A 72,089-nucleotide genomic window follows, 5' to 3' on the forward strand; every position below is an offset into this window, starting at 1 on the left:
GTCACTTAAAGCAGTGGTCCCCAATCTTTGTGACACTAGGGTGTGGTTTTGTGAAACACAATTTTTCCATGAATGGGGGTCAAGGGAAATGGTTTGGGGATGATTCAGGCGCATTGCATTTATTGTGCATTTTATTTCTATTATTATTACATTGTGATATATAATAAAATAATTATACAACTCACCATAATGGAGAATCAGTGGGAGCCCTGAGCTTGTTTTCCCACAACCAGATGGTTCCATCTCAGGGTTATGGGAGACAGTGACAGATCATCAGGCATTAGATTCTCATAAGGAGCATGCAGTGTAGCTCCCTTGCATGTGCAGTTTGAGAGGGTTTACACTTCTATGAGAGAATCTAATGCTGCCACTGATCTGACAGGAAGCGGAGCTCAGGAGGTAATGCGAGCAGTGGAGAGTGACCGGAAATACAGATGAAGCTTCGCTCACTCACCTGCTGCTCACCTCTTGCTCTGCAGCCCAGTTCCCAACAGGTCATAGGCCAGCACCAGTCCATGGCCCAGGAGATGGGGAGCCCCGACTCACAGTACCATGTTGGGGCACATGGTACCTACCAGGGTTCAGTGTGGAGCCAGAAGAGCTGTGTCTCAAAAGAGGAGTTATGTTTGCTAGAGAAAATGATTTTACTCCAAGCAAGATGTTTGTTTTTTTTTTTTTTTTCATTTAGAAATTTTTAAACATAACCGTACTGCATCTTCATTTTCCACACTCATACTGAATTTCACTGGACCCATTTTGGCTAGGTGCAGAATCTTCTGTTATTCTGGGCCCCATTCTAAATTGGAAGTCTATGGAGTGTTCAGTAATTTTATTAGAAATGAACATTAAAATGTGGCATATATTACCTTAAGAGTGTTAAAGGGTCCCACAAACGTGTCTCTCTCTTAGTGTTAACAGTGGCAGAAATATTTCCTTTACTTTAAAGGTAATATTGCAACGTGTCTCAAATATTGGACCTTAGAAATTTCACTAGGGTGGCAGATCTTTCCATTCTTGTGAAGGCTATTTCTAATCGCCTTTTTAATTCCAATTTTACTGAAGTATAGTTGACAAAAAGCATATATTTAAGATGTACAACTTGATATTTTAATATCTATGCATAGTGAAATCATTACCATAATTAAGCTAATTAAGACACTCATCATCTTACATAGTTACCTTTTGTGTGAGTGTGGTGAGAACACCTAAGATCTTAACAAATTTCAAGTATACATTACAGTGTTATTGACTATAGTCAAATTGTTGTACATTAGAGCTCCAGCATTTATTCCTTTTTTTTTTTTTTTTTGAAACAGAGTCAGCTCTGTTGTCCAGGCTGGAGTGTGGCATGATCTCTGCTCACTGCAACCTCTGCCTCCCAGGTTCAAGTGATTCTTGTGCCTCAGTCACCCAAGTGGCTGGGATTACAGGCGTGCACCACCACACCCAGGTAAATTTTGTATTTTTTAGTAGACACGGGTTTTCACTATGTTGGCCAGGCTGATCTCGAACTCCTGGCCTCAAGTGTTCCACCCACCTCGGCCTCCCAAAGTGCTGAGATTACAGGTGTGAGCCACTGCACCTGGCCTTATTCATCTTCTATAACAGAAATTTTTAACCCTTTGACCAATATGCTCCCATTTCTCTCTCCCCCCAGCACGTCGCAGCAACCATTCTCCTCCCTGTTTCTATGAGTTTGACTCTTTTGCATTTTACATATAAGTGAGATCATGCATTATTTGTCTTTCTATATCTGGCTTATTTCACTTAACATAATGTCCTTTGGTTCATTCACGTTATCACAAATGGCAGGATTTCCCCTTTTTAAGACGGAGTAATATCTATTGTGTGTGTGTATACAAATGAATGAATAATATTTTATTGTGTGTGTATACAAATGAATAAATAAGGAAAATGGTGTGTGAGTGTGTGTATGAATGGAACCACAAAAATTCTAAATAGCCAAAACAATCTTGAGTAATAACAAAGCTAGAGGCACCACAATTATTGATTTCAGAATATATTACAAAGCTTTAATAATCTAAACAGTGTGGAACTGGCATAAAAACAATGGAACAGAATAGAGAGCGAGAAATAAATCCACACATCTATGGTCAACTGATGTTTGACAACGGTGCTGAGAACACACAATGGAGAAAGGATAGTCTTCAATAAGTGGTCTGGGAAAACTGCATATCTACATGCATAAATTGCACCGTTATCTTTTGTGTGTAAACCCACATCACATACAAAAATAAACTCAAAATGGATTAAAGGCTTAAATGTATTAATTTCAACCAGAGCAGACTTCAGTGCAAGGAAAATTATCAAGGATGAAGTTAATAGATAGTACTAAAATCATCAATTCCCCAAGAAGACATAATACTTAATGTGTATGTACCTAGTAAAATTTCAAAATACATGAGACAGAAACTGAAAGAACTGAAAGAAATACATGAGAAAGAAACTGAAAGAGGGAGATATATAAATGCACCCCTCTGTTAGTAGTGGATGGGGGTGAATCACGAGCCTCAATTTCAAACTCCGTAATCCTGACTGTTGAAATCCCAGAAGACCAAAATCCTTAAATGAAGTCTAGAAAATTATAATCCTGAAATATCAAAATCCCAAAAATATAATTCTGGAAAAAATACCTTAAAATGTTTTTAAAAAGATATTTATTTACATTTTTAAAGAGGATTTATTTAAGAAACATAAAAACATGACAGAACGTGTTATAGGCCAGTTTATGCAATAAAATAGGCAATAATATACATATTTTTGCAAGCATAAGCACTCAAGTATGCTAATGACCGTTGCATGGGTATAACAATTTTGAACTGACAAGTTGTCTTCAGAAAGAAATAGGTCAAAAAGCAAAATGTATAAACGCATGTCACTGTGGTTGATAATTGTGTGTACACCAAAATATATAACTTCAGTCATATGAAATATTGTAATGGACAACCTAAGTCTTTTGGCAAGATCAAGCAAAAACCCTGGGGATGACACATTGCATCATTATACCAGTCACCCAAGGAGCTATGACCTCAATAAATATTATCTTTCACAAATGCAGATGTGCAAAAAGACCTCTTGTAATTTACTGAGGAAGTTTCAATGTTTTTATGCATACTCGCAATGCTTAAACATAAAGTCAATGTTGTCATAATGCACGTTCACAAACTCAAATTTGCAAAAAATGCATAAAATAAATTAGAACTATTTAAAAGTCTTTACACAATTTATTCCTCCAGTACTGGGAATGAATATTAAGTACACAGTACAGTGATTGTAAAAAATAATGCTGACAATATAAAATAGTGGAAAAAACGAAAACAAGAAAAACAAAGGAGAAAAAAATGCAAAAAAAAAAAAAACGTAAAAAGAATATTTGACATATGAAAAAGTGTATTACAGGACTAAGTTGTGGGCAGTTGCATAGAGGTAGTCCATAAAATCTGGCCAACTTTCATTATCATTAACTATTTTTGAAGTCTTGCATCACGATAAATAGCTGCTTTTGTTCTTTTAAAGCATGGCTCTCCTTGGAGACTATGTTCACATTCATCGTCTACATGGCATTGGTCTTTTTGAAATTCTTCTGTGATTCTATATACTTTGAGATGAGAACTCCCAATTAAATGTTTCTATTTTCTGTGGCATGCTTCTTTGTTGTTCCGGTTATGCTAAAATTCATTCGGCATGTACTCACATGCTGACCATGAATTTCTCAGCAACAATACTGGTGAATGAACAGCAATTCCATTGCATAAGTGTCTTCTAATCTACTGTGCTTATAATTATTTTCAAACTAGTTGTTAACTTTGCTGGCTTCTTCAGACAAATGTGTCTTTAATTCATTAAAAGCTTCTGGGATTTCATCAGTTGGGAGAAATGCCAATGCAGACAAATGACATATTTTTAAACAAAAGCTTTTATTGGGTCTGTATCCCATGGCCAGTCCACTCATCTGAGTTTTCCACGAAATGCAAATGAAGACAATACCAAGGTAATAATTTTGCCTAACATGATGCAACTTTCAGGATGCAACTATCCTGCATACATCTGAACATGCACTGATCTCTTCCCCAGAATTCAGGTTTTCATCACTCAGAATTTTAATATATTAAGATTGTGATTTTTGGGATTTTAGACATCAGCTGTTTTAGGCATTGAAGATTTTGATCTTTTGGCGTTTCAACATTTGAAATTATGGTGTTTGGGATTTTTGTCTTTTGAGATTATAATCCAAATCTGTAACGGACAGTTCCAGCAGGCAGAAAATTAGTAGGAATACAGTTGAACTGAATAGCACCGTGAATCAACTGGACCTAACTGAAATGTACAGATTACTTCATCTAGCAATAGGAGAACACACATTTTTAAGTTCACATAAAACATTCAACAAGGTAGACCATATTCAGTGCCACAAAACACACCTTACCAAATATGAAAGAATAGAAATTATACAAAGTATGTTCTCATGCCACAGTGGAATTAAGCTAGTTATCAATAACAGAAAGACATCAGGAAAACCCCAATAATTGGAAATTTTAACAAAACCTTTCATAAAAAAATGCCTGGGTCAAAGAAATCTCAAGAGATATTTACAATATTATTAAAATAAAAATACAATTTATATAAAAACTTGTGTGATGAAATAAAGCAGTGCTTAAAGAGAAACTTGTAGCATTGAATGCATACATTAGAAAAGAAGAAAGAAAATCAAGAATCCAGGCTTCCACATAAGTTTCCATTTCGAGAAACTAAAAAGGAAAAGCAAATTAGTGCTAAGAACAAAAAAGGCAATAATAAACATTAGAGCAAAAATCAATGAAATTGAAAACAGAAAAATCAATAGAGAAGATCAGTACAATTGATAGCCCTCTAGCCAGGTTAACTAAGAAACAAAGAAAGAAGACATAAATTACTAATACAGAGTTGAAGGAGTGGCCATTATTATTGATCCTATTGACATTAACAGGATAATAAAGGAACATTTTGAACAACTGTATGCTTACAAATATGATGAACTAGATAATGTAGAACTATTCTTTGAAAGGCACAATCCATCAAAATTCACAAAAGGTAAAATAGATAATCTGAATAAGCTGATATCTATTAAATAAATTGAATCAAGAATTAATAACTTTCCCAAAGAAAAAGTAAAAGGCCCAGATGGGTTCACTGGTGAATTCTAAACATTCAGGGAAGAAATTATACCAATTCCATACAATCTGTTCCAGGAAATGAAAGCAGAGTGAATATTCCCCAACTAATTCTAGGAGTCCAGTACTACCTTACTACCAAAACTAGACAAACACATTACAGGTAGGGAAAACTACAGAGCGATACCACTCAAGAACATATGTGCAAATGTCCTCAACAAAATATTACCAAATAGAGTTTTATAATGTATACTGATCATAATACTGATACTACAATGATCTTAATACATTATGACCAAGTGGGATTTATTCTGGTATGCAAGGTTGAGTCAACATTCAAAAATCAATTAATGTAATCCATCAAATAAACAGGCTAAAGAAGAAGAATCTATAATTATATCAATTGATGCAAAGAGAGGAGTTGACAAATTTTAACACACATTCATTATAAAGAAAATCTCTAAGCAAAGTAAGGATAGGGTAGAACTTTCTCAACTTTATAAAAAAGATCTACAAATAACCTACAGGTAACATACATCATACTAAGAAACTAAATGCTTTACACTAAAATCAGGAACATGGCAAGTGTGTCTCTTACCACTTCTGTTCAACGTTGTATGGTAAGCCCTTGCTAACGCATTAAGAAAAGAAAAGGAAATAAAAAGTATACAGATTGGGGAAGAAGAAATAAAATTATTTTTCTTCACAGATGACATGATTATTCATGTAGAAAATCCCCCCAAATTAGCAAAAATACTGCTGAAATTAATAAATTATATAGCAAGGTTGTGTTGTAGGATATAAGGTTAACATACATATTGCTTTCTTATACTAGAAATGAGCAATTGGAATTTGAAATTAAAAAATATTATTCCATTTACATTAGCACTGCAAAATAAGTACTTAGGTATACATCTAACAAAATAGGTACAAGATTTATGTAAGGGGAACTGAAAATATTTGATGAAAGAAATCAAAGATCTAAATAATGGAGAGATATTCCATGTACATAGGAAGACTCACTTATTGTCAAGATTTCAGGTACTTCCAAATTTACTGATAAGTTCAATACAACCTCAATGAAATTTTGTGGATATGGCAAACTGATTTTACAGTTTATATGGAAAGACAAAAGACACAGAGTAGCCGCACAACGCTGAAAAAGAGGAATAAAGATTAATGAATGACACTATCTGATATGGTTTGGTTGTGTCCCCACCCAAAATCTTACCTTGAGTTGTAATCCCCATAATCCCCACCTGTCAAGGGAGAGACCAGGTGGCAGTAATTGAATCATGGGGGCGGTTTCCTCCGTGCTGTTCTTGTGATAATGAGTGGATTCTCACGAGATCTGATGGTTTTATAGTTTTTGGTAGTTCCTCCTCCTTTCATTCTCCTTCCTGCTGCTTGTGAAGAAGGTGCCTTTCTTCCCTTTTGCGTTCTGCCATGTTTGTAAGTTTCCTGAGGCCTCCTTAGCCATGCTGAGCTGCGAATCAATTAAACTTCTTTCTCTTATAAATTACCCAATCTTGGGCAGTTCTTTATAGCCGTGTGAAAACGGACTAATACACTATCCAACTTCAAGCCTTTTTATAAAGCTGCAGTAATTACAGCTGTGTCGTATTGGCCAAAGAATAGATCAAAAGAATAGAACAGAGAGCCCCTAAAAAATTCCAAACAATTATAGTCAACTGATCTTAGACAAAGGAGCAGTGGAAATTTAATGGAAAAAAAGGCTAATATTTTCAGTAAATGATGCTGGGATAACTGAACATGCAAAAATACAAAAAAAAAAAAAAAAAAAAAAAAGAAAAAAGACAAAAAACCCCAAACCTGAACAGAGATATTACATTTTATGCAGTTAACTCAGATGGATCGTAGACTTACATGTTAAGTGCAAAATTATAAAAACCCTAGTGGAAAACAGAACACTTTATAGGTGACCTTGTGATTGGCAATGCCTTTTTGGATTACAAGAATAATCCATTGAAAAACAAATTGATAAGTTGAATGTCATTAAAACTGAAGTTTAAAAAAATGAAAAGATAAGCCATAGACTAGAATAAATATATTACAAAACAAATATGAAAAATAACTTGTGGAAAATATACAAGTAACTCTTAATACTCAACAATGAGCAAAAACAAAAACATTTAAAAAGTGGACAAAATATGTGAAGAGACACCTCACCAAAGAAGATACACAGATGGCAAGAAAGCACATGGAAATATTCTCAACATCATCTGTCATCAGAAAATTTCATATTTAAATAAGAAAGAAATACTCTTGTACACCTATTAAAATGGCGAAAATTTAAAACGCCAACAAAACTAAATACTGGTAAGGATGTGGAGCAACAGGAACTCTCCTTTATTGCAGGTGGGAATACAAATGGTACAGCCACTTTGGTAGACAGTTTGGAAATTTCCTATAAAACTAAGTGCATACTTCCCACATAATCTAGCATATTGCTTTCCTTGGTATTTACCCAAATGAGTTAAAAACTTATGCTAACCCAAAACCTATATACAAATGTTTATAGTATCTGTATTCATAATCGTTAAACCTCAGAAGTATCTAAGATGTATTTCAATAGGTGAGTGGAAAAACAAACTATGGTACTGATAGAGTTTGGATATTGTTCCTTCTAAGTCTCATTTTAAAATGGAATTCCCAGTGTTGGAGGTGGGGAGTGGTAGGAGGTAATTGAATAATGAGGCAGATTTCTCATGAATGGCTTAGTGCCATCTCCTTGGTGCTGTCCTCGTGATAATGAGAGAGTTCTCATAAGACCTGGTTTTTAAAAGTGTGTGACACCTCCACGCTGTTGCTGCCACTCTCATCATTGAGACGTCTGCTCACCCTTCACCTTCTGCCATGATTGTAAGCCTCCTGAGGCTCTCATCAGAAGCAGACACCAGCACTTCTCTTCTTGTGCTGTCTGCAGAACTATGCGCCAATCAAACCTCTTTTCTTTATAAATTAGCCAGTCTCAGGAATTTCTTTATAGCAATGCAAGAACAGCGTAATACAGGCACATCCAGAAAACAGAATATTCAGTGATAAAAAGTGATGAATTACCAAGCCACAAAAAGACATGGAGGAACCTTAGTTAGTATAGCGTATTTCTCACAAAGGAGCCATTCTTAAAGGGCTATATACTGTATGATCTCAACTAAATAATCTGGAAAAGGCAAAACTATCGAGCTACTAAAAAGTTTACCGGTTCCAGGAGTTTTGGAGGAGGGAGAATGAGATAAATAGGTAGAGCACAGGGGATTTTTAGGGCAGTGAAACTATTCTATATACTGTAATATTGGATACATGACATTATACATTTGTTAAAACCTTTAGAATTTACAACACAGTGGACCCTAATGTAAGCTATGAGCTATATTTAATGTTAATGTACAAATATTGACCAACCAGTTGTAATAACTACCACACATAAGGCATGATATTAATTATAGGGGACACGATTTGTGTGGAGAGGGTTTAGAGGGTGTATGTAACTCTTAGCTTAGCACTTAATTTTTCTGTAAACTTAAAATTACACTAAAAATGACATCCGTTAATTTATTAATAGATAAAAGGAAACTTGTAGATAAAAGGAAATTAATAGATAAAAGGAACTCAATAGATAAAGGGAAATTGAGACAATATAACACTAAATTAAATCTGTTATTACTATTGGAGTTTATAATGAAGAGAATACTTTAAAAAATAAATGCTTTAGCTGATGACTATAGAAAAGCCACCTTTAGTGATTGTACCATGATTAGCATAATAAGTGTTGCTCAGTCTTGTTTCACAAATCCAAAGAACTTTTTACCAACATGAAAGGTAGGCAATGTTGGTTCATATCTCTTGTTGTTTCATATCTCTTGTTTCACATCTCTTGTTGTTTCATATCTCTTGTTGTCATCACAACCCATCTTAAGATAAATTGAATATTACCTAAGATCCTCTACAGGTGGTTCAATCTTGTCATATTGGTAATTACCATAACCCGTGAATAAATGTAAAGTTAGAGCCAGGCTTAGAACTCTTGCCTTCCAGACCATTTAAACATTTTCAAGTGGATTTCATTCACTTGGTCATACCATACAGCTTGAAATATACTTTGTAATTGTCTATTTCCTTCCTTCCTTCCTTCCTTCCTTCCTTCCTTCCTTCCTTCCTTCCTTCCTTCCTTCCTTCCTTCCTTCCTTCCCTTTCTCACTGAAGTTTTCCACAATGTTTTCTTATTTACTTTTCTGAATTATTCCCAAAAGGAATTTATAATTTCTCAGTCATTTATTTCATTGTCGTCATAATCAGTGAAGTAGAAACACATTGCTCTACATTACTAAATTTCTGGTTTCTCTTGGAAGATTTTTCTTATAATATTGATTTTAATCTACCATTTTCAGATGCTACCAGGTAATGATAGGATTTACATATGTCCTGATTGATCAGCAAATAGTAATGTGTTGATGTAACTGTCTGTTGGATACTATACTCACTTACTGGGTGATGGGTTCAATTTCACACCAAATTTCAGCATAACGTGATATAACCATGTAACAAACCTGCACATGTACCCCCTGAATCTAAAACAACAGTTGAAATTATAAAATAATAAGTATTTTATCTTCACATAATCCTATTTCTGACTTTTTAAAAGATGTCATTATTTTAAACAAAAAATTAGATATTCTAATGTAGCTATCCGGTATCCGAACAAGACTACTTAATATAGGAAGATGGGTATACCCAGGAAATTTGTTCCCATTTTCAGGGCCAAAATTTAGGTAATTTTCATTCTTAAATGAAGCCTCTTCTTGTGGACTTTTTCTGAGTTGTATTGTGCAAGCAAACCACATCTCATAAAGGGTAGATCAACTGAACCAAAATTCTCTCCTCATTCACATGGTCCTCTTTTTCTGCAGTGCTCTGTATAAGGCACCCTTCACCTGAGCATTCCGCAGGCTGTAGATGAGTGGGTTCAGCAATGGGTTGAAAAGGCTGTAAAACAAGGTGAGGATTTTCTCCTGCTCCTGTCGTTGACTGTTATCTGGGACCAGGTAAACCACCATGTCTATGCCAAAGTAGAGCCCAACCACACAGAGGTGGGAGGAGGAGGTGGAAAAGGCTTTTCTGCGGCCCTCCTTTGACTGTATCTTCAGGATGGCCAAGAGGATGCGCATGTAGGAGATCAGCATCAAGGAAAGGGGCCCGACTAAGACAAACACACGACCAGCAAAGACAAAAATTTCATTAATCTAGGTGTCTGCACAGGCCAGTTTGAGGACAGATAGAATTTCACAGAAGAAGCGGTTCACCTCCTGGGGTCCACAGAAGGGCAGCCTTAGAAGGAGTATTAGATTTATGAGGGCCAGGGAAAATCCACATGCCCAGGAAGTAACAGCCAGGACTGTGCACACTCTCCAGTTCATGATAGTGTAATGCAGGGAATGGCAGATCATCACAAACCTATCATAGGACATCACCACCAAAATCAGGCACTCTGCAGCAGCAAAAGTCAAATACAAAGCCATCTGCCTAATGGCAAGAGATGAAGGAGATAGTTTTTGTTGTGTTGCACTAGGTTTTTCAGCATGTTGAGCAAATTGCTGGAAGCATAGGATATGTCAATGATGGCCAAGTGTGAGAGGAAGAAGTACATGGGGGTGCGTAGTCTGGGATCCACACAGATGAGCCCCAAGATCATGCCATTTGCCAGCAGGCTGAAGAGATACAACAGGGAGAAGATCCAGAAGAGGAGTACTTCCATCTCCACACTGAGCTGGAATCCAACCAGGATGAATTCTGTGACCCATGACTGGTTGTCCCCCATTCCTTAATGACACTTTGTAAAGGACCAGAGTGTGATGAAAGATCAGGGTTGGAGAATCAAAGAGAATGAGTTATTTATTTCAAAATGAGCTCAGAGGAAGCATATATATATTTGTGCCTACTTAACTCACCTTTCCCCCCCAGTGTTTCTTTCTGTTTTTGTTTTTACCTTTTTACTGTAAAGTAATTCAAACCTTCAGATAAGTATCAAAAATTAGAAACAGTTCTCTCATACACATTTCATCTAGATTCAACAATTGTTAATAATTTTTTCATATTTACTTGTTCCCTTTTTGTCTATATTAATATATATATTTTTTTTTCTGGGACACTTTAGTGTGTATCTATGATACCAGTTTATCCCTCAGTTCTCTATTTTATCCAAGAACAAAGGGATTCACTTATCTAACCACAATACCATTATCAAAATCAGAAAATGTGATCTTGACATAATATTGTTTTCTAAACAGAGCATCTTCTGTCCTTCCTGTCCAAGGTGTGATGCAACATCCCATAGTACAGTTAATCTATTCTGATCTGAAATAGCTACCCAGACACTCTCTTTCTGTCTAGACATTAAAAGTTTTGAAAAGTACAAACAAGTTGTTTCACAGAATGTTCTCAGAATGGGTTTTCTATTGACCCTCCATATTTTTATCCAGACTTTAAATTGTTAATAGGAGATGAATCTATGTGTCCATCTCAATATCTTCTATTAGTAGGCAGATAATGTTAATTTGCTTCAATATTCAAAATGCTAATGTGGATCATTTGGTTGAGGTAATGTGTCCTGTCTATCTCCATTATAAAATTACCCATTTTTCTAGTATAATTTCTGGGAAATATATTAAAACTAATGTATACATATCTTGTTTTTATTAAATTCTCAGCCACTCATTAAAGCATCTATTGATTATCTTACCTGACTCCATTATAAGTAATGATGGTTGCAAAATGTGTCATTCTAACTCCCTCATTCCTTTTATATTTATTAGTTGGCTTTACTGTGAGAATGAGCTTGATCTATCTGTCTATCTATCTATTTGCCTGTCTGTCTTCTTTCTTTCTCTTTCTTTCTTTTTCTTCCTTCCTTCCTTTCTCTCTCTCTTTCTTTTCTTTTCTTTCTTTCTTTCTCTCTTTCTTTCTTTCTTTTTCTTTTTCTTTCTTTCTTTCTTTCTTTTTTTCTTTCCTTTCTTTCTTTCTTTCTTTCTTTCTTTCTTTCTTTCTTTCTTTCTTTCTTTCTTTCTTTCTTTCTTTCTTTCTTTCTTTTTCTCTCTTTCCTTTTTTCTCTTTCTTTCCCTTTCTTTCTCTCTCTCTCTCTCTTTCTTTTCTCTCTCTCTCTCTTTCTTTCTTTCTTTCTTTTTCTTTCATTCTTTTTCTTTCTTTCTAGTTATCTGTCAATCAATTAATGTGGACACATGGAATTTTTAATTCAATGGGTTATAACCACTACTATCTAGCAAACTAACAAAAAATCAGATATATCACCCTGGAAGAAACTACTTAATGGTAAAAAGCCTCTGCCTTAGCAATCAGGGCATCATACTCTCATTCACCTTTCCTATGATGTTGTCCTACGTTTAGCTTTTCAGCTTTGTCATGCTGACTCTGAGAAGTTAATTGGTCATTGGTTAATTGGTCATTGGTCCTGTTTTAATATACTTCGGTCAAACCTGGGATAAAATCCACTGATTACAGCTTTATGGGACATTTTACTATTTCTTACTGCCCAGGATCTAGATGTTTTCTGTGAAAGTCGTTATCTCAAAACCCACTATTCAGGATTTCCTTCCTAGATATCCTTTTACCTATATAATTAAGAGCAAATTATATGTCTTTTATTTTGCATCTATTATTTTATTCTTAATTTCAGTTCATGGCCCAAGAAGAGCTCCGGTTTCCTAGATAAGTGACATCTGGAATGACTTGATTTTTCAGACCCACATCATTCATTATACAGAGATATCTTTACCTATACAGTCATTACAGTTTAAACAACATTTTAATATAATCAATGCCATAGCTTTAAAATACATAATATTGCATAACTGTGATGTTATTTTGATTGCTCATAGTCAAAGTATATTTTCTGCAGAACTAATATATGCCCAGATAAATATGAATTATTTCTTTTACAATGATGGATGTTATTTCTTTTACAATGATGGATGGATCATGCTTATTATTGACATTATTTTTTGTGTTCATGAAAGTGGGATGGATTTAACAATATAAATATTTTGGAAAATATTGTATATCACTTTGGAGAATACCAGGCATAGGTAAATGTAAATTAGGAGGCAGGCATATTTGAAGCTAGAAACTGCATCTGGATTATTCAAAAATACTAGTGTTGTTACTGTGCTTATCAACTACCTCATTGTGTAATCCACAGGAGTGGCTCAGAGAGCAGCAGAGACATAGGGCTTCTCAACTTGGGGGATTCTTCTGTTTGTCTACAACCAGCTACCATAGGAAGGAAGGTGATAGCCTGTTTCCTTACATTTCATTGAAGGTCTAGGTAATCAGCCTAGAAACAGAGTCTTCTAGGGAATTAGAGTAGATTCTTATAAGGAAGCTCTTCAGACACCTGTTAAGTGTATACAGGTTTGTCAGTAAAAACTGTGAAATGAGTTATATTCCTATTTTGAAGATATGTTGCATGCTCAAGATAAAATTAAAAAGGAAGAGGGATTTGATACCAAATGTCATTCATTTGAACTGATATGCCTTCTATAACCAGTTGTAAAAGTCTTATGGATGGGTTATAAGTGTTAAACATCTTTATGGCCCTGATAATAACTAAAATAGTATTAGATGAAACAGGAAAATAGAAAATGTTAAACAGATTGTTATATTTTGTTGAAAAATACATACACTAGTGTCTTCTATTTGTCAGTTTCTATCAATTACCAAGACATGATTTTAATTTTACTAGGAAACGTTCACACTTAGAAGTTAATCATTTGAAAATGGGTTTATTAAAATGCGATGAATAATCCACGTAATTTGATAGACATTATTTCTATAGGATATACTTGAATAAGCTTAGACAGATGAAATGTATTATATCTGCAGAGAAAACTGACAATACATAAAGGTTAATGTCTTATACCTGCTTTGAATGTTGCATATAAGAAGACAGGTTCAGGATAATTGCTTTATTGGAAAATGATTTTATAAGAAAGTAAAATAAAGTAAAAAGAGACCTTGAAGACCTTGAAGGCAATGTTGTGAACTTTTGCAAAACATCAGCCTAAGAGAGGCCTACATTTTATGGCAGTGGCATCTTAACAGCAATGGCTCAAACACAAATGAGAGACAGTGTTAGATCTATAAATGTGAATACATTCTGGGAGGTTTATATAAATGTGCATGAAGTTCGTAACATGAATTTTTGCTACAACTAAAGAAAATTCCTGTAATATAAAAATGATATAGTAACATCTTAACTTTTTAGTTTAATTATTTCTGTCTCTGAATTATTAAATCCTTTCTCTCCATTGCCATCATTTTTATTTCACTGTTAAAAAATAAACATGAAAATAATAGTGAAGAAAGAGCAAAACTTTTTAGAAGGTACAGCACTGAAATCTAGGAGAAAAAGTTAAGGTACCTAAATAAATTTTTTCCTTCCAAATAGAGCCAATAAAATAGTAGAAATGCAGAAAACAATAGTATGCAGGGTCAGTATGTACAATACTCCCCCTGGACAGTCCTGTAACTGAGCTAGGGTGCTTTATCCTGTTTCTTCAACTCTGATCAGAAGAATTGGCACTCATTCGGCTCTATTTTGTGGTAGGATGAATCCCATATCACACACAGTAATTTCTGAGTTGAATAATTTTTGACATTGAGAGTAATGGTTTAGAAAATTTCAAAAAGAAACAATTATATTGCAAACTTACCTCTTACATTGTTTCTGCAAGGGAAAGAATTAACTGCAATTGCTACCAGAATTTTGTTCTCCAGTAACAGAAGTTTCTCTGAATATCTTCATTTGTGCTAGATTACATATGTATATAATCTATATAATAAATATATATTATCTATATATAATTCTCTATCTCTGTCTGCCTATCTAATTCTCTCTCTCTGTCTCTCTCTCTGTCTCTCTTTCTCTCTCTCTCTCACTCTCTCTAGTATCTAAGATCCTTTTATCCTTTTGGCTTATCCAAAATATCCCTGTCCAGAGGCATTGCCTGCATTTGAAGCCTCTCTTACTTTTAGTTGCCTTCTCAATCAATAGAGTTGGGCCAGTTTAGATGACCACCATCCATCCACACTGGGAGGTGATGGTGAGACAGTTGCTAAGCAATCAGAAGGCTCCTGGCCATAGCACAGCAGGCAGAACCTCCCGGAGCTGGGTGGGAGTGGGGTGCATCTATATTTCTATTTCATCTACCTGGTATACAAACTTTGAGTTAAAAAGAACTTAGGATATGCCACCCAGGAGTGTCATTCCTCTCTGCATAGCCATGAGGATTTTTGCTGCCACTCTGTCCTGCTTTAGCTATACTGAAAACCACCTCACAGTGCAAATAAATCTCTTCTGCATAAGAAGGTGTAAGCACTAGATATTCCTCAGGGATAAACTTTGAACTAGAATAAACACTACATAGATGAGTGATGTGCTATAAGAAATTCTAGCTGACTCCGGAGGAACAAATCCCAGATTCAGCTGCATATACTCCACTTGATGATGCTATCAAAATAGAGTATGAAGCTCTAAATTAAACCTCAAGGAGCAAGGGTTTTATTTAGAATTAGCTAAGAAGTAAATTCCCAGAAGGATTATGAGACCTCATATCTTTCTACCTTCTCCCTAAGGGGAAACAAAATTGTTCCCTGACTCTCCTCTCTGGAGGAGAGCAAAGATTGTGTCTGATTGTCCTTGGAGGAAAATTGTAGGAAAAAGGGAGGACACATCTTGGCATCACACTGTTTGCATACAGATTTTCAAATATCTCAAGAGTAAATAACTTGAGAGAAATATCACAAATTACAGTATCCAAACACGTAAAATTGCTACAATTTTATGAATTCAAACACCTCTTTAGTTCTCCTGAAGGTGTAAGAGAGGTTGTGACTTGGTTCCCATAGAACCTGTTATGGCAACCCGAAAAAGGAATTGATCTCCCAACACCAAGGTGTATCTCTGTCTGAAGTGGAATATGTATGTGCTCACAGTGAGGAAGGGAAATAATAGCCATAAACAACAGTTACTGAGCCCTTACTAGGTTTCAGAAAACAAAGTTTTTCTAATAAGAATTTAAGATATCATTAGTTTTTCCCACTCTTGTTCTCTTGTAAAGGTGTAACGGAGTATTCCAAATGTTATGTGATGTTTGAAATTATAAAAGATCAGATGCAACAGAAAACTTACAAATGCAGTCATTCGGTAAGACTGACAAATAATTTTACAAAAATGTAAAACAATACTATCTTTTCAATTTATTTGGCTTTATAAAAGCTGTTTTAATAAATGTTATATATATTATCATATAATGGGATTATTATTTTTTAATGAATAAAAAACATAGTTTACAATGATGTTTTAATTTGTAATAATAATAATTATCAACAAATACCCACATAAAATCTCTTCAAGTCCTTGGGGGTTTTTAAAAGCATAAAGCCATCTTATAACCAAACAATTAAAAAGAATCACTGCAGGCTGGGTGCAGTGGCATGTCTTCAATTTGTTTCATCAGTGTTTTATAGTTTTCAATGTACAGGCCTATCATCTCCTTTGCTGAATTTCTTTCTAAATATGTTATTTTGTAAGCTATTGTTAATAGGATTATTTTCTTGATTTCTTTTTCAGGTAGTTTTCTGCTAGTGTATAGGTATACTACTGATTTTTGTATGTTGATTTTGTACCTTACAAATTTACTAATTCATTTATTAGTTCCAACAGTTGTTTCGTGGAAACTTCAGGGATTTTTATGTATATAAAAGATCATGCCATCTGCAAACAGGGACAATTTAACTCCTTCCTTTTCAACTTGAATGTTTTTTATTTCTTTATATTGACTAATTTATGTGGCTAGTACTTTCAGTACTGTTTTGACTAGAAGTGGAAAGTGTAGGAATCCTTGTCATGTTCTAAATCTTAGAGGAAAAGCTTCCAATTTTTTTCCATTGAGTACAATGTTATCTGTGGGTTTGTCATACGTGGCCTTTGTTGGGTTGAGATATACTCCTTCTATTCCTAATTTGTTGAGAGGTCTTTTTAAAATTATGAATGGATACTGAATTTTGTCAAATGCTTTTTCTGCATGTATTGAAATGATCATTTGGTTTTTGTCCTTCATTCTGTTAATGTGATGTATCACATTTTTGATTTGCATATGTTGAACCATCCTTGCTTTCCTGGACTGAATCCCACTTGATTATGGTGAAAAATCCTTTTAATGTGTTGTTAAATTTGGTTTGCTAATATTTTGTTCAGAATGTTTACATCTATGCTCATCAGGTGTATTAACCTGTAGTTTTCTTTTCTTGCCACATCCTTGTCTAGTTTTGGTATCAGGGTAATGCTGGCCTTAAAGAATGAGTTTGGAAATATTTCCTCGTTTTTAATTTTTTGGAAGAGTTTTTACTAGTTCTTCTTTAAATATTTGGTAAAACTCAGCAGTGAAGCTATCAAGTCCTGGGCTATTCTTTGATGAGAGACTTTTTATTGTGGAATCAATCTCTTTACCTGATCATGATCTTTTCAGATTTTTTATTTCTTCATAATTCAATCTTGGTAAATAAAATGTATCAAGAAATTTGTCAATTTCTTCTAGCTTATCCAATTTGTTGGTGCATAATTGTTTATAATTGTTTCTTAAGATCATTGTAAGGTCTCCTTTTTCAATTCTGATTTTGTTTATCTCAGTCTTCTCTCCTTTTTTAAGACTAGCTAACAGTTTGTTGATTTTAACATTTCAAAAAGAAGACTTTTTTGATGTTTTTATTGTTTAGTCTTTACTTCATTTATTTCTACTCTGATCGTTATTATTTTATTTATTCTACTAATTTGGGGCTTAGTTTATTCTTGTTTTTCTAGTTCCTTAAGGCACAACAGAGATTGTTGGTATGCAGTCTTTATTCTTTTTTGATGTAAGCATTTATTGCTTTAAACTTCCCTCTTAGAATGATTTTTTTCTATATCCCATGTGTTTTGGTATGCTGTGTTTCCATTTTCATTTGGCTAAAAAGATTTTAAACATCTTTCTTAATTTCTTCATTGACCCATTGGTTGTCAGGGAGCATATTATTTAATTTCCATGTATTTGTAATTTTTCTGAAGTTCCTCCTGTTATTAATTTCTATTTTGATACCATCGTGGTCAGAAGAGCTCCTTGATATTTCAACTTCTTAAATTTATTATGAATTATTTTGTGCCTTAATATATGATTTATTCTAGACATTGTGCAGTTGAGAAGAATGTGTATTCTGCAGCTGTTTATGGAATGGTCTGTATATGTCTGTTAGGTCCATTTGGTCTGGAGTATAGTTCAACATTTTCTTCCTGGATAATCTGTCCATTGCTAAAAGTGGGGTATTGAAGTCCTCTACTATTATTGTATTGAAGTCTTCTCTCTTCTTGGATCTATTAATATTTGCTTTCTATGTTTAGGTGATCCTGGGTTTGAGATATATGTATATATAGATAGATAGATAGATATAGATATAGATATAGATATAGATATAGATATACAGGAGAGAAACCATAAAAAAATAAAGAGAAATTCTGACACCAAAAACCACAATGACAAAAATGAGCAACTCTATAGAGATCTTCAACAGCACGCTGTATCAGAGTGTTATTATACCCGCTTGCTGAATTAACCCCTTTATTATTTATGTAATGACTTTCTTTGTTTCTTTGTACAGTTTTTGACTTAAAGTCTATTTTATCTGGTATGAGTATAGCTACTCTTACTCTTCTTTGGTTTTCATTTTCATGGAAAATCTTTTCTGATACCTTCACTTTCAGTCTATGTGTGTCCTTACAGGTGAAGTGACTCTCTTGTAGGCAGCATCAAGCTGGGCCTTGCTTTTGATCCATTCAGCCACTCTGCCTTTTGATTGGAGAATTTAATTCGTTTACATTCAAGGTGATTATTTATAAAGTAAGGACTTACTTCTGCCATTTTGTTAATTGTTTTCTAGTTGTTTTATTTATACTTTGTTTCTCTATTCCTCTCTTATTGTCTTCCTTTGTGGTTAAGTGATTTTTCCTAATAGTATGTTTTGATTTCTTGTTTTTCACTTTTTTAAAGTATCTATTAACGATTTTTGATTTGTGGTTACGATACACTTACAAAAAGTTTCTTGTGGTTATAACAGTTTATTCGAAGCTGATAACGTATCTTTGGCCACGAAAAGCACTACATTTTAAATTTATTTATTTTTTATTTTTTTGTTCTACAGATTTCTGAGAAAGCACTACATTTTTATTCTACTCTCTGCCACCACACATTTTGAATATTTGATGTCACCGTTTATATCTTTTTATGTTACATATCCCTTAAAAGTTACTGTAGTAATTTTTAATAGTTTATAATTTAACTGTTAGACTAAACATATAAGTAATTAACACACCACCATTATAGTATTAGAGTATTCTGAATTAGGTTGTGTACTTCTTTTACCTTTAAGTTTTCTCCTTTCATGATTCATGTTGCCAATTAGGGTCCTTTTCTTTTAGGTTGAAGAACTCCCTTCAGCTGTTATTGTAAGGCCGGTGCAGTGGTGGCAAATTGCCTTAGCTTTTGTTTGTCTGGGAAAGTCTTTATCTCTTCTTCATTTCTGAAGGACAGCTTTGCCATTCAAGTATTCTTGGTTGGCAGTCTTTGTTTTCCTATTTGGCACTTTAAGTAAATCAACCCACTCTCTCAGCCTGTAAGATTTCTGCTGAGAAATATTTTGAGAGCCATATTGGTGTTCCCTGGTATGTGATATGCTTCTTTTGTCTTTCTGGATCATGTCTTTGTCTTTGATTTTTGTCAGTTTGATTATAGCATGTCTTGGTGTAGTCTCATTTAGATTAAACCTGACTGGAAACCTTGGAGCTTTCTATACCTGGATATTTATATCTTTTCCCATATTTGGGATGTTTTCTATCATTTTTAATAGCTTCTTTATTTTTTCCTTCTATTTCTCTGCTCTCTCTGGGACATTCATTATGCCTAAATTGGTTCTTGATGGTATCCTATAGCTTTTGCAGGCTTTCTTCACTCTTTTTCATTCTTTCCCCCACCTTTGACTAATATGAAATGACCTGTTTTTGAGTTCACCAAGTATTTCACATTTGATTGAGTCTGCTGCTGAAACTTTATATGGTGTTGTTCATTTCTGTTATTGTGTTGTTTAGTGCCAGAATTTCTCTTTGGTTCTTTTTATGGTTTCCTTCTCTTATTGAATTTGTAATTTTGTTCAGGTATTGTTTTCCTAATTTTATCTATTTGTTTATTTATATTCTCTTGTAGCCCATTGAGCTTCTTTAAGACGATTATTTTGAATTCTTTGTCGGGCAGTTTGTAAATCTCCATTTTTGTAAGGTCAGTTGTTGGTGCTTCGTTTGTTCCTTTAGTGTTGCCATGTTTCATGATTATTCATGATCCTTATGGCCATACATTGGTATCTGCTAACTTTAAGAAGCAGAGACTTATTCCAGTCTTTGCAAACCAGAATTGTCTAGATAAGCCCTTCCCAAGTCAACTTGTCCAGTCATTTTAGGCAGGCCATCTGGCATGGTCCGTAGGTGGGCCTGTTGAAGCCCTTGGTCAGGCTGGTCTAGTGCCTAGGTCAGTAAGTGAGTCAGCCAGGTACCTGGTTCTATGAGGTTGGGCCCAGTTCCTGGAACCTGGGTCTAGCCTGGAACCTGGGTCCACAGAGGCTAGCTTGGTGCTGGGGTCTGCTGGAACTGGCCTAGACTCTGAGTCAACTGGTGTAGGCCTAAACCCTGGGTCTGCTGGAGTCTGAGGCTTCAGGGCCTGGCCTGGCACTGAGGCATGCCTGAAGCCTGGGGTTATTAGGGGAACCCTTACTCTAGGCCAGTAGAGAGTTTGGGACAGGACTGAAACCTGGGACTGTGGAGGCCAGACCAGTCCTGTAGGTGGTCAGGAGGCCAAAGCTGCTGGGGTAGCCTGGCATTGGGGTGGGCTGTCCTAGTGCTGGAATGAGATTGGAGACTGAGTCTGCATGTGAGGCCTGAATCCTGGAGCCATGGAGCCAGCCAGGAGCCTGAATCTGTGGGGACCTATTCGGCAGTGGCAGGTAGGCTGCCAAATCTGTGGGTACCAGCTCAGAGACTATGGGCCTGGTGTGGACCCACTGTTGGAGTCTAGGCTGGCCCAGTGTTGGAGTCTGAGGCAAAATCTGTTATTTTCTCCCCTCTCCTTCCCCTATGCAGAGGGTATCTCTCTCTGCACTGTTCTGCCTGAAGTAGGGGAGGGTTGATGCAGGTATTGTGAAACTACCCTACCTACTCTTTGCAATGCATATTTTCTTATTTCTGTGCTGCACACAGTTGCTGTAATCACTCACCTGGTTTCTTTAGCTCCTGTGAAAATATGTTTGTGCATGGATACTTGTTAAAATTGATGGTTCTGAGAGGGGACAAGCGTGGAAAAGTCTTATTCCACCAGCCCTCAGTTAGGGCCATTATGGCATAAAGTGCTGTTTAATTGCTGTTTAATCATCCATATATTTATGTCTTTATAAAGATATTGAAAGAGATGGAAGATGCTTTCAAGGTCCGTTATAAAGGTCAAAGTTTCCTCTTCTTCCTTCACAGCTCAGGGCAATCCCTTTTCCAATGACCCTTCTGCCTGCAATGAGAACAGGGTTGGGTGGGCTGCCCTGACTCGGGTAGTTCTTGCTCCAATGTCCTGACTTCCCACACTTAAAGTAGCAGCTATTACCTGCAGGTTTGCTATTAGGCTTTTTTGATCTGTGGGTGAAGCATCCCCCTGGGTGACCCTGAGATTGCAGGGCGCTGCTTATAGTTACTGCTATCATTTGGGCTTGTTGTCTATGCCATCATTTGCCATGCTGTGTTCTTTCAGCCTCTTCAGTTCTATCCCTGTTATTGAATACCCTGAAAGCCACATCAAACATTTGATTAATAGGTCTTTGGAAATGTAGTTTTCATTTCCTGTGATGTCTTTGATATTTTTGGTATCAAGTGATACTGGCTTCATAGAATAAATTGAGAAATGTTTCATTTTCTTCTGTTTTGAGAGATTTTTTATGAAGAAATAGTATTATTCTTTTAAAATTAAGTTTAATTTGCCACTACAGCAATGTGATTGATGGCCTTATTTGGTGTAAGTTTTAAAATTACTAATTCAACTTCTTCACTTATTACAAGCCTATTCAGATTATCTATTTAGTTTTGAGTGAGTTAGGTTGGACGAGCTTGGCCTAGATCTTATGGGGAGAGGGGGAAACCCTGAAGACACCTTTTCTCCACGCTGACTCAGTATTTAGTATGTTTCTACTCCCCTTCTCTCTCCCTCTTCTCTCCTCTCCTGTATTCTCAGGTCCATAAAATGTTAGGACCTTTTGCTCTGGGCTCCTTCAGCGGTGGGATGATCCCTACTTCTGTATCGATCCACCTGACCTTTGCCCAGTGCAGTTCCAAAGGGATAAATGAAACAGTGTGGGAGTTGAAACTTACTCTAGTTCAACCTCTTGCTTATGCTATCACAGTAAATGATTAAACACTTGACTGTTGCTGTCATTTTGACTAGTTGCTTAGCTTGGTTACTCAGACACTTGGAAACTCAGCTGTCTCAAGCTCAGCTTCTTGACAGAAATACAATTGATATTTGAGTATAAAACTTTTATTCTGCAATGTTGTTGAATTTATTTGTTTGAGCTGATTTTTAAAAAATTCCTTAGAATTTTCTATTTACAAGATCATTTCACCTTATGACTTTCCAATCTGGATGCCTTTTATTTCTTTTTCTTGTTTAATTGCTCTGGCTAGAACTTCCAGTCTAATGCTGAATAGAAGCAGCAACAAAAAAACTTCCTTGATCATATTTCTTACAGGGAAAGCATCCCAGTCTTTAACAATTAATTGTAATTTTAGCTGTGGTTTTCTTATCTACCCTTTATCAGTTTGAAGAAGTTCCCTTGTATTTCTAGTCTGGTGTGTGTGTGTGTGTGCGCGCGCGCTTGTGTGTGTGTCAGGAAAGGATTTCGGAATTGTCAAATGCTTTTAATATGTATAATCAGATGTGTTTTATTTTCTTTATTTTATTAACATGGTCTATTACATTGACTTTTGGATGCTTAAACAAACTTGCATTCTTTGAATAAACCTCACTTGGTAATTATGTTTGCTGCATTTGGTTTGCTGGTATTTGTTGAATCATTTTGCATCTATATTCATAAAGAAATTGGTCTATAGTTTTCATTTCCTGTGATGTCTTTGATTTTTTTGGTATCAACTGATACTGACCTCATATAATAAGTTGGGAAATGTTCCATTTTCTTCTATTTTTGAGAGATTTTTATGAAGAAATAGTAGTAATTATTCTTTTAAAAATTAAATAGTATTTGCCACTACAGCAATGTGATTGGCAACTTTATTTGGTGTAAGTTTGAAAATTACTAATTCAACTTCCTTACTTATCAGAAGTGTATTCAGATTATCTATTGATTTTCAAGTGAGTTGGTAGATTGTGACTTTCTTGGAATGTTTCCTTTTATGTAAGTTTCCAGCTGGTCACACAGAGTTGTTCATAGTGTTCTTTGATAACCCTTTCTGTATCTGTAAGATTGCTGATGATGTTTTCTATGTCCCTAATTTTAGTAATTGAGTCTTTAACTTTTTTGTTGGTAAATGTAGCTAAAGTTTGTCAATTTTGCTAATCTTTTCAAAGAAACACTTTTGATTTCCCTGATTTTACTTATTCTTTTTCCATTTTCTATTTTATTTATATACGTTTTAATCTATATTTGTTTATGCTTGCTTTGGGTTTTGTTTGCTTTTCTTTCAAAACGGGAGATTTGCAATAAAATGCTGAGAAAATGATGCAAATTCCAAAGGAAAATAGCTTTTCCATCTCTTCCACTCTCCATATAGAAGTGACTCTCAACATTAAAATTTAATCCAGGAACTGGGTTCCTACTCCATAGAGTTTTCAGTGGAAAAGGTAGTGTAAAATATAATATGCGATTTTTTCACTGTAATCTTGTCCTATTTTCAGAGCTAGAATTAGAAAAAGTAGCATATTTATATCAAACTTCTAACTGAAAAAGTTCTCAGTTTTTGCTTCAGCAAACCACTTGTTTAAAAGCAAAGACCTATCCAACTAACACTCTGTCCACTCCTTACATAGACTGCGTCCTCTGCAGTGCTCTGTGGAGGGCGCCCTTCACCTGAGCGTTCCTCAGGCTGTAGATCAGGGGGTTCAGCATTGGGTTAAAGAGACTGTGAAACAGGGACAGCATTTTCTCCTGCTCCTCTCGTTGATTAGAGTCTGGGACTATGTAAACCACCATGGCTATGCCAAAGAAGAGTCCAACCACACACAGGTGGGAGGAGCAGGTGGAGAGGGCCTTTATGCGGCCCTCCTTTGTCTGGATCTTCAGGATGGCCCCGAGGATGTGCATGTAGGAGACAAGCATCAAACAAAGAGGCCCGACTAAGACAAACACACAGGTAGTAAATATGACCACTTGGTTAACCCAGGTGTCAGCACAGGCCAGCTTGAGGACAGACAGAATTTCACAGAAGAGGTGGTTCACATCCCGGGGCCCACAGAAGGGCAACCTTAGAAGGAGAATTGCATGTACCAAGGACAGAGCAAACCCACATGACCAGGACGTGAGAGCCAGGATCGTGCACACTCTCCAGCTCATGATGACAGTGTACTGGAGAGGGTGACAGATGGCCACATACCTATCATAGGACATCACCACCAAAATCAGACACTCTGTAGCAGCAAAAGCGAAATACAAAAAAGTCTGCATTATGCATGGAACAAAGGAGATGGTTCTTTTCTTGTTCATCAGATTTGCCAACATCTTGGGAACATTGTTGGAAGCATAGGACATGTCAATGACGGCCAGGTGTGAGAGGAAGAAGTACATGGGGGTGTGCAGACTGTGGTCCAGACAGATGAGTCCCAAGATCATGCCATTTGCCAGCAGGCTGAAGATGTATAACAGGGAGAAGATCCAAAAGAGGAGCATTTCCATCTCGGCGCTGAGCTGGAATCCCACCAGGATGAATTCTGGGATCCATGATTGGTTGACTCCCATTCCTTAATGGAAGTCTGTCAAGGACTGAAGTGTGATACAAAGGTCAGAAATTTTGAATTTTTATCAGAAAATGAGCTAAGATAAAGGCTATAAAAGGCTATATGCTTGTTCCTATTAGATAAGCCCCTTCAAATTCCCAAGATTTGTTACCTCTCTATTTTTAGCATTTAATTATGAAATAAATTTAAACTTACAAATAGTGTCACAAATTTTGCAAAGAACTCCCACTTAATTTCATGCAGATTCAGCAAATGTTAACATTTATTATTTATCTTATTATCTTTCTCTATGTAATTTTTATTTTTTGAACCTGTTAAGATTAAAGTGTAGACATAATACCCATTTAATTCTAAATTTCTGATTTTTCAGTAAGAAAACACTAATTCCCACTAGCTTGACCACAATGTAAGTATTAAAATCAGAAAATTTAATATTGACATTCACATGTTTAATATTGATATTGACATGTTTCTTTTCTCTAATATACAATATTCTCCCTCCAACCACACCAGATTATGTGTGTATCTAAAGTCATCTGTCTTTAGTCTCCTGTACCTATAATATTTACTCAGCCTTTTTGTGCCTTTCTGAACACTGATGTTTTGAAGAATTCTTTAGCATAATGTCCAACAAATTGAGAGTGTACTATATTCCTCAGTGTTTTTGTTCAAATTATTCACTTTCTGCAGGAAAAATAGTATTCTCCTGTGTGCATTCTGAGCAAGCATATGATATTAATTTGTCCTATTATTAGGGTGAAGCTAACTTGGATCACTGGGTGAAGATAGTCCTTCCCAGATATCTCCATTATGTGATTTTTCCCCCCTAATTAGTTTCTGGAGTACCCATTAAAATTATTACATATGTAGCTTGTTCCTCATAACATCACTTCACTAGTTCCATTCAGTCACTAGTTTTAGCATCCATTGATTATCTTGCCTAACTCAATTATTAGTAATGATTCAAAATGTGTTGTTCTGACTCTATAATTGCTTTTACATTTATTAGTTGACAACTTTAGAATAAAAAATGCTTCATTCACTTATCTATCTGCTATCTATCTGTTATCTATCATCTGTTATCTATCTGTTATCTATCATCTGTTATCTATGTTATCTATCATCTATCAATCCATCAGTATGGACTCATGGATTTTTTTTATTCAGTGGGTTGTACTTCATTGTTGTCGTTTTTTTAGTGCTTAATTTTCCTATATCTGGGCCTTCTAAGCTTGCTCCTCTGTCTTTTTAACATGTTCCCATAGTATTTGAGCAGTTATTTCCTTCTATAGGACCAGATGTTTCAAGCTCCCTTTGTATACTCCCCACTTCAATCACAAAACAGCCATTTCCTCCGAAAGTTATAATCACTTTTAATAAAGAATTATATTTATAAGCCGATGTTTATATTTATCTGGGTTTTATTGGATTTTTAATAATTTATATTTTTATCACGATAATTTGCTCTTATCATGATTTCATTAATTTTTGGTATTCTACACTGAAAACAAGAACATATAATTTGAGAAAGCATACAAATTATTACAGGGGATAATACATTCTCAAGATTCTTCTGAAAATAGTGTCACTTAACTGACTTCCTTTATGGTGTTAGCATTGAAGAAAATAGTTTTGAAATTTATTATTTTATTTTTGGTGAAAAATACATGTTTGTAATTCTACTGCCTTATTAACCATCAGGCTTTATGTTATTTTCTTGCTTTTATTCTTATTTAGAAATTATAGAATCTTGAATATTTTAGCTTTTGTGTAGTCCCTTGTGTAAACAATGTGATACCTACTTTGTATGAGATTTTGACTTCAAGTTTTACAAATCTAGAAACACACGAAACTCTAGTTAAAGGACTAAAGAGATGACATCTTGGAACATACAAACAAAAGTGATCATTTTAAATAATTGTGCAGTTATACTTTTCTACTGTTTATTTCATATATAACATTATTATAAAAATTATGTGAAAAATGCTGTTTGTTTAACTAGCTCTATCATATATCATGAACCATTTTCCATGTCAAAATATTTCTCTAACACATAGTTTGAATAGCTATTATTCAATATAAACATTCTAATTGACTTAATGTATTATCTCATCATTAGATTGTGTGCTATATAATGCTTCAGTAATTAAATTATATATGTATATGTTTGTATTTATTGCCTTTTTACGTGAAATTTTTAATAGTAAATTCTGAGACTTAGAAATGCTCAGTCAAGTCAATCAATTTATGTATGTATATATCTCTCTCTACTCATCTAAAAATCGAACAAGCAAAAATCCCAAATATATTAAGGTGTATCACTATAAGATGCCTCCTAATGGAAGGGGATGTCTAATTTATCAGTCATGATGCTATACTCTCAAATTAACCTTCTGTTACTCCCCAGGTTCCATATGGTGTCATGTGAAAGAACCATCTTAACACTGTGCTTCAGATTTCCCACGTAGACATCTTTCTGCATGTATTATTAAGGACAAAAAATACAGATATCTCATGTTTTATGTAATCTAGTGTTTCCTCCTCAATTTCAGTTTCTACCTTGAGGGGAAGTCCTGCTTCATAGGTGAATGACATTGAGAATGAGTTAACCCTTCATACATGTTAAATAGAAGATAATATCTTTACTCATACGGAAATCACAAGTTAAAAAATAATTTAAAATAATAACATAGCACTTAAAATGTTATATAAATATAATTTCATTTTATCACACATGGCTAATGGCAAGGTTTCTATAAAGCAGACACATTTCCAGATAGTTATAAGTTAAATCTCTTTCTATGATGGATGTATTTTCAGTTTATACTTATTACTGACTTTATTTTTTTAGTGCATAATAATGTAAGATGGATTCAGTAATAAAATTTTGAGAATTCTGGCTATCCGTTTGGAGGATTTGAGGCATAGGTAAATGTAAATTTTCAGGCAGGCCTGTATTTAAGTTGGAGAAGTCATATGAATCTTTCAAAAATACTAATGTCATTACTGTGCTTATCCACTAGCCTCATTGTATAAGCATGAAGGGGAATTGTAGTGGAATCATAACCTCTTCTTGGAAGGATTTTCTTGCACGTTTACAACCAGTTACTATAAAAAGAAAGGAAGCAGCCTGCTTGAACTTATCTAGGCACCATTGAAAGCCTACTTGATAGACGGCCTATAAAGATAGTCTTTTCTATTCTAGCAAATTAGAGTAGAGGCACAAGGGTAGGCTCTTTAGGCACCTATTAAAGATATAGGCTTGGTCAATCATAACAGTTAAAAGAGTTATGTCCTTACTATGACAATATAGACAATTCTCAAGGTAAAATCAAAGATGAAGGGGCAAGGATACCAAATGTCATTTGTTTGAATGGAGATATGCCTTCATCAGATAATGAATGGTAATATATCTTACACTTCTTTATCTCCTATAATAACTAGTATACTTGTAGGTAACAGTAGACACTCAGAAAATGTTTATTACTTAGATGAATGACATTTTTAGTTAGTCATAGGTTTATTCATGTATATGTATATTAAATATATTCCATAAACTATACACATATAATATATAGGCTATATAGAGTAAATGTATATAATATATATTTTTGTCTATTGGCCAGGACATGATTTATACTTTTTTAAAAAAATTACAATTACAATTTGATTATTTGAAAGGTCAAAATAATTAAAAACAGTGTTTTCAAAGGATACATTCAAATTAGCATAATGATGGGAACTATATTGTGTCTGTAGATAAAATTGCCCCACTTAAATGTTCTGTATGTGTAGTGGATTGAATGGTGACCCCAAAAAGATCTATCCCTATCCTAATCCTCAGCACCTGTGAATATTGCCTTATTTTGAAAGAGGGTCTTTGCAGATATGATTAAGAATCTTAAGATAATCCTGAATTTTATGGATGAGCCCTAATTCCAATGACAACATTTCTTATGCAATAAAGGCAGAAGGAGATTTGAAACAAACTGCTGAAGGCACACAGAGGCAAGGTGATGAGAAGACGGAGCAGACAGAGATGTGGCCAGACACTGGAGAATACTGATAATCCCCAGAAGCTGGAAGAGGGATGAAACGTCTTCTCCTTTAGGATTCCCAAAGGGAGAAAAATTTTACTAGATTCCAGATCTGTGAGAGAATACATTTCTAATGTTTTATTCAACCACAGTTGTGGTAATTTGCTACATAAACTGTAAAAAACAAATATACCTGCTTTGAATCAATGCTTGAGGACAATTTTAGAGTAATGAATTTTTGAAGCAAGTACTTCATATGGAGGTAAATAACCTGAGAGGTAGGCTTGAAGATACACATGTCAGCATTGCAAACTTTTGCGAACAAAGCCTGAGAGGGATCAGTCACATGGGCAGTGTTTCTTTGAGATCAATAACTCAATAAAACAGAGAGGCAAAATCACAAATTCTTAAATTTCTATAAATACATTGTATTTGAAGAGGGTTCTATATAAATATGCATTACATTATTTTGTTACAGTGAGATATATTCCTATAGTATGCCAAGTGGGGATAGTAACGTCATATTGCAAAATCTTTCTTAAACAGAGTTGGACGTAATACTCAGCGTCTGAAACATATTTAATTTCTGAATATACAGGATAACAATATTATTGAAGATAATTCAATCTATTGTTACCCAGTAGGAACATTTGTTTCTTGATATTTTAGTCTGGTTATTTTTTCTGGATTATAATCTTTTTTTGTCATTACCCTTTCCATTTGCTGTTAAAGAAAACAGAGAAAATTTAAAAAAATAAAATCGCAGGCAGATTAACATCTTTAAGTGGCTAATACACTGGAATGGAGAACAAAATATCACAGTGATGATGCCTAAAATGTCACCTTCCCAATAGAGTAAAGAAAACAATAGCAGATCAGAAAACAAAAGGTTTTCATGATCAGTATGAGCTATTTTCCACCCAGGCAGTCCTGCAACCCGTAATGTTTCTTCAGCTAGAGTGTTTTATTCTATTTCTCTAACTCTTAGGAGTAGTGATAGCCTGGGATAGTTCCCCCAAAGATATAATTCTATGACAGACTTACCTTTTAAACTCTTTCAGATAGAAAAAGATGTAACGTAACTGTTGATAAATTTTTCTTTTCCATTGAGAGAGGTTTTCCTGGCCATGTATATCTTTATTTAGGCTGGGTAATGTATAAAGTCCTTGCATTAATTTGGCTATTTCAGAGCCTTATTCAGAGACCTGGATACAAAGCCCCTCCTTCTCTGACCCCCTTCTCATTGAGACAGTGGGGCTAGCTCTGACCTTCATCATCAAGGGACATTGGGAGGTGATGGTGAGAGAGATGCTGGGGGAACCTTGGGACCCCTGTTCACAGCAGAGCAGGAAGACATTCCCTGGGAGGAGGAGAGGGACATTGGTGTGTATTCCAACTACCTGCAATCTACACTTTGATTCAGGAGGGAAAGTCACCCAGGGATGTTGTTCTTCCAGCATAGCCATGGTGATTTCTGCAGTCATCCTGCCCTAGTTCAACTACCTGTACTGGAAACCACCTCCCAGCAGAAATGAATATCTTCTATATAAGGAGACGTTAGCACTACACTTTCCCTGAGGAAAATACTTTGACCTAGAATCAACCCTACAGAGATGAGACACATACCGCTAAAATGAATATAGACTCCTACTGCCTCTGGGAGCCTTCATAGGATTAAATCCCAGCTATGGACAGATTCATTGGACTCACTGAAGTTTCTTTAGCTAACTCCAGGAGCATAGCTTTTATTTTAGAATCAGATGAATAAAAACGTTCTTGAGTTTCTGTTGAGAATTAAATTCCCAGAAGGATAATAATATATACTTATTTGTCTTCTCTCTAAGGGGTAGGGGGAAGATCTTTGGATCTTCTCTCTGGAGGAGACTGAAGATTTTTTGATTGTCCTTGCAGGAAAATTATCAGGACCAGGCAGGGCAGATGATGGCATCACACTATTTCTGCACAAGCTTTCACAGATCTCAAGGGTCATAGACACGAGGCTGACATCACAGATTACAATATCCAAACTCTCAAAATTATTATGGTTTTGTTACTTTATACTTCCCTACAATCTCCATGAAGGTATAAGAGAGGCCATGACTTTCAGATAGTTGAGAGATGGTTTTCGTGGAACCTGGTATGGGGACTCTGAGAAGGAACAGATCTCTCAATGCCAAGGTATATTTCTATTTCCAGTAGAAAGTGATGGATACAAATGGAAAAGCATTAAAATAGCCACAGGTATCAATTATTGAGCCCTTTTTACATTTCATAAAATGTGACAAATGCTTTATATGGACTATGTATTTTAATCTGATCATTATCCTCATTTTACAGATATGAACGCTGACATTTTGATATACTGTCTGCTATTCTTTAAGTGTGGTCGAGGGACTCTAGAATTTTTGACAGGTTTTCGAAGAGTCTGTGGGATAAAAACTATTTCACAATACTATTTAGACAGTTTTAGCATTTTTTTACCCTTGTTCTCTCATGAGTGCACACTGAATGTTTTCAGAGGCTAGGTGATACATGATATGACAACAGATAGAAGGAAGAAAATATAAAATGCAGCTTTCTATTAAGCTGAATATTTTAAGAATTGGAACATTGTAAAATAAAGTTATTTTTAATAAAATATATTATTTGTAAGAATATCTTATAAAGAATATCATATTAACCTATATGGGAAGCCATTTAAATTAATCAAAAGTAAATATCTAATACATTTGTCAGTTTTGATTTCTATTATAATAACATCAACAAATACACTTACATACATGAAATATCTTCAGATCCTCAGTAATTTTTACAAATTTAAAGGTGTTCTGAGACCAAAGAGGTAGACAATTATTGCATTAAATTATAGATTACCAATCTAGCAAGAACCAGAACTCGAAACAAATGATCTTTATTTAATACCAAAAGTGTATTCATCATTTGTGTTCTATTGCAGCTGCAACAAATTAACAAACACGGCTTAAAACAACACATACCTATTATCTCACAGTTTCCATTGGTCAGAAGTCCTGGTGGTCAGCTGGATTCTCTCTAAAACCAAATCAAGGTTTTAGCTTGGTCTGCAGTTCTCATCTGAGACTTGGGATCCTCTTTCAAGTTTAATGGTTGTTGGAAAAATTAGATTCCTTGTGATTGTAGGACTGAAGTCTCTGTCCATTTGTCGTTGCTGTTTTCTGTCCTATAGGATGGCCTCAGCTGCCTGCTGCCACTCTGGGGTCTACACGCAACTATCTCCGTGTTTAAATCAGCAATCATTTGTTGAGTGCTTCACACACTTCAAATCTCTCTGACTTCCTCCTCTTCTGCTAGGTGAAAAAAATTCCCAGCCTTTAGAAAATGCACCTGATTGTTACATGGTAACCTTCACATTTTAAGACCCATTGATCTGCAAAGCCCCTTCACAGCAGAACCTAGATGAGTGTTTGATTAAGTAACAAAAGTCTAAGGGGGGCTGTTTAGAGAATTCTGCCTATCCCATAAAGCCATTTCATCTTAACCACTGAGCAGTGTTTTCACTTTTTAGATCCTATATTTTTTCCTTGAACAGATGCTGTTCTATCAATGCTATCTTTATTATAGGTCTCAAGCTATTGCTTCAGATTTCCCACCTGAAATAACATGGCCCTGAATCCAAATTCCAAAGGGAAAAATTTTCATTTCTGTGTCTTACTCTAAGTGATAGGATTAGAATATTTTAAAGTTTTATATGAGTTTATATAAATTTAACTGAGTTAACCCTTTCTTGTACAGTTCACTTACCTGGCACTTGGCTTAGGCTCTCTTACCAGAATGATCATACTTTTCAGAGTATCTATATTTAGAAAAGCATTTACATAACAGGTACAGCAATAGTGTCAGCATAACTATGCCTAATATCTGTGATTCAGTGTGGGGTAGGGATAGACCTAAGAAAACAGCTAATCCATCCTATAAAGTCGTGACATACACATACATTTTCATGTTTTTGCACTAATCTGATTACCTGCTTCCCCCCTTTATTTGCACCCTGTGATAACCTTATGCAGAATAATTTAGCGTAGATATTAGCTGAGGTTAGTTAAATTAAGTTCTTCCACAAGGCCATCCTTTTCCATTGGTATCACATTCTGAGGAAGTTTGAACCCTATTTTACAATATATTTCATCATGTTTCAATATTGACATATGAGTTATTTACATAAAATAGTTGAATGTTACCAACAATGCCAATGTTATACTGCAGTGTGATCATGGTATAAGCAGTTTCATTCCAGAATAAATCAGTAAGAATTAAGAGTAGTATTTGCTATCCCTTTCTAACAGATGTGGCCCATGCTCATACACCAGATTATTATTATTGTTGTGGGAAGTCAGGGACCCCGAACGGAGGGACTGGCTGAAGCCACAGCAGAAGAACATAAATTGTGAAGATTTCATGGACATTTATTAGTTCCCCAAATTAATACTTTTATAATTTCTTACACCTGTCTTTACTGCAATCTTTGAACATAAATTGTGAATATTTCATGGACATTTATCACTTCCCCAATCAATACTCTTATAATTTCCTATGCCTGTCTTTACTTTAATCTCTTAATCCCATCATCTTCTTAAGCTGAGGTTGTACGTCACCTCAGGATCCTGTAATGATTGCGTTATCTGCACAAATTGTAGAGCATGTGTGTTTGAACAACATGAAATCTGGGCACCTAGAAAAGGAACAGAATAACAGCAATTTTCAGGGAACAAGGGAGATAACCATAAAGTCTAATTGCCTGCAGGGCCGGGCAGAACAGAGTCATATTTCTCTTCTTGCAAAAGCGAATAAGAGAAATATCGCTGAATTCTTTTTCTCAGGAAGGAATAGCCCTGGGAAAAGAATGCATTCCCAGGTGAGGCCTCTAAAATGGCCACTCTGGGAGTGCCTGTCTTATGCAGTTGTGGATAAGGGATGAAATATGCCCTGGTCTCCTGCAGCGCCCTTAGGCTTGTTAGGATTGGGAAATTCCAGCCTGGTGAAATTCTAGTCAGACTGGTTCTCCGCTCTTGAACCCTATTTTCTGTTAAGATGTTTATCAATGACAATGCGTGCACAGTGGGACAGGGAACCTCATCAGTAATTCTAATTTTGCCCTGGCCTTGTGACCTTGCCCTGCCCATTTGCCTTGTGATATTTTATTGCCCTTGAAGCATGTGATCTCTGTGACCCACACCCTATTCATATACCCCTCCCCTTTTGAAATCCATAATAAAAATTTGTTGGTTTTGCAGCTCAAGGGGCATCATGGAACCTGCTGACATGTGATGTCACCCCCAGAGACCCAGCTGTAAAATTTCTTTCTTTTGTACTCTTTCTCTTTATTTCTCAGACTGGCCGACACTTAGGGAAAATAGAAAAGAACCTACGTTGAAATATTGGGGGCTGGTTCCTCCAATATATTGTGGACACATATCATTACGATTAGTGATGATTTGGTTATTTCTGGGTTCTAAATCTGTTAGGGACAAATTAAGTCACCCTCTCTGGGATTAAAGGCTTTCCATTGAAACTAGTTTCTACTGTGTGCTGTTATATAGCAGGGCCCACCTCTGTCCTCAGGTGAGGGCATGGTGTTTTCAGAATGGTTCTCAGAGCTCCTAATTGTACTACAGCTCACATCTTATTCAGATCTATTCTTGGGGTGAAGGCAGTCATAGTCCATCAGTGAAAATTATCAGTGCCCCAGACAATTTCAATAAGTTATAAGGTCTACAAGGTTCCCTTCAGTGATCCTCTTGTGCCTATGCAGGTAGAATGGAAGACCATTGGCCCAGGGTTGCTTTTGCTTCTGTCTGCATCACAACAGCCAACAGGGGCTGTGCGCAGTGGCTCACACCTGTAATCCCTGCACTTTGGGAGGCTGGGGCGGGTGGATCAATTTAGTTCAGGAGTTTGAGACTAGCCTGGGCAATGTGGCAAAACCCCATCTCTACTAAAAATATAAAAATTAGCTGGGTGTGGTGGTGCATGCCTGTAGTCCCATCTGCTCAGGAGGCTGAGGCAGGAGAATCACTTGAACCTGGGAGGCAGATGTTGCAGTGAGCCAACTTCATGCCATTGCAGTCCAGCCTTGACAGGTGACAGAGCAAGACCCTGTCTCAACAAACAAACGAACAAACACACAAGCAAACAAACCAAAACAAACAAACAAACAAAAACCAGCCAGTAAGTCCTGTTGGGTCAGGGCACAAACCCCTCCTGTAACAGTGAGTCCTAGCAGTATCCTGCGTTATTTGCTGAGTCTGTATAACCCATTCCACCTAAGCTTCATTACATTTCTAGGTTGAGTTCACTCCTTTGCCTTCCTCATGGAAGAGAATTCTCTCTTTTTTGCTTATTCTAGTTAACATTTCTCCCCCTCTTAAAGTGAATTCAGCTTATCCCAGGATGCCTAGGTAGGCATCTATTTCCCCTAAAAGCTTTTCTCATCTTGTGGGACAGTCACCATTGTTTTTGTTGTCGAATCAAATGTCACAGAGAATTCTATCAGTGAAATATTTTGATATACGGGATGGTAGACACTGAGAGGAAATTCATATGCTGTTGTGTGAGGGCTAGAAATGGGCAAGTTGATTTTAAAATTGGCTGAGGAGCACCAAGAAAAAAAAATGGAAACAATAATACATTAGTATATAACACTTTAAATTTCAGGAATTAAAAGGAAGCAAGATAGGGTAATACTTTCTGAGATTAGTGAAAGTAAGATAACTTGTGCTCTGAATATCAGAGTAATGTTCAGCTTTAGAAATCCCTGCCCTATCAGTCTACGTGATTCCCTTCTTTACATGGTAAATATTTCTATAGTATAAGGGCTCCAGGCTGGGCTCAGTGGCTCACGCCTGTAATTCCTAGCACTTTGGGAGGCTGAGGCAGGTGGGTCACGAGGTCAGGAGATGGAGTCCATCCCAGCTAACATGGTGAAACCCCATCTCTAGTGAAAATACAAAAATTAGCTGGGTGTGGTGACGGGCGCCTATAATCCCAGCTACTCGGGAGGCTGAAGCAGGAGAATCACTTGAACCCAGGAGGCAGAGTTTGCAGTGAGCCAAGATCATGCCACTGCATTCCAGCCTGGTGACAGAGCAAGATTCCATCTCAAAAATAACTCTAACATATCCTGAGGTTTTGATATCAGTAATTTTTCCTTCTATGTTCTCTTCCAGGCAAAATTATCATCAGCTATCAGCTTAGGGTTAAGAATTACATTTCTGGGTATTCCAGGATAAGATGAGAATGGCTCTCTGAATATATAATTAAAACTAGGGCTTTTTCAATATCAAGATATAAGATGCTTTTAATTATATGGCTGCTAAATATAAAAGAAAACAATTAAAAATCTAAGATCTTGTTAAATCCACTCTTAAAAATTAATCTGTACAAGATATCTCTGTGCTTGTTTTCATTGAACTGCTGTGCTCCAATTAGAATATTGAGTTGCAAACTTTTATCCTAAGATCTCAGGCTCAAATTAGTGATGGAGTATGAGGAGCCTGCTCTTAATTCCTGTGTGATGGAGAAACCATGAATATTTACAGTCCACTGGCTATTGAGTCATGGCATATTTTAGAAAGTGTCAAAGGAGGAAAAGCCTCACAAGTAAGTACAAAGTAATCACAGGGATTTGACCACAGACATGTCTAATCAGATGCCCCTTGAGACCCCACCCAGTGAGGGTCTCTAAAGTGGAATCAGCTGGAACTTCACTAGTTTTAAGATCTAGAACAAGGGTTCACAAACTACTGTCCCTGGGCACCATTCCAGCAGCCACCTGTTTTTATAAATAAAGTTTTATTGGAACACAGGCACACCTATTTGTTTACATGTTGTCTATGGCTGCTTTTGCCAGAGTTGAGTTGTTTTGATACACAGGTCAAAGCCTTAAGCATTAACCTGTGTATCTTCACAGGAAGAGTCACTAACTATTGATCTTGAGGATGTGTACTATGCTCTTATTAACTCAGTCTGACTTAGCTACTATTGGTACAAACTCTGCTAGTATCGACCATTTCCAATATTAGAAATAGATTTCCAGTAACATCAACGATAAATAAGCCATTAAAAATTTTAGACATTTTAGTGGGTATATAATACTATCTCATGGTGGTTTTGATTTACAATTCCTTGCTTACTATTGGTGGAAAGCAGCATTTGTATGTTTATCAGCCACTTGCATTTTCTGTAAGATTATCTGTTCATATGTTTTGCTAATTTTATAAAATTTGGTTGTTTATATTTTTGATTGTTGATTTAAAGGAGTTCTTTCTATGTTCTGTATAAACAGTTCCATTTCTGGGTACATGTAGTTTCCAGAGGATCACTTGGTTTGTGGCTTGCATTTCTTCTTTCTTAATGGCGACTTTGATGGGCACAATGATTAATGTGAAGAGGTCCTATATTTATCAAACTTAAACATTTTACATCTAGAGATTTTTATGTCTTCTCCGTGAATTTATGCCTATCCAGGATTATAAATGCATTTACCTATCTTTTCTAAAAGATTTATGTCTTCAGTTTATATGTATAGATCTACAGTATTCCATTTTAAGGTAGCATTTATTCTATCAGAAGACAAAAAAAAAAGCCTACTTACATATTTTGCAGGGAACAAGGCTCCCTCCCCATGGTTCCCTTTGAGATGTTTCACGTCAGTCTCTCCTTCCTCAGTGCCCTCCTCAGGGCTCCCTTGACCTCTGCATTCCTCAGGCTATATATCAGGGGGTTCAGCATTGGGTTGAAAAGGCTGTAAAACAGGGAAAGAACTTTCTGCTGCTCCTCAGGATGGCGGGAATTTGGGGCCATGTACATGACAATGGCACTGCCAAAGAAGAGTCCCACCACACAGAGGTGGGAGAAGCAGGTGGAGAAGGCCTTTCTGCGGCCCACCCCAGACTGGATCCTCAGGATGGCCACCAGGATGCATGAGTAGGAGACCAGCACCAGGCAGAGCGGCCCCACCAGGATGAACACACAGGCTGCAAAGATGACCACCTGGTTGAGCCAGGTGTCAGTACAGGCCAACTTGAGGACAGACAGGATTTCACAGAAGAAGTGGTTGATTTCATGAGGCCCGCAGAAGGGCAGCCTCAGGATGAGAACTAAATGGACCAGAGCCAGGAGGAAGCTGAACACCCAGGAAGCCACAGCCAGGACAGTGCACACTCTCCAGCTCATGAGGACGTTGTAACGTAGGGGGTGGCAGATGGCCACATAGCGATCATAGGACATCACCACCAAAATCAGGCACTCTATGTGAGCAAAAGCCAAATACAAGAATGTCTGCATTATGCATGGCAAAAAGGAGATGGTTCTTTTCTTGTTCATAAGATTTGTCAGCATCTTGGGGACATTGTTGGAAGCATAGGACATGTCAACAATGGCCAGGTGTGAGAGGAAGAAGTACATGGGGGTGTGAAGCCTACAGTCCAGGCAGATAATCCCAAAGATGACCCCATTCCCCAGCAGGGTGAGTGTATAGAAGACAGAGAAAAGTCCACAGAGGAGAATCTCCAGTGCTGAACCAACCTGGAATCCCAGCAGGGTGATGTCTGTGATCCATGTCTGGTTGCCTTCCATGTTCTTATGGCAGAGAAAGATAAATCCTCAACTAGGAGAGGAAGGTCAGGGCTGTGGGCCAAAGGTGCACAGAGGTGGCACTTAAAAACTAAAACTTTGAATGGATTTTCTAGAATATATTCTCAGGTAATGTTGCCAAAACTAACCAGGTGTGCTCATAAAAATGAGAAAAAAATCACATTGTATCAATGGAATAGTAAGAATACATACATGTATATGTGTATATATATTTGTGTGTGTATGCATACATGTATGTAACATTTAATAAAGTATAACATAACAGGATCTATTATAATATACCCTACATAAGAGGATACACATGCACGCATGTGTTATTTTGAAGAACTCAAGTATCCTTGCTTCCCTTTCAGTGGGAAATCTTGATTTTTACATAGTTTGAGAAGAGAGGACCATAAGAAATGTTGCAATATGAGGTGGTTTTGCTTGCTCGTCCTGCTTGCCTTCTCAGTCTGAGATGTGCAGGGACCGGTACCCTCTGTTTGCCATGGGCTTGCTCACTGTCCCTCACCTCCTTACAGGCTTTTCTACCCACTTATTTCAGATTTGAAATCCCTTCTAAATAACTTTCAATTTTGTAGTTTCTTTAAAACTTTCTAAGATGCTCCTTTTCAGAAGCTGGCCAGTACTCCCTAGCAGCTCCTTTAGGTGCCTCTTTTCCATATCTGGTATTTGTAGTTTTATTTTCAGAGTTTTCCTCACTTCTTCATCAGCATCTGTTATTGTAAATTAGGCATGAGTGAAAGAATTCTTGGCTACATACAGTGAATACATGTATGTATCTTTAAAATAACTCAGTATGGTGTCATTTCTGAGGTCTTTTAAATAATAAACTCAAAAGAAAAACCAATTTACATTAAGTGGTTACATTTAAAGATTACTGCTGTATTGTTATTGTATTTTCTTGGGCTCTTTTCTCGATTATAACTTAATACGTTGACATCTCTCAGAGCTTATCCTACTTTCTAGTGTGACAGAGCCTTTTGTCATCAATATATTCGCAGCTATGGCAACTTGGGTTGCTGTCGGTTCCCCTAACTGCATTCTTCTCCATCACCTGTGACCATGCCAGCAGCCCTGTTGCTGTTCAGATGGATCCTGAGCAGGTGACAGGGATAGGATCAGGTGAAGTTCCAGCTGGTGAGCTTTTTCTAAGGAGTTCTTCCTGGAGGGCTCCGGGTCTGTACAGCCAGCAGGGGGAGACCAAAGGCCATAAGAAGGATGGATAGCGTCATCAGGTGGAGAAACCATGTGACCTGTTGCACTTCACATTTATTCCAGAAACAGCCTGAGGACTATCTTTATTTTCAAATCAGGCTAAAGGTTCAAATCTAACAGGATAATTTTAAAAAACAATTCTGATTTTTTTTAATTTAGTAAATACATAGATCCTCAAATTTATGTATTAAAATAGGACATTATACTGAGTATTTTAAAATTACCAGTTTTCACTTAATATAATACTTTTCATGTATTGAAATTAGATTTAATGGACATTATTTTAAAGCCACACAATATTCTGCCACAATTTATTGAATTTCTTACTGTTGGAAATTTTTGTTCTTCTTATTTTTATTGGCAGTGAGATACATTTTCTCTTAAACTTAAAATTTGCCTATATTCATAATTATTTATGAGAACATATTTTAAAAGTGAAATTGCAGATGCTAAAGATACAGAGATCTCAAAGGTTTTTATCCCTATTTTAGCTTCCATCTAGAAAATTTGATCAATTTCAATTCCCTCCCACAGTGTGTAAGAATCATGTCTCTTTGCCACATAGTCAGTACTAGGCATTACCAATTACAGTCTCTGTTAATTTAATAAGCAAACAATATTATGTAATTTATATTTGTATTTCATACATCCCTTAAGGAATGATCCTTGAGTGCATGATCTGTTTCAGCCACTGTTCTAAGCTTTAGAGGCACAGCTGTGAATGATGTAAACACGTTCTGAAAGGGAGGCAGATTATAAAGAAGTAATATTAAGGTGATGTACTTTTCTTCCACACCTCACATTTCTATTTAGGGAAGGAAACCTCTATGCCCTGGATAAAATTGTTTTAGAGTATACCTGCCTCTCTCTGTCCCCTAATTTATATGATTTGTGAAACACGAAAGAGAAACTGAGGATGACTTTTCTCCGTTCTCCGTTTCACCCCCATGCATTTCTGTCCGCTTGGGATTAAGGTATCGGGAGCATGTTCAGTCCCATTTGGAGGTGGGGGAGGGGTGTCAGCTAATGGTTGTGATTTTAATTTGGAGAGAAACTTTGTTGAAAATATAAACCATGCTTTTCAACAGACCTTATTAATAAAATATCTTTTCGAATTATATCTGATTCTTTTTTGTATTATTCAACTTATTTTTTTCCGGACTTGAAACAGAGAGAGGGCATGATTCATTATCACCCTAAAAGACCAGGAGTAAACAAGTAAAGATAATCGCTGGCTGTGAAAAGAACAATGAAGGAAATAATCTAGATAAAATAACAGAAAGTTACTTGATTTGACGGGGGTCTCCTTTAGATAGGATGGTTGGAAAAAGTCTCTCTTAAGAGGAGACAGGTGAGTGGAACCTAAACCGTGAAGGCCACAACCCTGCCCAGAGCCAGAGGAGGACTGTTCTCTACACAGGGAACAGTAATGGAACAGTAAATGCAAAGACTCTGAACAAGAAGCACTTGGTGAGTTCTGGGAAGAAAAAGAAAGAAACACAATGTACCTGAACCACAGTGAGCAAGAGATGGTACTTATTCTTTGTAACCTTGTTTATATTTTTAACAATCTGAAATTGATGTAAAAATTCATAAGTTTAGCTGATAAATATACTTGTGACTTTATAATAATTGATTTACTTTTAGATTCATGAAAGCAAAATACAGTTAAAAGATATGTATAGAACTTCCAATGAGCAGATATTTGAAATAGGAAACTGTTTAATTTTTTGCACAACATAATTTTCATGCCAGAATGGTAGTTGCCAATTTTTCGACACAGCAAATGTTATGTTAATGTCCCAATGAATCAAGCTGAAAAGGAGAAGGCTTTTATCCTTGAGACCTCCAGGGACATGGATATTTTGCATATTTTTAGTCCCTTCTGGCTCCCATCTGTGGTGTACACATCTGTGCTCCTACTATTCCAAGGCCAGTGACCTAGGTAGCCAGCATTTGGATGCTTCAGCAGTAAAAATAATCCAGCCATTACCAAATAAATACAACTGTTTGGTTAATCTAAATTCATAATTAAGTAAATCTGGGTTTATAGTTTTATTTGTAATTTTTGTAAAGTGTAAGGAATTTCGAGGAAAAAAATCCCAGCAGCCTAGATTAAACTATTTCTAAAGAGCAGGAATAAAGAAAGAAACAAATAGAATTCTTAGCGAAAGTGAAATTTAACCAGATGTGAACTACATCCAAACTGTATAAAACTCCAGCTATCAATTGTGCTTTTAACAGTTGTGTACAAGAGGCCACAAGGAGAAAAGTCTATAATGGTGGCTACCTACACACAGAAATTGTCAATCAGTTCAATTGTGAAGTTAAGATCAGTAAACAAATACATAATATAAGAGGAAAATAGATTTTTTCCTTTGATTTATTGGCATCCTTTTGTATTTTGGATTTCACAGTTCAAGGAGTCAGACTTTTCTTTTAGCAAAAGCCTGTGGCGGGTTCAATAAAGAACCAGATACCTGAAAGGAAGATTTATTTAGGCGTCCACTCCAGTTACACATTACAGAACAATCTTCAGTGGATGAAATAAGGGAAAAAACTGCATGGATACATTTTTCTGTTCTTAAAGAACAAAGCAAATTTAGCAGTGACAGAAGAAAATACGATCTCTGAATAAGAATGAAAGCAACAGGAGTAACAGTGTTGGCCAGAACACTATTCCAGTCTTGACTCTGAGCAATGAACATGACGCATTTGAGTCACGTATTCTAAGGCTCATTATTGTCAAATGTAAAATGTTGACCACAGATACCAAAAGGACTGATGTGAAGAAGAAGTACCATCGCACTGGTACATTATAGGAATTTAATAAATTTTAGCTGTTACTAATAATATTAAAGAGATTGTAAAATTGAGGGAAGTATTAAAGCATAGGGATTGGAAATCCAGTGCCATCATCATGGTGTTGCAAACACTTTCATGTTTATCTTGCTTTTCTTTTTGGCTGTTTTTGAGTTTAAACATAAGACGCACATTTTGCTTTGATTTCCTAATAGAAATGTTCCTATATTTTGACTTTTAATATTAAAAAGCAATTTAAAGAAATAGAAGACTCCTTTAAAGTAATCACACTCCCTGACTGAAGAAAAAAAAAATACAGGCTGTAAAAGTAAAAGGTCAATCCCACCATGCTAAATATCCCAATGATAGAGAGATGATTAATTTTTTGGAAAGAAAAGGGGGGCATATTTAGGGTATTTAGCACTGACACAAAAGAAAAGTTTCTATTGAAAACTGTCTTAGAATGGGAGCCCTGGGGCCACCAGCAGTGGGGCTGTGGGGCCGCACTGATTTGTCAAATCTTTGCAATTACTCAGAAATAACTTGCCATCTCCAATAATATACTTTGACACTGAGCTTAGTCCTAGGGAGCAGCCTAGTTTTGTTTTGTTTTGTTTTTTTGAGACGGAGTTTCGCTCTTGTTGCCCAGGCTGGAGTGCAATGGCCTGATCTCTGCTCACTGCAACCTCCGCCTCCCGGGTTCAAGCAATTCTCCTGCCTCAGCTTCCCGAGTAGCTGGGATTACAAGCATGCGCCACCACACCTGGCTAATTTTGTATTTTTAGTAGAGACGGGGTTTCTCCGTGTTAGTCAGGCTGATCTCGAACTCCCGACCTCAGGTGATCCGCCCGCCTCAGCCACCCAAAGTGTCGGGATTACAGGCGTGAGCCACTGCGCCCAGCCGCAGCCTAGTTTTAAAAACAAACGGACAAGCATGGATTCCCGAGCCCTGCAGCCTGGGTTCAGATCCTGGCTTTGCTACATACTAGCTTTATGACTTTTCTGTGCCTCTTCACGCCTCAGTTTCCCCATCTAGAAAATGGGGTGAGTAATAAATTCTGTCTCATAACATAGTTGTGAGGATTAAATGCATTAACTCCCATAAGAACTTAAGTTTTTTAGATATGTAATTAGGGATATGAGAACCATCGTTGGTGAGAATATCTGAATCCAATTATCATAGGGAGACATGTTATGTTCTCAGTGGTTCCTCTGCTAAAATCAGAAAAAAAGGAAAAGAGAACCTGTACCCTGACGGGCACTGGCTTTTCCCTGTGAGTGAATGGTGCCTGTGTCCAGAACAACTGAGAAGGTGGCGACACAATGCTTCTGAGAATGTGCAGGACTAGGCAGTTAGCAGAGGGGCAAGGAGGATACATCCCTGGGTAAGCAAACCGCTTAAAAACTCTGCTTCAGTTTTTAAAATTAGCATTATTTGTAAAAAGAGGCACCTGAGCCACGTAACCCCTGACAATCACTGGAGCCCTTTAGCCAGGTCATTTCCTACAGGAATGGCTATCTGATCCTCTTCTCTGGCACACTGATGACAAAACCAGGAGCCGCCACAGGGTAATGAGGGGATATAGATGGAGGGGCCGAGAGGGTCAGAGGTACATGTCCACATCCTGGGTAGACGATGGTCCCTAGAGGGCCCCTCAGGACCCGAGCTATAAATACAGGCTTAAAGGCAGAAGGAGACCACGCCGCAAGGGCATTTCATTATCAGTATCTGGAGCCAGTGATTTCATTCACTGCCCCTTTCCCATTCCCATCTGTAAACCCCTTCTCCAGGCAAATGCACCACATTTACTTACAGTGGAATAATCTGTGGTCTTTTCTTCTAACGTACCCTTGGGCTTGCTAGGAACCTCAAAGACAGGAAAGGCAGAATAGATAGACTGGGATTGATTCTCCTCTCTAATGGGGACTCCTTGGGAGGTGAAGCCCAGACACAAAGCTCTCCTGAACTTTATGATACAATTAGTTGTGTAAGTCAGGCTTTTTCTTTCATTATTTGACTAGACACTCACTCCCTGCAGAGAAAAATAATGATTCAGAGAACAGAACCCGGTGGTAATACTTCTAATCATATCTCTCTAGAGAGAATAAAGAATTTGCTACTTTCCTATTAACGGGCGAATCAATGAAGGCATTGCCCATGTTTATTCATTTTGTTCTTTCAGCATTCCCATGGGATGTGTTATGTGTGTTTACTGGGGATCGGACAGGGACAGAATTTCTGTTAAAAGACAAGACTTTTGCACAGAAGATTTAAAAACCAAGATCATGCCGTAAATTAATTTCTTTCAATGGTTATTCTGTCAATCTTAAAACTGTGCCACTCTCTAATTCCTAGTTTCACTAGAGGAGAGGCAATGATCTCTTGGTCTCTGCTGGTTAGAGATCCCTGAATTCTGTTAAGGCATCACCTCAGAGAAATTGCTTTCTCTCAATAGAGAAAATGTCATTGTAAAAGAACCACTCCAAATTTCTCACAAATGTTATTGACCTGGTAGTTCAGGTATACTTCATCTTCTTCCTTGAATTTCTTCAGTGTGCCTTCCTTCTCAAGCATTTCTTAGCCACATATTTATTTCCTCACTTTGGTTAGTGCCTACAGATAAAATGGGCATACTTTTCCTTTCTCTATTTTTTTTTTTTTTTGCACTAAGTGACAAAGTTTGATGATTATAAAATCCTTCCAGTTCTTACCCTCTGAGTGTCTTTTCTTAACATAGATCTCAATAGAGGTTTAGTTCTTAAATTATGGTGGAGGGAGCACTTCAAATAATAGTAAATATTATTACTTCAAATAATAGTAATATATTTAACCTATCATAGAGACCAGTAAAAGATATATCCAAGGAGAGTATAATTGGAATTATTTCTCTTTTAACATAATCTGTGTGACCAATAGAGGCTTCCTCTACTTGCCTCATTATTCTCCAAAGAACATACTCTACTTCATTCAAGTACTACCCCTAGCAGCTCCCAGTCTTGAAATTCTTATTCCTTATTTCAAGACAATTTTAACTGTTCTACCCACTTAACTTCATACTTAATGCCGATTCTGCAAAGCACTCTTGGAGCCCTCTTCACCAATCCAGCCCAAATTGGGCTCCCTTGTGAAACAGAACATAACATTTACATTTAGCATGCTTTCAGGTTGTACATAAATAGCTTTTGACTCTCAGTGTTTTTATCATTAATGTTTTCTAAAAGGTTACCACAGAAAAATTAATTTGATCACCAACATTTGGATAAAACTAAGGAAAATATTTTGGTGAATATTAATTCAAATATACATAATTAGTACAATTTTTTTCTGACATGGACAATATCATGACATTGAACAGAGTCTACTGTGGATATAAAGAGGTGTCATGATATGGCTCTCTTTTTATCTTTCAAATTTTAAAGTGGATAGAGCAAAAATATTCTTGTCTTAGACATTTTGTGAGCATTATTAACATTTATATTGATTAATACTTTGTATTTTAGCAAGAATAAATATGAGGAAGCATACTTGTCTCCATCAGTAGTGACGAGCTTGAGGAGAGCAAAGATCACCTGGTGGCCATCCAGCAGACCATCTGGAGGCAAAGCCCTTATCAAAGGAACTCACAAGTAATTAAACTGCCTGTAATCCCAGCACTTTGGGAGGCCAAGGCGGGTGGACCACGAGGTCAAGAGGTCCAGACCATCCTGGCCAACATGGTGAAACCCCATCTCTACTAAAAAAATACAAAAATTAGCTGAGCATGGTGACACATGCCTATACTCCCAGCTACTCGGGAGGCTGAGGCAGGAGAATCGCTTAAACCTGGGAGCTGGAGGTTGCAGTGAGCCGAGATCGCACCACTGCACTCCAGCCTGGGTGACAGAGCGAGACTTTGTCAAAAAAAAAAAAAAAAAAAAGAAGAAGTAATTAAACTTCCCTGTTATCTAAAGCCACATCTGGTATCAGGCTTCTTTACAAGAATTTATAAGTAACCAGAATTTCTATACATCTCTGGAATGCATGCATGTCAAAACTCATTGTGCAATCCTTGCTGACATCATGGCCCATAATATCTACAAATGTCATCATTTACCATGGCCTACGTGACTAACATGGTCCAAACTCCCGCTTTAAGGTTCATAAATAACACTAAGGAAAATCTGCTGTGGTGTGCTCAGTCCTCCTGCTGAAGTCCCCGGCTGCTGCACTCTAATACAGCGTTCTATCTAATAACACTTTCCCTTTCAAACCTATACTGTTGTCGGTAATTTATTTTACCACCCATGAGCCAACCACTGTCTGCTGCCAAAACTCTGACACCTCACCCAGCAGAACCTTTGTCAATGAAGGTCAATTTTGAAATAGAAGTGCTTGCTAACTACTATTAAAGGTAATACCTACAGCTTGGCCTAAATTTTCTTTAAATATTTTGCTATTTCTGAGACATACAGAAATACTTTCTCCACATGGCTTGAGTCTTTTATTTCTTTTCTTTTATTTATTTTTTTTAAGTCCACTTGTCACATAGAATTTCAAGTGATAGTTGAGGAAGATAAAATAAGCAATGATAATGATTTTGAAATACTGAGGGCTGTTCTCACTATAACTTCTGTCATTGCACACCCTTTTAACCTTATAAAACGTTTGTAGGATATGCTCCATCAAAACAAAGGAGTAAACCAAGAGAGAGGATAGCATGAGGTCAATGAACTAGGAAGTCAAACTCAGAATAAAGGCAGATGGAATTGCTAGGATGCAACCAGTTTAGATAGAAGAAGCCTAGAAGTCCACTGAGCAATGTCTGCAAGTGAAAGTCCTAATGGATATATTATTTGAGGTGGCAGAGGGAGATTGAGTGGATATATTATTTGAGGCAGCAGAGGGGTGTACATTCAAGTTTTATCATGAGATTGCAGCCATTCAATCAAATACTTAGGCTTCACTTCTAATTCTAGTGTTCTTGCTATTTCCACCACATCTGTAGTTCCTCCACTGAGTCTAGAACCCCTTAAAGTCATCTGACAGAAAGACTTAACAATGGGCATGAAGAAACCAAGCATGGGGGGAAAAGGCAAGCAATTAGCATTATCATTATTATTTGCAGCTATAAGCATTCTAATTAATACACATTTCCTGCCATAAAGGCAAGAGTAAGAAAATATTGGCCAAATAAAGGGTTTGTTGTTGTTGTAGGTTTTTTTGCTTTTTAACCTCATTACCATTGCTGATGTGTTGTGTATTAATGTGCTTCAAAGGGGAGGAGGAGAGTTGCTTTTCTTTCTCACAGTATCAGACTTCTCCTGCACTGCCTCCCCTTTATTGGCCTTATTAGTGACCACAGGAGTTGGAGAGTTGGTGCTGGCAACCAGTATATCTCTCTCTTCCTCTCTCTCTCTTTTTTTTCCCACTAAGGGAGTAAGTGGCAGAAAACCTTTTTATTTATTTATTTTAAAATCTGTATTTTAAATGTTCAAGAGTCTGTGTTCTTCTAAATAAGAATAAAAGTAAGAAAATAATATGAACTTTATAGTTAATAAGGGGCTAGCATGATAAATCTACATTTTGCCTAAAAATAAACAATTGAGTTATATCAAGACCATTTTCTTCAATGCTAGTGTTAATTTAGTGAAATAGAATTAACTCCATAAAGGAAATCAGTTAAGCCATATTAGATTTTTGGAAGTAATTTAAATCTTTTATGCCTTGTGACAATTTCTATACTTTCCCAAACGATATGCTTGTACTTTTCAAGAAGAATTCCAAAAATGTGGCATCAATTATGATAAAATATAAATTATTAGAAGTCCAATAAAATCCAGATATATTTTATAAATATAGTTCTTCACTAGAGGTAGTCAGACTCCTTGGAGAAATGGCTGTTTCTATGGCCGAAGCAGGAAATGTACACAATGATCCTGAATCACCTGATTATATGAGAAGAAAGTAAGTCTCAAAAAGATGGGGCGTATTAAAACTATGTGGATGCAAGCTTCAAAGGTCCCTATCTAGGAAAATTTAAAACCCCAAAACAATCATATTAATGAATTATAATCTATTAAATTAAAAAAATCCATGAGTCCATATTGACAGCTAGCTAGACAGCATAGTGGGTAGACATAGTTACATGATATATAGGTGAAGGCTTCACTTATATTAAATTGCTAAATAATAAATGTAAAGGCAATGATAGAGTTACAAAATCAAATCTGCAATAATCATTACTAATAATTGAACAGGCAAGATGATCAATGGATGCTCAAACTAGTGGTTCAAAGCTTGAAAAGGAACAGGGTATTTATTCAAGCACACTATGGAGATAGTGCAAATTTGGTTACAGATCATCATAATGCAAATATCACAAGAAATTGAGTTGCAAAATGTTTTTGTTTCTCAGTGCATATAAAAGTTATGTTTATAATTTATTGTCATCTGTTAAGTATGAAATACCATTATGTTTAAAAAATCTATGTATCTTAATTTAAAAATACCTTATTGTTAAATAATGCTAATGACCATCTGAGCTCTCAGTGAGTCACAATCTTTTTGCTGGTGGAGAATGGTGCCTTGATGATGATGGGTGCTGAATGATCAGGATGGTGATTGCTGAAGGTGAGGTGGCAATAGCAGTTTCTTTTTCTTTCCCTCCCTCTCTCCCTCCCTCCTTTCCTTCCTTCCTTCCTTCCTTCTCCCCATCCCCTCCCCCCCCCCTCCCCCACTGAGGTTTGAATACAGTGGTGCAGTCACAGCTCACTGCAGCCTCCACCTTCTGAGCTCAGGTGATTCTCCCACCTTAGCCTCCCAAGTGGCTGGGACTACAGGTGCCCACCACCATAACTGGCTAATTTTTTGCATTTTTCAGAGACAGGGTTTTGCCATATTGTCCAGGCTAGTTTTGAACTCCTGGGGTCAAGCAATCTGCCTACCTTGGCCTCCCAAAGTGCTGAGATTACAGGTGTGAGCCACAGCACCCAACCAGCAATTTCTTAAAATAAGACAATAATAAAGTTTACTGCAATGATTGACTGCTCCTTTTACAAATGATTTATCTGTAGCATGTGATGCTGTTTGATAGCATTTTACCCACAGTAGAACTTCTTTCAAATTTGGAGTCAATCCTCTCAAACACTGCTACTGCTTTATCGACTGAGTTTATGTAATATTCTAAATCATTTCTTGTCATTTAACAATGTTCACAGCATCTTCACCAGCAGCATAGTCATCTCAATAAACCATTTTCTTTCTCATCCATAAGAATTCTATGTACATTCAAGTTTTATCATGCGATTGCAGCAATTCAGTCACGTACTTAGGCTCCACTTCTAATTCTAGTTGTCTGGCCATTTCCACCGCGTCTGTAGTTACTCCACTGAGTCTAGAACCCCTCAAGGTCATCTATAAAGGTTCGAATAAACTTCTTCCAAACTATTGTTAATGCTGATATTTTGACCTTGTCCCATTAATCATAAATGTTCTTTACATTACTTAGAATGGAGAATCTTTTCTGGAAAGTTTTCAGTTGACTTTGCCCTGATTCATCAGAGGGATCCCTGTGTAGGGCAGCTATAGCCCAGTGAAATGTATTGCTTAAATATTAAAGCTTAAAAGCAGAAATCAGTCCTTGATCCATGGGCTGCAGAGTAGAAATTGTGTTAGCAGGGATGAAATCACTGTACATCTCCATCAGAGTTTTGGGGCGACAAGGTGCATTGTCAATGAGCAGTAATACATTGAAAGGAATCTTCTTCTTTTCTGAGTAGTCGGTCTCAACAGTGGGCTTAAAATATTCAGAAACCCTACTAGCATTAAGAATGTGGCAAAGTGTTTTACAAGTCCTCAATCCTTAGCAGACATAAGATAGTTTATATTGGAGAGAAACTTTACAAACCCGAAAGATGTGACAATGCTTTTAACAATACCTCAAACTTTTGAAAATATAAAAAAAATCATAATGGTCCCAGACCCCAGAAATGTGAAGAATCTGTCAAAGCCTTTAAATGGTTGTCACCCATGATTTTAGGTAAGATAATTCATATTGTAGAAAACTACATGTGTGAAGAATGTGACAAAACTTTATACTAATGCTCACATTTTATTGCACAAGAAAGCGTTTTTACTTGAGAAAAAATTGTACAAATATAAAGAACATGATACTTGTTCATATCTTACTCAACATCCAAGAGTTCATACTTAATAAAAGCATTGTAATTGCTATTACTGTCAAAATGTCTTTCAGGAAATATAAACCATTAAAGTGAAGAGGAGCATTCATTCTGAAGACTAACATTACAAATATAAAGAGGGTTGTAGTACCATTACTTGTGTCATAGATGTTATTGTGCAGATTTTCTATTAGAGGAAAACCCTGAAGCAGTTTCTCAAAACTTGTTCAACATCAGAGAATTTACATTGGAGAAACCCCTAATAAATGTAATGAGTTTGAATAAAGATTTGCTCAAAAATGACAGTTAAGAAAACACCAGAGAGTTCATAGTAAAATATATTTTTACAGATGCAGTAAATATGAAAAAATACATTTACTTCAAAATTAAGTCAAAATTATGTCTATGTCAACATCAGATAATTCACAGTAGAAATAACTAAGACATTGATCCTTTAGACATTACACTAAATCAGAGTATTGTGTGTAGAAAATTTTCCCAAACTAAAGTTGTTAGATAAATTATTTGTATATAACTTTAAAAGAAGATTGGAGAGTTGTAATTGCATTCAAAGTATACTATTTTCCTGGAAGAAACTGACAGATTTTTTTGGGAAGTGAATAGTGATATAATTCAACTCACAAATTACTTCATGCTGTGTCTTTAATTTTTATGGTCATAATAAAAACTATATAGAAGTATAAATAAAAAATTCAGTATACCATGCTGCAAGCAGATGTACTGTCATCCAGGCTTTGTTGCTCAATTTACAGAACACGGCAGAGTAGATTTAGCATAATGCTTAAGGGCCCTAGGATTTTTGGACTGGTTACTGAGCATTGGCTTCAACTTAAAGTCACCAGCTGCATTAGCGCCTAACAAGAGTGTCAGCCTGTCCTTTGAAGTTTGAAGCCAGACATTGACTTCTCCTCTCTAGCTATGAGAGTCCTAGATGGCATCTTTTTCCAATAGTACCTTGATCAGCAACCTTAGCTAGATCTGGATAACCTGTGGCAGCTTCTACAGCAGCACTTTGCTGCTTCATCTCGCACTTCTATGTTATGAAGACAGCTTCTTTCCTTAAACCTCATGAACCAACATGTTTTTAGCTTAAAAACTTTTCTTCGGTAGCTTCCTCATCTCTCTCAGCCTTTGTAGAAGGGAAGAGAGTTAGGGCCTTGCTCTGGATGAGGCTTTGGCTTAAGGGAATGTTGTGCCTGGTTTGATCTTCTATCCAGACCACTCAAACTTTTTCCATATCAGCAATAAGACTGTTTCACTTTCTTATCATTCATATGTTCACTGGAGTATCACTTTTAATTTTTCTCAAGAACTTTTCTTTTGTATCCAGAACTTGGCTGTTTGGTCCAGGAGGCCTGGCTTTCAACCTATCCTGGCTTTTGACATGCCTTCCTCATTAAGCTTAGTTATTTCTGGCTTTTGATTTAAAGTGAGAGATACGTGACTTTCCTTTCATTTGAACAAACAGAGGCCACTGTAAGATTGTTAATAGACTTAATTTCAATATTGCTGCGTCTCAGGGAATAGGGAGGCCCGAGGAGAGGGAGAGAAACAGAGGAAGAGTTAATTAGCAGAACAGTTAGAACAAACATTGATTGTTTTCTGTTTTATATGAATGTGATTCTTAGTGCCCTAAAATGATTATAATAGTAACATGAAAGATTAGTGATTACAAATCACCATAACAGATACAATAATAATGAGAAAGTTGGAAATATTGGAAAAATTACTGAGTTGTTAGGTAGAGGCATAAATTAAGCACATGCTGTTGGGAAAATGGTGCAGATAGACTTGCACAACTCAGGGGTGCCACAAACATTCAGTTTATAAAAAAGCATAATATCTGTGAAAGGCAATAAAGGGAAGTGCAATAAAATGAAACAGAATAAAATGAAGTGCACTTGTATAATGATTTTAATATATGCACCAGAAATTACATTAGGAAAATATTAAGAACTATATTGTATGAAGATATTTGGGAGTCACCATCTTTACCAAGGTATGCATGTTTGCATCACCAATAATTGGACAAATTAACGTCACGCCTGTACTCCTGAAATGCAGCTAGAAGGGTGCCATTCTTTTTAAATGTGAAAAGTTAATAATCCAAATCAAAACATGAGGAACATTGTACACTCCCAGTCTGAAGAGCATTCTACTAAATAACTGCTATATCAAATTCAAAACATCAATGTCTGGAGAGGCAAAAAAAAAAAGTTTGAGTAAATATTATAGATGCAAGGAACTTAAAGATAGGTGACATTAAATATAATATGTAATCTTGGATTAGGTTCTGGGTGAGTGGAGGTGGAAGGAGTATATTGTATATTAGAAAAAAAATTCAATATTAAATTTCCTGATTTTAGTAATTGTACTATAGCCAGGTTAGTAAATGTGTTTGTTCATGGTGAAAACACAAAGAACTTAGGGATAAATAGGCCTGCCGGGGAATGGCATGATCTTGGGACTCATCTGTCTGGACCACAGTCTGCACACCCCCATGTACTTCTTCCTCTAACACCTGGCCATCACAGACATGTCCTATGCTTCCAACAGTGTTCCCAAGATGTTAGTGGATCTTGCGAACCAGAAAAGCACCATCTCCTTCGTACCATGCATAATGCAGACATTCTTGTATTTGGCTTTTGCAAACACAGAATGTCTGATTTTGGTGGTGATGTCCTATGATCGCTATGTAGCCATCTCCTGCTCCCTACGTTACAATGTCCTCATGAGCTGGAGATTGTGCACTGTCCTGGCTGTGGCATCCTGGGAACTCAGCTTCCTCCTGGCTCTGGTCCATTCATTTAGTTCTCATTCTGAGGCTGCCCTTCTGTGGGCTCATGAAATCAACCATTTCTTCTGTGAAATCCTGTCTGTCCTCAAGTTGGCCTGTGCTGACACCTGGCTCAACCAGGTGGTCATATTTTCTGCTTCCGTGTTCATCCTGGTGGGGCCGCTCTGCCTGGTGCTGGTCTCTTACCTGAGCATCCTGGCAGCCATGCTGAGGAACCAGTCTGGGGAGGGCCGCAGAAGGGTCTTCTGCATCTGCTCCTCTCACCTCTGCGTGTGGGGCTCTTCTTTGGCAGTGCCATTGTCATGTACATGGCCCCCAAGTCTCGCCATCCTGAGGAGCAGCAGAAGGTCCTTTCCCTGTTTCATAGCCTTTTCAATCAGATGCCGAACCCTCTAATCCACAGCTTGAGGAATGCAGAGGTCAAGAGCATCCTGAGGAGGACACTGAGGAAGGAGAGACTGATGTAAGACCTCTCAAAGGGCACCAAGAGGAGAGGGCCCTGCTCCCTACAAAATGTGGAAGTTGGCTTTTTTGTCTTCTGCTAGGATAAATGCCACCTTAAAATTTAATATTTATTAACTTAAACATATAAACTGAAATCTTAAACTCTTGAGAGGAAAATAGAAGAATACCTTCATTAATTAGGTAGAAATGTATTTGTAGAAAAGACACAATAATCAATAGAAGTAAAATTTGAATAATTAACATTGAAAATTTTTGAAATTAATCACTGTGCTTATCAAAATCTCCATTAAGAAACAAGAAATGCATCCACAAAGTGATAAAATTCACTGTCCTGTATCCAGCAAAGAACTATAGACAGTATACAAAAAGAGCTCCTTCAAATTAATATTAAAAGACAAACAAATTTTATAAAATGGGCAAAGTGCTTGAACAGACACTTCTCAAAAGAAATGCAAGTGGTCAATAAACATATAAAATGCTGCTCTACACCATTAGTCAGCAAGAAAATGTAAATTAGTTACCATCAGGTAGCATTTTATATCCCTTCGACTGTCTAAAATTTTTAATGGATTATTCATTACTGAAATGATTGGAAATCTAACTCCAATAACTGGGAAACAGTTAATACTAGTAAAGTTTATACCCATTGAATTAACATGTTAGAGCACATTATATATTCTCTGGGTCAACAGTTAGTGACTTTTTCCTGTTAGAGGCCACAGAAAAATATATAAGACTTTGAGGACCATCTTCTTCATCATAAAAATTCAACTCTGGAAAAGCAGTCATAGACAATGTGTAAATGAATGGGCGTGGCTGTGTTTTAGTAAAATTTTCTTTACAAAAACAATAACTGATCAAAGGGGCCCAGGGACACTAGCCTGCCAATACTTGTTCTAGATCTATGAACTAGTCTAGGTCCAGCTGATTCAAAGTCAGAGACCTTCACTGGGTAGGGTCTCAGGGACTGTACATTATGATTAGATGTGTTTTAAGAACAAGACCCAGTGGTCATTTTGGAGTCATTGTAGAGTGAGGCTTTTCTCCTAATAACTTACAAAATATATGACTTAATGGCTTATGGATTATAAATACTCATGTTTGCTCCAATATAGTTAGATAATAATGTTAACAATTCAATAAAAACAAGCACAGAGACATCTCATACAGATTAGCTTTTTCACTACTGGACATATCAGGGACTTGGATTTTTAGTTATTTACTTTAAAATTTCTCAGGCAATTTACTAGAAGCTGTTTATACCTTTATGTTAAAATCATTCTAGTTTTAATTATACATTCAGAAAGTCACTCTTATCTCATCCTGGATTAAAAGGAAATGTAATTCTTGACCCTCATCTGGTAGCTGATGATAACTTTGCATGGGGAATCACAAGGAAAGATGATAAATAACAAAACCTCAGGACAAGTTGGAGTTCTTATAGTGGATACACTTTTAGCATGTAAAGAAGGGAATCACATAGACTGATAGGGCAGGAAAATTCTAAAGCTGAGAATTACTCCAATATTCAGAGACTAAGTTATCTTAATTTGTCATCTCAGAACATTTTATATCTATCAAGCTTCTTTTCTTACCCTGAAATAAATTGTTGTGTAACAGTATGTGTTATACTTTTTTTTCTACCTTTCTTGGTTCTCTTCAGCCAATTTTAAATCAACACACCCATTTCTAGCCTTCATATACCTGAACATAAGTATTCTCTCAGTGACTCCCAGCTCCCTGGTGCATAATATTCCATGGATAAAATGCTCTGCACCATTTGCTTTCAAATATCCTTTTGCCATCTTCTCACAAAAAGATTTGGGCATTTCTAGCTACCATTTGTCTTAAAACATGTAATAAAGGAAGTACAGTGATGTACTTCATACAGTGATGTACTTTCATAAATATGAAAAATACCTTCTGATTGTAAACTTCAAGCATATGAAACAATGAATCCCTGATTTCTAAAAGCAAAATGAAACAAAAATAAATCTATTTCATAACTTGCTTGTCAACAGTATTCCAATCTAGTCCAATTTATCAATATTTGCTTTTAATGCAATCTAAACATTTTTCAACTTGGTATGTTATTTTACGTAACAAATGGACAAAGCAACTTTGTCCATTATTTTAAAAAATCTTCCCTTAGATATGTTACAAAAACATTATCTTTGTGTCACTGACACTTTGGTCTTGAATACACAAGGAATTGAGTTATTTTGCCGGCTATGAGTATTTTTAGGGAGACTCAATTGTCCCAGCCGCATTTACTACAAAGTTCTTCCTTCTCCAGTGCTTGATCATGCCGTGCTGCCTGTAGTTTAGCAAGAACTAAAAAAGGCGTAAGTCTACTTCCATAATTTATATTCTATTCAGTTTGTTTCTTGGTACATCGTCATATGAATTTTGTAACATTTTACTTTAATTGTTTTTGCTTTTCAAAAATATAGATTTTCATACCAATTTTGTAACAAGCTACCTTGTTAAAGTTTCATATAATTTTAATAATATGTCAGAAGATTATTTTAGATTTTCTGTATATCTGACAATTGTGTCCTTTGCGTTAATTACAGTTTGTTTCTTCTTTCTCAAATGTACGTGTATTTATTCCTTTTGTCTAATTGTACTGGTAGAAATCTTTAGTAAAAAACTGAGAAAAAGGAAAAAGAATGATAATGATGTGTATCCTTACCTTGTTCTTTACATTAAATGGAAAGATGCTAGCATTTCACCATTCAGTAGACTATCTGCTGTGTTTTTTGTTTGTTTGGTGATTTTTTTTTGTAGGTTATCTTTAAGAAGGCTTACTGCCATATAAGTTATAAAAAGTTTTATCATGACTTGGCATTGAATTTTGTTAAATACTTTTCTAGATCTACGGAGATGGCCATATTATATGCATCCTTTAATTTGTTAGTGTGACAAATTATATTCATTGTTTGTTTTCATGTTAAGTATTTCCTGCATTCTGGGGATAAAAACAACTTAATCATAATATACTACTACTTTATTTGGCTGAATTTGACTTCCTAATATTTTCTTTTTCCTTCTTAATTTTGATTTCAGTTAATACAAAACATTTTATCTTAAAATTATTTTTTATTTAAATTACAGTTCAACTTCATCACACTCTGAGTAACTTAGAAGCACACAGTACTTAAATGACTTGGATTGTAAAGTTTATGTTTTGTGATACACATGTGGGATAATTACAAATGAGTAATACTAAGCACGGAGAAATGCAAGAGTATTTTATTTCAGTGTATATTATAAGCTGTATAATTAGGTAAAGTTGTTTCCATGACTTGAAAGGTGTCCATAAAACACATTTCTCTCCCCACAGCATCTTATCCTTTGGGCTTTCAGAGTGACTGAGATTTATTCCTCTGTATTAAGGCATCATATTTCCAGAAGTTCTCAATTAAAATAAATTATAAAGGAATGTATCCCAACCAAGTCCCTAATCTTTCCTGAATGATACAGGTTAGGATTTCTTATTTATCTATCTATTTATTTATTATTTTGTCAAGAGGCTTTAACTTGATATCTACTCTCTCAAGAAGCTTTTAATTGCACTATATAGTATGGTCAACTATAGGGCATAATGTTGTACACCAGATCTCTGGAACTTACTCATGTTGCATTATGGAAAATGTATATTCATTCAATAGCAACTTCATGTCTCCCCTTGCCCTCTGTCCCTGGCAACAAGATTCTGTTTTGTTTTTATGAATTTGACTATTTTTAGATAACTCATATAAGTAGAATCATGCAGTACTTGTTCTTCTGTGACTGGATTATTTTATTTAGCATAATGTCCTTCAGTTCATTGATGTTGTTGCATGTGTTATGTATCACATGTTATCAAGCTTAGTAGATGAAATGCCTACTATTAAAGAAGAAACGTAATAGTTCAACAATAGATTGATATTTTATATACTGTATTCTCTTGCCATGCTTTTGTATTTAAAAGAGTTTCTCATAACAAAATTTAAAAACATCTTACTGGTGATAAAATATTGTTATTCCAAAGCAAGACTGAAGATTTTGTTGTCTTTCAACACCTAAAAATATGACCTAATTTCAATATGATAACCGACTTTTATCTGACATCTTCTTTCTTTCTTTCTTTCTTTCTTTCTTTCTTTCTTTCTTTCTTTCTTTCTTTCTTTCTTTCTTTCTCTCTCTCTCTGTCTCTCTTTCTTTCTTTTTCTCTTTCTCTCCTTCTCTCTTTCCTAATATGAATCTTAAATTTCAAGTAATAAAACTCTTTTCATGGCTTCTACATTTAAATTATATTTAGGGTTTTCCATATATTACTAAGTATCTATGATGATTTGTTCCTTCTTTTTATTAAAAAATGATAAAAAATAGGCCTGTTTGGTATGTCTCATGTTTGATTAATGCAACTTCTCTCTGAGCTGAGTAGCCCATAGCTGAGATCCAAGTGTTGAATAGGCTTCTCATTTCTTATCACACATCACAGCAAATACTAAATAAAAGCATTAAAAAATAAGCTAAACTTTTCTCATGGTTTGTATATGGAAAAGCAGTGTTGTGCTATAGATATGCCTATAAACAACTATGAATTCATCATAAGACATTGTTTACTTATCATAGTTCTTGACCTTCTATATGACATTCTACACTTCATTTCCATGGTAATCTTACCCAAACTGATGAAAGCCTTGGCAGGCTCTGTCTAAAAGGGTCCTCATGTGGTAAATGTCCTAATATTCATAAATATTCATAAATAACTGACCTTGGCCAACTATATTAATGCCTATCAAAGCTTTTACTATCTGCTCCCCATATTTACTGTTAATATTGCTCTAACTCACTTCATTTACCTGCTTTCTTCTTCTGATCAAGGTGAACCTCGTGATTGTCTATAACTTGTTCAAATTCTAAATGACTCCTCCCCTAGTTTGAGGTACATTCTGTTAGTTAACCCTGACATGTCATTTTTTATTATCACTCGTATATTTAAAAATAATCAATGTATCCTTTGCATTGTATACGCCATAAATGTTAAATATGTTTGCAGAAATTACCTCTTTTCCAATATTAATCTGCTAAAATGGTTAACCTGATAGCTTTGAAACAACCATGCCTCCTTGCTAAAAATTTAAACATTTACACCTTTAGTAAAAATTTGACTTTGGGGTAGATCATAGTTTTAGTGCATTATAAAAATATAGAAATTTACCAACTTTGTCAGACACCCTAATAATAATTGAAAAATAAATTATTAACTTGACAATATTGTACATCCAAAGGAAATCACAGTTTTTAAAACCCTAAATAAAGATAATACTTGTAAAACTGATTTATTAATATACTGCCTTAGCTAACAACTATAGAAACAGTATTCATTATTTATTTTATCACCATTATCATCATAAAGACAGTGGTTCAATCCAGTCTCAGGAATCTAGGAGATCTCTTGCCACCATGAAAGATAAATGATGTTGGCTGTAACAAAGCTGTGTCAGGATGTTTGGTGTCACCATCTACATACAAGTTGGTTCAAACATTAAAAAGTATTGATGAAAAACATTTCAAGAGCTTCAACAGGTAATTCAATCTTGCCTTCTCAGTAATTAGCATCACCCAAGAGTAAGTGTAAAGTTTGAATAATGCTCAAAACTGTTATTGTCTCCAGGACAATTTGAATATTTACTCATGGATTTCCTTCATTTTACCAAATCCTAAAGCTTTAATATGTTTTAGGGCTTTTTACATAGTTTAGTATTGATCTAAAGTTTTCCATATCTTATTCCCTTTTACTCCTAAATTATTCCATCAAGAGATACAAGATGTTGTACACACATACAGACCAATGGAAGAGAATAGAAAACCCAGAAATAAAGCTGCACACCTAAAACCACTGATCTTTGACAAAGTCAACAAAAATAAGCAATGGGGAAAGGACTTCCTATTCAACAAATGGTGCTGGGATAACTGGCTAGCCACATGCAGAAGAGTGAAACTGGACCCCTTACTTTCACCATATATAAAAAATAACTCAAGATGGATTAAATACTTAAATGTAAAACCACACCTTTAAAAATCCTAGAAGAAAACCTAGAAAATACCCTTCTTGAATTCAGCATTGACAAAAAAAATTGTTGGCAAGGTCCCCAAAAGCCATTGTAAAAAACCAAAATTGACAAATGGGATGCAATTACACTAAAGAGATTGTGCACAGCAAAAGAAACTATCAACAGAATAGACAGACAACCTAAAGAATGAGAGAAAATATTTGCAAACTATGCATCCAACAAAGGTCTAATATTCAGAATCTATAAGAAACAAACAAATCAACAAGCAAAAACAACCCCATTAAAAATGGGCAAAGGACATGAACAAACACTTTTCTAAAGAAAACATACAAGCAGCCAACAAACATGAAAAAATGCCCATCATCACTAATAATCAGATAAATGCAAATCAAAACCACAATGAGATTCCATCTTACATCAGTCAGGATGGCCATTATTAAAAAGTCAAAACATAACAGATGCTGGCAAGGCTGCAGATAAAAGGAAACACTTATATACTGCTGGTGAAACTGTAAACTAGTTCAATCATTGCAAAAAGCGATTTGGAGGTTTCTTAAAGAACTAAAAATAGAACTACCATTCAACTCAACAATCCCATTACAGGGTATATGCCCACAGGAAAAGAAATATTTCTACCAAAGAAACACATACATGTGTATGTTCATCACGGCACTAGTCACAATATCAAAGACATGGAATCAACCTAGGCGGCCATCAGAAGTAGATTGGATAAAGAAAATGTGGTACATATATACCATGGAATACTACATAGCCATAAAAAATGAAATTATGTCCTTTGAAGCAATATGTATGCAAATGGGAGTCATTATCCTAAGCAAATTAATACTGGAACAGAAAACCAAATACCACATATTCTCATTTATAACTGGGAGCTAAACTTTGAGTACATATAGACATAAAGATGGGGAAAGTAGACACTGGGGACTACTAGAGAGCATAAGGAGGGAGGGTGTGTGGACTGCAAAATGATCTATTGGGTACTATGCCTAGTACCTGGTGGAGGGACCATCTGTACCACAGACCTCATCATCACACAATACACCCATGTAACAAACCTGCACATGTACAACCTGAATCTAAAATAAATGTAGAAATTATTTTTAAAATGTACACAAAACATAAATGTATAGGGCAAGGGATTATCAGTAAATGGCCATTACCCAGCTGCCTTCCTACCCCTCCCAGTCACTATCTACTCCCTTCACCCTAATGATGTCTAATATCCTGGCTTTAACATTATAGTTTAGTTGTTGCCTATGTTTGAAATTTACATAAGTGGAATCATACATCCTTTTGTGTCTGGCTTTTAATCACTCTGTGTTTGTAATATTCACCCATGTTACTGAAGGTTAAGGTTCATTCATTTTCTTTGTTATTTAGTATTCTGCTGCATGAATATACAACAGATTACTCAACTTCTCCCTGTTGATAGATATTTGGATTCTTTTCAGGTTTTAGCTATTATAAAACAATGTTGTTATCTCCTTTGATACCAGAGTTTCATTTTGCCTGTTTCAGGAAATTATATAAAACGGCACTGTGACATAAAAAGTAAATAAATAAAAATAAAAACAAATAGTTGTCCTAACATTTTTAAAGGAAAGGCTAAATATTCTGATAATTTTGCTCTCCTATCTAGTGAGATGGTTCCTCGATTTTAGAGAACATATATTCCATTGAATATTGCCCTATTTTCAAAGCTTGAATTTAATCAGTCATCATTTTTATATTAAACTTCTTCTACAAAATATATTCAAAATTCTTGCTTCAGCAAACCACATGTTTTAAAGGCAAAGCCCATACATCCTTCCCATGGGCCTCTTCCGCTGCAGTGCTCTGTGGAGGGCGCCCTTCACCTGAGCGTTCCTCAGGCTGTAGATCAGGGGGTTCAGCATTGGGTTAAAGAGACTGTGAAACAGGGACAGCATTTTCTCCTGCTCCTCTCGTTGATTAGAGTCTGGGACCATATAAACCACCATGGCTATGCCAAAGAAGAGTCCAACCACACACAGGTGGGAGGAGCAGGTGGAGAGGGCCTTTATGCGGCCCTCCTTTGTCTGGATCTTCAGGATGGCCCCAACGATGTGCATGTAGGAGACAAGCATCAAACAAAGAGGCCCGACTAAGACAAACACACAGGTAGCAAATATGAAGACTTGGTTAACCCAGGTGTCAGCACAGGCCAGCTTGAGGACAGACAGAATTTCACAGAAGAGGTGGTTCACATCCCGAGGCCCACAGAAGGGCAACCTTAGAAGGAGAATTGCATGTACCAAGGACAGAGCAAACCCACATGACCAGGACGTGAGAGCCAGGATCGTGCACACTCTCCAGCTCATGATGACAGTGTACTGGAGAGGGTGACAGATGGCCACATACCTATCATAGGACATCACCACCAAAATCAGGCACTCTGTAGTAGCAAAAGTCAAATACAAAAAAGTCTGCATTATGCATGAAACAAAGGAGATGGTTCTTTTCTTGTTCATCAGATTTGCCAACATCTTGGGAACATTGTTGGAAGCATAGGACATGTCAATGACGGCCAGGTGTGAGAGGAAGAAGTACATGGGGGTGTGAAGCTTATGGTCCAGGCAGATAATCCCAAAGATGATCCCATTCCCCAGCAGGGTGAGTGTATAGAAGACAGAGAAAAGTCCACAGAGGGGAATCTCCAGTGCTGAACCAACCTGGAATCCCAGCAGGGTGATGTCTGTGATCCATGTCTGGTTGCCTTCCATGCTCTTGTGGCAGAGAAAGACAAACCCTCATCTAGGACAGAAAGGTCAGAGCTGTGGGCCAAAGATGCACAATATTTGCTGAGTGTTTCAGAGGGGGAATTAAGAAATACATTATTTTGAATGAGTTCTTTGTTGAATTTGTTTTCAAATATGTTACTGGAACCACTCAATTATGCTCATTAAATTTAAAAAATCCTCTGGTACCAATAGAGTAATAGGAAAAAATATTTAGCTAAAATGCTTATTATATATAAAAAAACAGATTAACATAAGGTGTAATATAATATATCTTGTATTATTGCATACACATACATGCATGCAAACACGTGTCATTTTGGAGAATTCAGGTACTCTGCTTCTTTTATAGGGTGGAATCCTTAGTTATTAACGTAGTGAAATGAGAGATGACGCTGACAAAATGCTGCAGTACAAAGTGGTTTTGTATCCTGGGCATGCTTGTATTTTTCTATCCAATATGAAGTGATTAGGGCACTCTGTTCTTCATATTCTTGCTTAGCAATCCATTTACCTTCTCACATGAATTCTACTTTCATATTTGAGATTTAAAATCTTTTGTAAACAGCTTTTCATCTTTCGTAGTTTCTTTAAAACTTCCTACAACCCTCGTTTTTTCAGCCACTGGCCAAGACTCCCTGGAAGCACCTCTGGCACCTACTTTCCATCTCTAGGGCTTGTAGTTCTATTTCAAGAATTTTATTTAATTCTTCATCAGCACTTAATGCTAAAATTTAGTCATATGTGAAAGAATTAAAATGGAAGAAAATAGCTTCAAGTCTGTAAATCAAAATAGTAAATATATAATATACAAAAATAAAAGGAAATACATTAATATATAATAATATATAAAAGCAGTACAATATCCTTTTTGTTACAATTTATTGAATTTTTTTTCTTGCCAGAAATTTTTGGTTTCTATTTCTCTTATGTTTGGTAGCATTGAGATAAATATTCTTACAAACTTATGTTTGGCTTATATTGATGAATTTTAATTGAGAATGTATTCTAAAAGTGAATTTGCAGGTGCTAAATATATTGATATTTCAAAGCTTTTGATATCTATTTCCAGCTTTGCTTCAGAAAATTTACCAATATAAATTCTAGTAATTTATACCTATATAAATTCTATTAGTGTATACCAATATCATGTATCACTGATGTGTACCTCAGAATCATGCCTCTTCCCCACATGGTCATCACTACTAAGTATTTTTATTTTCAACCTTTGCTAGTTTGATAAGAGAACAATATTGTCCAGTTTCAATTTGTACTTCATCCATCCTTTAACAAATGATCCTGGTGTGCATGATCTGTAAATAAGATAATTACTGACTGTGAAAAGAACAACAAAAAATAATCTGGATAAAATAATCGAAAGTTGCTTGGTTTGAGGAAGGCTCCTTTAGATGAGATGATCAGGAAAGGTACCCCTCAAGAAGAGTCAGGTGAAAGGAACCTAAACAATGAAGGCCACAACCCTGCCCAGAGCTAAAGGAGGACCATTCTCTTCACAGGGAACAGTAAGGGAACAGTAAAGGCAAAGTCTCTAAACAAGAAGCACTTGGTGACTTCTGGGAAGAGAAAGAAAGAAACATAATGTACCTGAAGCATAGTGAGCAAAAGGTTGTACTTATTCTTTGTAATCTTATTTATATTTAAAAAGAATTTTGAATAATGATTTGATAGCACAATATGGTGACTATAGTCAATAATAACATAGTTGTACATTTTGAGATAACTTAAAGAGTATAATTGTATTTGTATTATTTGTGACTCAAAGGATGAATGCTTGAGGAGATGGATACCCCATTCTCCATGATGTGCTTATTTCAGATTGCATGCTTGTATCAAAACATCTCATATACTCCATAAATATATATGCCTACTATATACCCACAAACATTTTTTAAAAATTAAAAAATTTTAAAAATTGGAATTAACTTAAAATTTTATCAGTTGGGGATAGATTATTTTCATTTGGCTGTTATTACAACACAGAATACCATGCAGCCATGAAAAAGGACAATTTTGATCTTTAGTCATCACATGAAGTTAATGTATATGTGTATTATATGACCTGATTTATATTTTAGAATATAAACATATTTATGTCTTTTGTATCTATTCACATATATGCAGGAAAATTCTTTAAATTAAGCATGAAATTGTTTATACTGATGACCTCTACAAACTAGGAATACTCAGCGACTTATCTTTTGTATAAATTGTTTGCACACCTTTCGTTTTTTAATAAACTTTGTGCTTTACAGGAAACAAAACAGGACATTTTTTATTTGGAAAAACTTCACAATGAAATATAGAATTAAAGTTTACTGTATTTCTGCTCATCTTCTCACCAAGTTTTTTTGTTTGTTTGTTTTTGTTTTTGTTTGAGATGAAATCTTGCTCTGTCGCCCAGGCTGGAGAGCAGTGGCGCCATCTCAGCTCACTGCAACCTCCGCCTCCTGGGCTCAAGCAATTCTGCCTCAGCCTCCAGAGTGGCTGGGATTACAGGCATGTGCCACCACATCCAACTCATTTTTGTATTTTTAGTAGAGACAGGGTTTCACCATATTGTCCAGGCTGGTCTTGAACTCCTGACCTCAAGTGATCTGCCCACCTTGGCCTCCCAAAGTGCTGGGATTACAGGCGTGAACCACCACACCTGGTCTTCTCACCAAGTTTTAACAGGAATATCTAATCTTAGAAGACTTTCTTAGAGCTTCAAGTGGGAGAAATGTCACTAAATTATGAGAAAGTATTAACCCCTAACAAGTCAATAGATACTGAAAAACTTCAGTATCATTTCTCCTACGGAAGCATATATTTTTTTCCTGAGTTGTCCTGATAGAGAAACAATCAACATTGTCTATTGACTAAAAGTAGAAGTGGATCTTAAATCAGGTTGAAAATTATTGCCAAGTCCACCAAATTGTGAACGAGGGCAGAAACAAAGCCAAGTTATGAATCTGCACAGGTCAAAGAAAATGAACTTCATCATACAGAGAACTACATTTCAATGCCTTTTGATTTTCTCATCTATAAAGTAACTTCTGGGAATTTCCAGTTAAAACTTGAAAGAAAGAAACAGGGAGCTGAAAAGACTACATTTCTCTCCAAAGACAGTCTTCTGATGAGACATAGGAGACCTTCCAGAGGTGAAGTGGGATCACAGCTTTCAGAGGGAGGGCAGCCTGAGACAGATTCCCAGGTGTGGGATGTGAGAGAGTGGCTCTCAACTGTGCTGTGTGCATCTCTGTGTTTCTGCACCCAATTCAGGGACCCAGGGTAGCAAGCACTTGGATGCCTCAGCAATTACAAATGCATCATGAGCTTCCTTTTGCCAAATGGTTAGAATTTTGACTAATCAAAGTTTTATAAGTAAAATTATCTGTATTTATAGACTTTTACATGTGATTTTTTTTGGTATGACATTTCTGAAAGAAAGCAGTAGCCAAAATAAACGATTTCTGAAGGAATGGAATAAATAAAGGAGCAAATAGAACTGTTAGTCTAATTTCATTAGATGTGAACTGCATCCAAACCAAATGTAACATGAGATGTCAAATGTACATTTTAAGAGTTTGCTAGCAAGGATTATAGGGTGACGACAACTCTATAATAGTGATTCTTTGCACAAACTAATGTTGTATCAGCTCATTTGTGAAGCCAAGGATGATAGAAAAGTATACTGCAAGCTGAACACATTTTTTTCATTATTGGCATGGTTTTGCATTTCGGATTTTATAGTTTCAGAAGTCAGATTATTTTTTTTCTGAGAAAAAGTCTGAGCAGACACAATAAAGACACAGATGCCTGAAATGAAGTTTTCTTTGAGAGTCTACTCCAGCTACGCATCAAAGAAAGATCTTGAGCGCATAGAATGAGGAAAAAGCCTTCATGGATACAGTTCTCTGTTCTTCCATAGCATGACAAAATTAGCAGTAATTAAAAAAATACGGTCTCTGAAGAAGAATGAGATAAGCATTCTTAGCAGTGCTCTTTAGACCGTCACTCTGACCTTGATTCTGAATGGTGAACATTACAAAGTTGAGTCCTTTATTCTGAACTTCACTATTTTCATCTGTAAAATGATGACAACAGATATCTAAAGGGCTGATGTGAAGAATGAGTACCACTAGGATACCTGTTAATAGTTTAATAAATGTTAGCTGTTATTAACAGCATTACGGAGACCACGAAATTGAGGCAAGAATATAAATCATTGGAATTAAAAATCTGACGCAATCATTACAGTTTTGCAAACTCTTTCACATTTATTCATTCATTTTTGGTTATTTTTGAATTTAAATAAAAACACATTTTGTTTTCATTGCCATTGTTTTTCTATTTTGAGTCATAAAATTAAGTTTAAAAAGAAAACTTGAAGAGATGAAAAGAATCATTTAATGTAACCTCATTCCTATATTTAAAAAGAAAATACAGGCTTTCAAAACTCAAAGTGCTATTCTGCCATGCCTATGACAGAGAGCGAGCGAGCGAGCGAGAGAGAGAGAGATAGAGAGAGAGAGAGAGTCTTATGGAAGAAAAGGGGACATGTTTAGGATATTTAACACCAATCAAAAATAAATGTTTTTACTGATATTTTAGTCAGAATGGAAGCCATGGCTATCAAAGACAGGGTTCTGGGACAGCACAGATTTTTCAAATATTTGCAATCACTCATAAATTACTTACCATCTCAGTAGTTACTTTGATACTCAATTTGATCCTAATGAATAGCATAATCTAGAAAAAAAAAAAAAAAAAACAAGCAAAGATTCTAGATAGAGCCCTATTGCCTGGGTTCAGATCCTGGCTTTGCTACATACTAAATTTATGACTTTTCTGTGCCTTGCTGTGCCTCAGTTCCTCCATCTGCAAAATGGGGTGGGTAACAAACCTTACCTTATAGGATGGTTGTGAGGATTAAATGAGTTATCTATCATAAGGCACTCAATAAGTGCATAAAAACCATTATTGATGATTTGAAACAATCATTGGAAAGTGACTTCTGGATCCAATAATAACAAGGAAACGCATTATATGTTTAACAGTTCCTCTGCTAAAAAAGGAAACAAAAAGGAGAATCTTTTCCCCACAGGCATTGGGTTGCCCTATGAGAGAATGGCATCTCTCTCTTGAACAACTGAGCAGTGGGTTCTAGTTAGCCAGACCATGGTTCAAGAATCAGAAGGGCAGACAGTTAGCAAAGGCAGAAGGAAGATCAATTAATTTCAGGACAAGTGAACTACTTAGTAACTTCGATTTAGTGTTTTCTTATTTGTAAGAAGAGGCACCTGGGCCATGTAGTCCCTGGAGTTCTTTTTAGCGCTTTAGCCAGATAATATCCTACATGGATATTATCTCTTCTTCTTCTCTGGGGGAGTCATGACAAAGCCAGGCACTGGCACGTGAGGATGAGGGACCAGGAGGGTGAGAGGAACCATGGCCACCCCATGGTTGTCAGGACCGGTAGTGGTCCCCAGAGCTCCTCTCAGGACCCCAGTTACAAACATAGGCTTAGGGCCAGAAGGAAACTACACAAGGGAGGTGTTTTGTCAAAAATACCTTAAGCTGGTAATGTCATTCACTTCGGGTTCCCTTTTCCCATCTGCAAACTTCCTCTCAGGATCAACGAATCAGTTTTACTTACAGTGGCATAATCTGTAGTCTTTTCTTCAAACATAGCCTTGGGCTTAGAAGAAACCTCAATGACAGGAGGGAAGAATAAATAGACTGAGATTGATTCTCGTCTCTAAAGGGGCCTCCTTGGGAGGTGAAACTTAGCAACAGAGCTCTCCTGAACTTTATGATAGACTTAGTTTGTGCAAGCCGGGGCTTATTCTATTATCATTTGTCTACAACTAACTCCCCAGACAAAAATAATGATTCCGTGAACAGAACCATGTGAGATTACATCCACTCATATTCTCCCTAGAGGAAACTATAGAATGTATTGCTTTTCTGTTAGCAAGTAAACCAATCAAAGCATCTCACATGTTTATTCATTTTGTTCCTTCTGTATTCTCATGGGATTTATTTTAGTGTGTTTACTTGAAATTGGATGGGGACAGGATTTCTGTTCAAGAGATAAGATCTTGGAGAGAAAACAAAATATTCAAGATAATATATCAATTAAATTCTCTTAAAACTTACTTATTTTATCGGTCTTAAAATTGCTCCACTTTCCAATTCCTGCTGTTTGACTATAGAGGAGAGACTGTGACTTCTTGATAATCATTCCACATTTCTCACTTACAAATATTTTTGACTTTGCAGTTCAGGTATACCTCATCTTCTTCCTTAAATTTCTTCAATGTGCCTTTTATCTCAAACATCTCTAAATTTCTTAGCCACATTTTGATTTCCTCATCCTAAGTTAGGGTCTACAGATAAAATGAGCATGCTTCTCTCTCTCTCTCTCTTTCTCTCATTTTCATTGAGTGATGATTGCAAAATCCTTCCAGTTCTTTCTTACTACGTGTCTGTTTTTAATCTAGTTCTCTATAGAGTCTTAGTTTTTGAACTATGGTGGAAGAAGCACTTCACAATAATAGTATTTAATCTATTGTGGAGAACGCTAAAATATATCTATTCAAGAGGAGGCTAATGGGGTTATTTTTCTTTTAAAATGATCTGTGTGGCCAGTAGAGCTTCCCTCCACTTATCTCCTTATTCTCCAGTGCACACACTCTATTTCATTCAAGTGCTATCCTACAGCAGCTCCCCTTCTTGAAATTCCTATTCCTTGTTTCAAGTCAGCTTAATCTTGTTTTACCCACTTGAATTCATATATAACACCAACCCTTCAAAGCCCTCATGGAGCCCTCTTCAACTATTTCAGCCCAAATCAGTCTCCCTTCTGTGATAGACCAAAGAAGCACTTATTATAAGAATGCTTCAAGATAGTGTTTAAGTAATATTTTACTTTTAGTATTTTTTATTGTTCAGCTTTCATATGAGGTTATTACAGAAAAATAAATTTGACTCACCAACACCTGGATAGAACTAAGAATAATATTTTGGTGCATATTTGTTCAGACTGGCATGAGTAGCACAATTTTATTCCTTTTGTTGAGTACAATATAATGACATTTAACACAGGCTACTATAGATACAAACACATATCATAATTTGCCTGTTTTTGCTTCTAATCTTTGAAATAGTGAGAGCAAAACATTTTTCATGGAAAGTCTTAGACTTCTTGTGAGTGTTAAATTTACACTGATTAACATTTTATATTTTAGCAATAGTAAATATTGTAAAGTATACATGGCTCCATCAGTGGTGATGGACCTTTATTAAGTGAGAGTCAATTTTGAAGTAGGTGTTTGTGGATTATATCAATTACTATACCTACAACTGGCCTAAGCATATTTTAACATTTGCCATCTCTGAGAGAGAAATATCTCCTTTGCGGGGCTTGAGTTTTTACTGTTTTTGTTTCTTTTTTAAAAATTCTACTTCCTTCATAGGATTTCAGTGGGTTATTGGAGAAGATAAAATAATATAAACAATGGTAAGGGATTTGAAATGTTAAGGGCTGTTTTCACCATCACTTCTGGACTGCATCTCACCTTAACCTTATAAAGCTATTGTGGGAGGTGCTCCATCAAAACAAAGGAGTAAACCAGAAAAGAGGTTGGCATGATTAATGAACTAGAGTGTCCACCTGAAGATAAAGGCAGATGGAATTGTTGGGATGGAACCAGTCCAGACAGAAAGAGAATAGCAGACTATTAAGGAAAGTCTTCAATACAAAGTTGGAATGGATGTATCATATGAGGTGGTGGAAGAGGTAGGCAGTCTTAGCAACTGGCACAAAGAATCCATGCAGAGGAGGGAAGTCATTAACATGACTTTTGTTACTTGCAGCTGATGCATTCTAATGAATACATACTTCCTTCCTAGAAAATCAGGTGAGAGAAAATACTGTCAAAGAGAGTTTTCTAACTTGTTGCCACTGTCGATATACTGTGGATGAATAGGCTTGAAGGGAGATGTTGCCTTTCTCTCTTACAGCCACAGACTTCTCCAGAAATTTTGTCTCCATGTTTGGGCTTATTAACGGGACAACAGTATTGCATTGCACTTTGTTCAACGGTTGGAAAGTTGGTGCTGGCCCCCAGTGTCTACCTTAATCAAGTGTTCATCATATACCAGTAACGTATCAGGCACAGTTCAGGTTATAGGCATGAGGGATACAACTGATCAAAAGAGAAAACTGTGTGCATTCCCTTTGCTCCATGCTGGTGGTAAACAGGAAATCTGTACTCATGTTCCCTGTTTCTTAAAAGTCTTAATACTTCTTTGTCATCCTGTCTCCCTGCATACTTTAGGGGAAAAAAAAAATTGCCCTCTTTTTGGTAGGAAGGACTTAAGCTCAACATGTACAAAATAAAGACATTTTTTAAAAGTTCAATGAAAAAAAATAAAATTATTTTAGGTCACAGCACCCAGAAATAATTATGATAGCTCAATATCCTCAAAATTTCTTCATTAACATATACAGATGCAAAGACAGTAGGACAGATAAATAATTTAGCAAAAATGAGATCCCACAATATTTTAGGAAAGCATTTTGACTTTAATTTTTTGTGTGAAAAGAACATTTGCCCAATATGAAAATAAGTTAGGCAATACAGGAAAATACAATCATATCCCTTACATATTTGGTTAATTGAATTGCAGATATTTTTGTGATCTTAAAGAAACATATGGCTAGAAGGATAAACTGACAATCTTAAGATATTTTTATAGAACTGTTTTCATACTCCTCACGCTGTTTTGAAGTGTGTGTGTGTGTGTGTATATATATATATA

The 72,089-nt window shown here is 36.1% G+C and overlaps 3 protein-coding genes and 2 pseudogenes across 3 annotated transcripts; 1 reads left to right on the top strand and 4 right to left on the bottom strand.

The window, feature by feature from the left end:
• Positions 1 to 10,078: 10,078 nt before the first annotated feature.
• Positions 10,079 to 11,010, bottom strand: LOC103883319 (annotated as a pseudogene).
• Positions 11,011 to 23,572: 12,562 nt separating this feature from the next.
• On the bottom strand, positions 23,573 to 25,682 carry LOC101018773 (olfactory receptor 2A2-like). Its single transcript, XM_009204087.4, has one exon. It carries the CDS (start codon positions 25,284 to 25,286, stop codon positions 24,354 to 24,356), a length of 933 nt encoding a protein of 310 aa, XP_009202351.3. The 5' UTR covers positions 25,287 to 25,682; the 3' UTR covers positions 23,573 to 24,353.
• Positions 25,683 to 37,907: 12,225 nt separating this feature from the next.
• Positions 37,908 to 38,996, bottom strand: LOC101018424 (olfactory receptor 2A14). The gene has a single exon (XM_017957267.3). It carries the CDS (start codon positions 38,932 to 38,934, stop codon positions 38,002 to 38,004), a length of 933 nt encoding a protein of 310 aa, XP_017812756.2. The 5' UTR covers positions 38,935 to 38,996; the 3' UTR covers positions 37,908 to 38,001.
• A 13,392-nt stretch (positions 38,997 to 52,388) lies between these two features.
• Positions 52,389 to 58,791, top strand: LOC101021106 (annotated as a pseudogene).
• A 3,478-nt stretch (positions 58,792 to 62,269) lies between these two features.
• On the bottom strand, positions 62,270 to 63,308 carry LOC101018045 (olfactory receptor 2A2). The gene has a single exon (XM_031665054.1). It carries the CDS (start codon positions 63,243 to 63,245, stop codon positions 62,289 to 62,291), a length of 957 nt encoding a protein of 318 aa, XP_031520914.1. The 5' UTR covers positions 63,246 to 63,308; the 3' UTR covers positions 62,270 to 62,288.
• Positions 63,309 to 72,089: the final 8,781 nt, after the last annotated feature.

This window comes from Papio anubis, chromosome 4, assembly GCF_008728515.1.
Source record: "Papio anubis isolate 15944 chromosome 4, Panubis1.0, whole genome shotgun sequence".
Taxonomy (NCBI): Eukaryota; Metazoa; Chordata; class Mammalia; order Primates; family Cercopithecidae; genus Papio; species Papio anubis.

What these genes read in the sequence shown, in the direction of transcription:
- LOC101018773 (XM_009204087.4), bottom strand. Translation starts at nt 25,286, where the DNA reads ATGGGAGTCAACCAATCATGGATCCCAGAATTCATCCTGGTGGGATTC.
- LOC101018424 (XM_017957267.3), bottom strand. Translation starts at nt 38,934, where the DNA reads ATGGAAGGCAACCAGACATGGATCACAGACATCACCCTGCTGGGATTC.
- LOC101018045 (XM_031665054.1), bottom strand. Translation starts at nt 63,245, where the DNA reads ATGGAAGGCAACCAGACATGGATCACAGACATCACCCTGCTGGGATTC.